We start from the raw sequence: 72,089 nt of genomic DNA, 5'->3' as shown, positions 1-72,089 counted from the left end.
AAAAAGGTGCCTTGGGGATCTCAACTTCGTCCTAATTTGCTCGAACTGTCTGACTAGTTCAGGCAAAAATGTTATGGGTGGAAGAGAAGCCAGAGGGGGATGTATCATGCCAGCACCACCAGAAGCAGCAGCAGTGGCAACTTCAGTAGGGATAGATTTGAAAGGTTTCAGCAGTTACAGCAATTTTTTTAGGCTGAGGGATTGGGATCCCTGACACTCCAGTAACTCTAGGAGGTCAAAGAGGAACTACCCTACTCGCAGCAGGCTGAGAAAACTTGCGCGAGCCTTCACCAGATGCTGTTAAAATACAAAGAAGACAAGTTAATGGAGCAATCTGGACCTGAATGAGGAAAAGATAATATTGCAAGTATGTTTGTACTCAAGAATAGCTTTTTGCTTTGGGAAAATGATGTGTTGCTATAGCTGCCTTGGAAGAAGTTAGTTGGCTTGCCTGATTAGGTGCATGAGAAACCTTGGACTAGTCACCTTTAAGGCAACTGGTATCTCAAGGACTATGGGCTCCTTAGTAGTTGAAGTGGGATGATTAGTAGTCTCTAGCAGAGAGGAAGACTGGCAAAGACAAAATACAAAGTATAAGTTCAAAGTAAAAAGATATCAAGAAAATTTTCAAATTGCTTCAGAAAAAAAGAACTTACAAAGGCACAGTCATCCTCTACGAAGTGGAGCATCTCTCCAGTTGTTGGATTGAATTTGGAGGTGGGGTTCACTACTATTGCTAGAGGAATGGAAAAGGAAGAATGAACTAGTGCTTGCCCTACTTGAGGTGCTGGGGTGCCTCCCCTTACCTAGAAAATAGTAAAAGTAAAGTCAATGCCTAAAACTTAGAAATACAAAGTTGATGAGCTTTGAAAAGAAGAATTTTACCTTTGAAGGCTCAGCATGAGGAGAAGAAAGACGCACAGGTCGGGCTAGAGGTGAAGAATGCTCGGTTTGAGAAGTCTCTTAAACTTTGGAAGCCTGTTTTGGAAGACAACAGAACTAGCTAAGTACAAGAGATGAATTTCTGAAATAATTAAGTGCCCAAAGATTCAAGAAAACTACCTTTAACTCCTCCAAGATCTTGGCAAAAACCTCATTGTCACTTTTGATGCCCTTCCATGCCTATTTGCATCTCCTAAGGGGTAGAATCACACTTCTTGCAGATAGCTGGTCCTAATCACAAGAAAGGGCATGACAGTTCAAAACTTAAGGAGATGAAATTTGATAAAGAAAAATCAAGTTTAAATCACTTACTGGCAGACTTCTGTTTTTTATTGCCCACTTCAGTTAGGAGGGTAGAAGAAGATCTAGAGACTTGGGAGGTCTGAGACTTGGTTCTTTTCTTGGTTGGAGTAGCTCTTGGAGCAAGTGGATCATGTTGGAGATATGCCCTGAAAGTTAGTCTTTGGAAGAAACCTTTTAGGACAATCTATGTATGTGTAGATAACTCTAATACAGCAAAAGGGCAAAGTCACTCATTAGGACTATCTCAATAATTGATATTGATAGGAGCATATTTATGCGCCTTAGTTTAGCTTGTTCTTGTGCATTTATAGTGTTTTTGCTTAGTAAAGTAGTCTTTTAAGCTAGTTTTATGTGTTTTCAGGTTCTAAGGGCAAAGTATGCAAAAGGATGCATTTTGGAGCCTTTTGGAGCAACGTTGAGCTTTGAATGGATGTCATATGCTTGGAGCCAAGAGGATGGACGAAATTGAAGATTTGAAGATGATGTTTCCTACTTGAACAAGGTTTCCTAGTCGAAGTAGGAAAGCGCCTAAGTGAAGATGGAATCCTAGTTGAATTAGGATTCCTAGTCAAAATGGGTTTCCTAGTTGAATTGGGATTCCTAGAAGATGAAGATTCCTACTCAAACAAGGTTTCCTACTTGAAGTAGGAAAGTTAAATCCAAATGGCATCAAGTTTCAGCAACAAAGAAGTTTTCCAAGTCCAAGAAGGAAAAGGAATCCAAGATGAAGAAGGAGAAGAATTCCAAGTCAAGGGAGGATTGAGACATGTTTTCCTAATGCTAGAAGGACTCCTAAGTGTTGTAGGACACAAATGAGAAGTTTCTAGAAAGTTTACATCCTTGCCGTGGGTTTCATGCAATTCCTATCAGTTTTGGGGCTTTCTAGAAGCCCTATCCCTAATCCCTACATTGGTGCCGCACCCTAGCTTCTAGAAATCTGATTTCCTTGCCTTGCAAGGCTTTCTAGAAGCCTTATCCACCTTATCCTATCCCTGCCGCACCTAGGACCCCTTTTCCCTTGCAAAATCTGATTGTTTAGACCTATTTCCTTGTGGATTTGGGTTATCCAAGTCCATATCTGATTACCCTAGGGTTTTAAGTGCCTATATATACTCCTATTAACCCCTAAATCAGATCACCACTCACCACAATTCAGCATTCACTCCAGAAACTCGTCCAAACTCTCTCCAGACCTTTGCCGCACCATTCTCTTCCCCTAAACACTACTACATCCATCCATAACCATGCATCCATACACCTAAGGTCCTAAACTAGTCCCTAGACCCTTTGCCGCACCAAGGAGGAGGAGAAGGAAGCTCGGAAGTTCATGCAATTCAAGTTCGCGTCGCTGGAATTTCTAGGTGTTTCTTTTCCTTTGATTTCAATGTTTAAATTCAATTCTCTTTGTTTTGTGCATATGAGGAACTAAACCCCCCTTGGCTAGGGGGGGATTCGAAATACATGTTTATGCTTGTGTTATGATTTGATTACTTCTAATTGCGTTTCATAAGTTGTGAATTCAATTTACTTATCTATGCGAATTACATTGATTTATGTGTATTGGTTGAGAGTGCACGCTTAATTATCATGCATAAATTGAATGCTAGGATATAAGGAAATTTCACCTAATCGTTATGGAATTATATTCACAAGTAGTAAAGGTTGATGATCTCAATCGCGTTAAGTAAATTCTTGGCATAAGTTTCATGCAATCATAGTAACAAGTGCTTCGTCAATGCTTATGGTTTTCATAGAACTTAATGATTCTTGCTTGTATCTCTATTATGCAATCATGTAGGGGACTTGTGGGGAATGTTTGGGTTGTCGTATGCAATCATCCAATTCAATAACGTTAGGAAAATCTGAAGGTTAATTTAAGCGAACCTAATTAACTTGGGGCATTGAGAATTCATGGTTTATTGAAAAGCAATTGGAAATTGTTTTGTATGCAAGTATAACATGTGTGGAGATGAACCCCTTAGCTAGCCTTCCATTCACCCATTTAAATCAAATTCGTTTTTACAATCTGTTCTAATTTACAAAGTTTGTTTTGTTTTTAAATTCATCCAAAACCAATCCCCCTTTGTTTTAAAGTGTCAAATTAGTTAGTAAGTGTTTTACTTTGTGTTTTTAAGTGTTTTGATTCAAGTTAAAACCCAAATTCGTCCAATTTGGTGCTTAGTGTCCAAAACTGCCCAGATTGTGTTTTTAAGGCAGTTTTGAGTGTTTTGGTGCTGTTTAGAGTCTTTTGGTTTGTTTTGGTGTTTTAAAGTTTAGTTTTGCATTCTTTGAGTCTAGTTTAGTGTTTTAAACTTGTTTTTACATATTTGAGTCAGTTTTCAAGTGATTTTGCAATCCCTCCTAATCCCCGGTTTAGAACGATCCCTACTTACATACTTTGCTACAATTGATAAAAAGAGGGTTAATTTGAGTGTCAACAAAATTTTCACATCAGATATACGTCCAAAATAGTGAATCCATGAACAATAGATCAATGGAAGAAGTAATCTAATGACGTTAGACTGCAAAGACCTTCTTCACATAACCATAATGTCTAAAAGGTTCTTGGTCATAGGATTGTCAGAGGGACACTGACAATACCTAGACCAGTACATACTATGTCCCCTTCAAATAGGAAGGATGGAAAGTCTCAAGCCATTCGTGTAGTGACACTACAAAAAGTATGTAGGTGCTCATTAAAGGAATGAGTTCACTGAACACAATCAAACAAGAGTACTTGCATGGAGGTCTACTCACATGTCAAGCAAGTAACTCTATTGGTTGGAATAATGAAAGTAATCCTTTGACTGGAGACGTCATAGTTGTCTTGGGGATACGTTGCTGATCATTTGATAATGAGACGTGACCATATCTTATCTTGGATGTGTTCTATGCATTGTTGGGGTCAGTGATTTATTCTCAGAGGCATGTGAATGATCAATAAGGGATCTCTAATCCTCGTTATGAGAGGAAGAATACTCTTATATATGATTTAGGAATCTTCGGCCGAAGTATTGAGAGTAATGATGGAAGGTGTTCCTATACGACTCAATTCAATCATATAACTTGGTATAATCACATTACGGGTTTGACATTAACTATCCATACCCTAGTAATGTGATTGTGAGTATTGTATTAAAGAAGGATGGAATTACATTGTATTTCCAAATCTATCAAGGTGGAGGAAACAAGTAGGGAAGCTAGACTCAAAGAGTTCCAAGAATAAAGAGCTTGGAGGTGGTCTATCCCTGGTCTAAAGTCTAGATCAAGAGGTATAAAACTCAACCTTCACTTTGTTCTTCAAAATTTTGTGTGATGCATCATATATGAACCTATGCTTCTTGAGGGGATTTGCATGACTATAGCTTTGATAATATGTGATAATATGCTTCCGTTGTTTATGTATATAAATTTAGAATTGTATATGCATGCTAGTCACTTGAAATCCCACTATAAATCTCATTATTTCACCTTCTGATCAGACTTAGCTTGGGTCCTCCCCTCGAGCTCAGAATCAGAAGATTATACAACATAAGATCTTGCCCGACGAGGAACCCTAGTCTTTGCTTCGGACCCATCTTTTGTCTCTAATTCACTAAACATCTCTGAGATGTTCCCAACATCCTTAGGAACATAGCTCGAGCTCACCTCTTGCCTAGCTACCTCTGTAGTAGCGTCCTGAAGAACCAAAGCATCAGCAGCCTCCTCTTTTGGCCCGACATCCACTTCTTTATAGTTACCTTGGGCTGCAAGATCAAGAAAAGAGTTAGCAATCACAAACTATGAAAATATGAAGTAAAAGAAAGAGGCAACAATGTAGGTTACCTATCTGCAGAGGTTGTTTTTTTTTATTGAAGAAAACTTACCCGAATATCCTATCATGGGCTTCTCTAACATCTTCATCATACTTCCTAGACCACTTAGCCTCCCACTAGGTGGTGAATAGAGATGTGCACTCAAAGTTAAGGGTCACAGGCTTACAAGCTATCTTGCTCATTACCTCCAAGCTGCGCCTGCTTGCCCGAAATGTAGCCTCTGAAGGAGAACGAAGACGGTAGAAGGTTCCACACTAAACTGAGTCAAAGAAGAGGACTGAGATTACCTATCTAAACCCCAGTTGCCTACCATAAAAGTTGGGGTGGTAGACTTTCAGCTCGTGTTCATAGCCCGCTCGGTCACTCCTGACTCCCCATGCCAGATATCTTTGTTGGATACAGCTAATGAATTTCTCCTTGCAGTAGCTGCTGCATCCTCCCCAAAGGAATCCTAGAAGTGGTTGTTCAAAAACCAGGGGTACCTCCTGAGCACTGAGGGACCCCACTCTAGATCAACCCGAGTTTTACAGAATCTGAAGAAATAAAGGTAGGCTAAGGTGGAATAGTTGGTGGTGGGAGCCTCTACAAGAATTTGGGTGGGAGTTACTCCCTCTAGAACCTCTAAGTTGGCAACCCAGAATTCTAGGAAATACCATTGAAGTCAAAGCTACACCATCCAGGTAGCTCCATTGACGTTGGTTTCGAAGGGCTGGTTCCTTTTCATCTCATAAAGTATATGATAGAGATGCGCAAGAAAGAAGGGGTCGGTGGAGACATCGTCAAAGGAATGCGCCTCCACCAAAGGGACTCATTCCAGCTTTACTCTTTTAGATTTGTTGGGGAAAACATGTTTATTCAACTACTATAGGAGAAAATACATTTTCTCCTAAGTTGGGTCAGTAGTGGGGGAAGGTAGGTTGAATATCTTCTTGGCAAAAGAGATGAAGCCCACGAATAAGGTCTCATAGCTCCTAAAGGTGGTAGAATTGTATTCCAAACTGGTGATTGATTGAGAAGCCTCTGAGCCTTCAGCATTAGGGCAAAAGGGTGATGACCAGTCATGTGTAATCTCTATACATCTGACTGATGACCATAAACCAAAAAGCTGAGCCATATCCAGGATAGTGGGAGTCATAGGGCCCATTATGAAATTAAAGGTATTGATCCTTGTGTTCTAGAAAATGAGAGCTATTGAGAGAAGCTCATACTTGATTGGGATAATGGTCTTAGACATTATAATAAGCTCATAGATATCATCCATTTCTTCTTCCAGATAGGCTCTAATTCATCCACCCACTTAGATCAGGCTTCATCCTTCATTAAGGGGAAACCCTTTTTTAAATTGATACCACTTTGAAGCGGAGATTCTTACCTCAGCAGTGTAAGGGTTAAGGGTTAACTAGTTGGAAGCGGGCATGTTGCTTTCCATAGCAACAGGAACTTTGGAAGTCCAAGAAGGCCCCAGTGAATCCACTCCTTCTTCCTCAAAGAAAATGGATAGATTGAGGCCAACCCAATGGCGATGAAGGCTGTTGAGCTGACAACGCAGAGTGACAATCCCTTCTCCAGACTCGCATGTAGGGCGCGATTTGGGAGCAATTGTTGAATTCAATAGAAAAAGTGAAAATGGGCTAGAAATTGAGGCAAGAAAGGGGCTGAAAATTCAAGAGGTTTGGGAGTTCAAAAGGTCAACTTGATTGAAGGAGATAGCCGAGAAGAGTTAAATGAAAGTTATTTAACTGGCAGGTAGATAACTTTGGAAATCGTAGGTTAGTGCAAAGGTTTATTTGAAGCAGCTAATTAGAGGCATTAATACCCAGTTTTGGCATGCAATGGATTTTAATCATTATCAATGTCTTGATTAGTAGACTTAACAATGATTAAAGGGGGCACTGTTTAAGTGGATATTTAATGATGGGCTTAGTGCGATTAGAAGCCCAAGAACGCACAAAGTAGAAGGAGAACTGGCCTTAGACAAGTCGACAACCCAGGAATAATTAAAAATCATTTTGGCAAGAAGTAGGTAGCAAACCTATGTGAGAAGTGACACTTAGAGGGCAACTCACCCCCAGCAAAAAAGTACTTTTCAAGGGCATGGATAGTTAAATAAATGGCGACTCACCATACTCTGTAGGCCATCACCAAAAGGCGAGGATTGAACAGTTAGGCTAGAGAGTCTATAAAAGCAACGAGGGACATAAGGAAGAAGAACACTCAACCAATCAATAAAAAACATCCAACTTTGCTCTCAAACAAGCAAAAAACCAAAAAGCTTTAGTTTGTCCAAACTTTACCCTCTTAGTCGTAGGTTCACTATAGAAAGCCATCTTTTGTCAAGTTTTAGAAGCTCTACTACCTTTCCCCAGTGTTGTAGTATCAAATTCCTTTAGTAAACCCAATTTACATTTCATTCTCCAAAGATTACAACCCCTATAAAACACAAAGAGAAGTGGTTGCAAGAAGACGAACCTTGCCTGACAAGGTCACAACTTGCCCGAGTCTCTTTTATTTGTACTTACATAAAGTAGATATGTTGTTTAATGCATCTTTCGTTATATCTTATATCATTTTCGACTACTTTTTGTTCAAAGTTTCATCTATGATTAATCTGGCTAAACTAATTAACCTTGCTTCTTTAGTGTTAACTGTAACCAAAGAAGTAATTGGAAGGGCCATGAACTCCCTTTATTTGGACATATAATATTATGAGTAAAAGTCCTTGTTTACAACGCAAGAAAAAAAAACTTTATATAGACTTAACCCATCTGTAAACAATTCAATCGAACTAAGAAGTCTAAGTAACTTGTGGCGCAAGTAATCAACCCATTTAATAACCAAAAAAAAAAACAATCTGTTATACAAAGATAACGGTGGCATGCTCAAACCCATATTAGTTTTGATTGTGAGCCTCAAGGCCTAACGAAGGCCCCACAAAGGCACCATTCAAACTATTAACAAACTCATATTGCAGTACACCAAGTAGCAAACCTTGCCCGATAGGCAAGACCCAGAGGAGTTGTACGAGGGACAGATTTCGCCTGAACAGAAGCCTAAATAAGATCATGGCTTAATGCAATATCTGGGTTGTTGAACTTGAGAGTTATGATGATGTAGCAAAGACTGATTCCTGGAAGAAAGCTATGCAATCAAAGTTGGAGATGATACAAAAGAACAATACATGGAAGTTAGTTAAGAGACCATTTGATAAGCCAATCTGACACACCCTGACCTGGAAAGGTCGAAGCATGCTGGCCATCACTGTGAGCTGACGTAACCATAAGGGTAAGTGATGCAAAAAGTGAATAAAATTAAAACTAAATAGAACTAAACAATGAAAGAGTGCGCAATCGTGGGATGAACCCACTATAATTATTCAGAGCGTAATAGACAGTGAGACTACAAAAGAGTAGTCAAAACAACCAAAGTACACTTATTACATAATAGTGATAAGTTCGTACATCTAAGATAGAAGGAAATGTCAGAACTGTCGGGATTCCTCGAATGCCACAAATAGTACAGCTATCTAGGTCCTGGAAGGACGTAAAACAAAGTTGAGTTCCTAGGACTGAGATGAATGCAATGGTGTACTTGGTTTGTCATGTTTGTGAGTTTTGGTGTGGTTTTGTGATGGTTACAGAGAGGAAGAATAAGAGAGTTCGGCAAGGGAGAGGGAGAAGATAGAGGGAGAGATGGGATGCTTTTCTGATTGGGGGGACAAAAAATAAAGAAAAGATGGGATGGTGAGAGTGAATCATGAAGAAGAGGTGCACATGTAGGATAAAAAGGGGATCCTTCGGATAGATTTTGATTTCCTATTGTAAGATCCCACATTGCCCAGGGGAGTGATCCTTATATGTATATTCCCATCCATACCTAGCACGAGGCCTTTTGGGAGCTCACTGGCTTCGGAGTTCATCAGAACTCGGAAGTTAAGCGAGTAGCGCACGATAGCACTCCCATGATGGGTGACCTATTGGGAAGTTCTCGTGTGAGTTCCCAGAAACAAACCGTGAGGGCATGGTCGAGGCCCAAAGCGGACAATATCGTGCTACGGCAGAGTAAAGCCCGGGAAGTGGTCATGCTCGAGCCGAGATGTGACACAATCATTGGTGTCAAATAGGTTTACAAAACCAAACTTAATATGGATGGCTCAGTGCAACAAAAAAAAAAAGCCAGATTAGTAGCCAAAGGCTACTCACAAAAGCCCGAAATCGACTACAATGAGACTTTTGCTCCTATGGCAAGATTAGATACCATAAGAACCTTGACTGCACTTGCTACACAGAAGAAATGGAATTTGTATCAACTAGATGTGAAATTAGCCTTTCTGAATGAAGTCTTGAAGGAAGAAGTCTATGTTGAGCAACCACAGGGTTTTGTGAAGGAAAATGAAGAAACCAAGGTGTATAAGTTGAATAAGGCACTGTATGATTTGAAGTAGGCACGAAAGGCATGGTATGGTATGATGAGATTGATGCTTACTTCAACTATGTTGGATTAAGGAATAGTTCAAGTGAAGCAACTCTGTATGTTAAAACAAGTGAAAGCTCATTTATCATTTTATTGTCTCCTTATATGTAGATGTTATTGTATATACTAGTAGTTGTCCAAAAATGCTTGAGGAGTTAAAAAAAAAAAACATGATGAATCACTATGAGATGACTGATTTGGGTTTGTTACATCACTTTCTTGGAATGGGTGTACTTCAAACTAAGGGAAACATTTTCATACATCAAAAGAAGTATGCAATGAAGTTGATTGAAAAATTTGGGTTGAAAGATTGCAAAACCGATGATACTCCACTTGTAATGACTGAAAAACTGAGTAAGGTTGATCGCAGTGAAGCTACAGATGATGGAGAATATAGAAAACGTGTTGGAAGCTTATTGTATTTGACAACAACCATACCTAACATAATGTTTGCTGCAAGCTTACTAGTAAGATTCATGCATAGTCCCACAAAGAAACACATGGGAACAACAAAGAGAGTGCTGGGATACATTCAGGAAAATTTATTTTGGGATTGTCTTTGAAAAGGGAAAAGCCATTACTTTGATTGGATACTGTGATATTGACTGGGCTAGAAGTGAAGATGATATAAGATGTATTTCAGGCTATACATTCACATTAGGATCAGGAGTGTTTTCATGGGCACCAATTAAGCAAAGCAAAGTAGCATTACAAGCAGCTGAATAAGAATATGTAAGAGCTGCAGAAGCTACATCTCAAGCAAAATGGTTAAGATTTGGTCTTGAAGATTTTGAAGAAGAACAAATGGAAGGAACTCAAATCAACACATCAACCATTGCTAAGGTAAAGAATTCTGTCTTTCGCCAAAAGACAAAGCATATCAACAAGAAGTTCATTTCATCAGAGAAGCAATTTAAGGCAAAGCGCTTGAGTTGGTGTATTGCAAGACAAAGGACCAGATTGCTGACATTCTTACCAAAGCTTTGCCTAAAGATCGATTTTCTTATCTAAGAGAATTATTTAGAGTCAAATTGGCGAAAGGGTTAGAAATGAGTGTTGTAGTATAGCCCTCCAGCCCATACTTAAAGGCAAAGAAACAAATTCAAATGGTTATTTTAAAATTGGTTCTTATTTTAAATAACAGTCATTGGATCATAGTCTATGTGGCTGATCTTGCTTGTATCTAGCTTAAGTGATAAATATAACAAGTGGCAATATCTCATTGGTTGATAACAATTCAAGCTGAGATTAGTTTTGTTCTGGTTGAGTGAAGGATCTTCCTTCCTTTTCCTATTCTACTAGTAGCAACCTCACATGTTTGTTGTGAGGAATATTGCAATCAATACACGCATCACTCTCTCCAGTTCTCTCTATCCCACTACTGAAATTCCCAAATCATCATCAAACTTTCATAGAAGCTTATAAAAAATATCCATACACTAACAGTGAGAAAGGTCAAAATCTTCAATTCCTCTCAAATAGCTCAAGGATTTAGGAATTGTCCCCTGCAATAAATTTTCTCTCAGAGACAGAGTCGTCAAACTTGTGCAACTCCTTATGCTTAGTGGAATCCCACTAGATAACTTGTTTTAAGAAACATTCAAGAAAACAAGATGTTGTATGTTAGCTACTTCCATGGGAATGGATTCAGTAAGTTGGTTTCTAGATAGATCCAAGGAAAAAAGTAAATTGACGAGTTGTTTTGGAATTGGACTGCTAATATTGTTTTCGGAAAGATCCAAATCTAACGAAAACCTACAGTCTCTGAGACTTTGTCGTATGTTTCCATTTAAATTGTTTGAGCTGAGAATTAGGCTGCTTAATGAAGTAAGTTTTCCTTGCTTTTTCTTTTCTCTCTTTCCTTTTCTTTCTCTCATCTGTTTCCTTTTGCCCGAAAGTGGGTCTCTGATCCCTCCCTACTTTCTTTTTCTTTTTTATTATTTCTTTCTCTTTCTCTCAGTGTCTTTCTTTCACTTTTCCAGAATGGGCTTTATATATATATATTATACTGTCACATCCCAGGCTCGACTCCGCCATAGCACGATATTGTCCGCTTTGGGCCCCGACCACGCCCTCATGGTTTTCTTTATGGGAACTCACATGAGAACTTCCCAGACGGTCACCCATCCTGGGAATGCTCTCGCGCAATCTCACTTAACTTCGGAGTTCTGATGGAACCCGAAGCCAATGAGCTCCCAAAAAGCCTCGTGCTAGGTAGAGATGGGAATATACATATAAAACTTACAGGATCCATTCCCCTGGGCGATGTGGGATGTTACAATCCACCCCCCTTAGGGGCCCGACATCTTCGTCGGCACACATTCGACCAGGGATTGGCTCTGATACCAAATTGTCACATCCCGGCCCGAGCCCCCACCATATCCCGGGCTCGACTCCGCAGTAGCACAATATTGTCCGCTTTAGGCCCCGACCACGCCCTCACAGTTTTGTTTCTGGGAACTCACACGAGAACTTCCTAGTGGGTCACCCATCCTGGGAATGCTCTCACACGATCTCGCTTAACTTCGGAGTTCCGATGGAACCTGAAGCCAGTGAGCTCCCAAAATGCCTCGTGCTAGGTAAAGATGGGAATATACATATAAGGCTTACAAGATCCACTCCCCTGGGCGATGTGGGATGTTACATATATTATATTATATTATAAGAGGCAATGAAAAGAACATTGCCCGAAAGGGTTATATATATATATATGCTGTAAGCATAATTTACTGAACAATTATGGAGGCCATAGAGAGAGGGAAGGTGCGACATAGAGAGAGAAGAGAGAGATGCGTAATTGTGAGGTGTGTGTTATTCCACCTCATTGTGCCTTTATTTATAGTAGTATGGAAGGTTAATTCCTTACCCTTTAGGATTACAACATTTAATAGGTAATCTACTCCTAATATCTACTAGGATTTACACAATCACATTCATAATCTAATAGGACTACAACACTCCCCCTTAAGTGTGTAAATACTCAAGTAAATGGCGCATCATGTCTTTAGCGATGAAGTAAGTACAGTTGATGAAGTCGTCGGCATAACGAGCAAATGCAAGTCTCAAATCAATGGAAAAATGCATAAAAAAATAAAACTCACAAAACCACGCTATGGTAAAACCCATAGTCTAAAGAGAAACATGAAAAGTTGTATTAAGTCAAAACTATACGTGTTTTGGATGCAAGTAGAAGAGCTCACAAGGGTATGATCATCCCAGAATGGGTGCCTCGTTAAAACCTAGTTAGGTAGCAAAAACTCAGTGGGAAAAATGCTCCTAATCGTAGCGAAAAAAAGTACATTAAGATTAAGTGAGTATACTTCTGGATACTCTCCCTAAGTTTGACATAACTTCCAAATGAGAACTACAAGCATTGCATATGAATAGTTAGGCATACCAATTCCTCAGACAAGCTTCTGGAAGGTTGACTTCAGCAATGACATTGTGTAGAGGTCGGCAAGGTTGTATGGGATCGGCTTTCATGACTTCAATCTCTTGATGCTTTGCTGATGTAAACGCAATATGTCTTGGCGTTGACTTTATTGATGTATCATGGCTTGGTCGGGTTGATACATGAGGCATAATCTTTATGGATTGTCATCGGTACTCAATGATGGATGAAAACACAGCAAGTACTACGAAATATGCTCAACAAGAACTCCAAACCATGTCTTACTTGTGGTGTAGTGAAGTGAGGTGAGTCTTGGAACGATTCGAAGATTCGCAACTAAGGTCATATTGTGGACCTTCAAGATATTGTGATATCCCTAATGGTAAAGACATAAACATTCAGGAATTTTGCCTTGTGCGGGTTTGATAAGTAACCTGCGTCAGCATAACAAACAAGACAAACATCATTCCAAGGATCAAGGGGATTGGATCTGCTCAAGATGCATTGGGATTTGATTTGTCCAAATTCGTAGTACCTTCAAGGTACGTCTTTAATACCAATTCAGTGGTTACGTGTAGGCGCGGTGCTGCATCTTTACCAAGATCAACAACGAAGGAGATGTCCTGTCTAAATACCATAAGCTAAGTACAATGAAGCGCAAAGTTGAACTTAGATATGCAATTTCGAATTCCATAACCTCTTTAAAGGTCTCATTTGCATATAACGTATGGACGATCAAAGGTATACTCAAGTGACACATTTAGGGTGTAGTTTGACTGGTAGACCAAAATACTTTCAAAATAATGCTTCCACTTCAGGTCAAGGCATAAACGAGTTTTCCCAAGATCCTTCATCTCAAATTCCATTTTTCGGTGCGAGGCAATTTTCTCATGCTCTACCGGAGTCTTAGTGAGATTCGTATTAACGACATAAACTATAACTCTAGAAATTCAAAATAAGACTTCATAGTTTAACAAGCAAAGGCATAATTCATCCTTGACTAATCAAATAATCACTTAGACGGGTGTACCACATCCGCCAGATTGTAAGTGAACGCCTCAAACAAGTTAAGAGGGTGTTCCGTGGTTTGGAACTATTTGAACCAGTCCATGTAATTCTTTAGGAACTTACATGTAAATCTCCGTATCAATATCCCTATGGAGAAACACCAACCACATTTCATAATGCTGCTATCAATCACAAGATGTTTGAGAAAAACCTTGCGTCGTAAGGCGTGCATCATATCGCATTATTTCATTCATCTTATAACGCTTCCTTTCCCACTTGTAACACAACAAGGTTACCTTGGGCAGTGTAGGAATGACAGGTACAATACACACTTTGGTAAGGAAATAGACAAGAGAGTGGAGAAAGGACGTGGGCCCACGACGGCAATCCTCGAGGCTCAATGCGATGGTAAGAGGAGCCCCACAGCCACAAAGCAACACCACCACCACAACCGCAACCAAGTAACCACGGTAAAGCCACTAGGCCACAGCCCAGGTAGCTACACAGCTACCCTTGTAGCATGCCAACCTTCAAAACCCTAGGGAGAGGCCCAAGTCCATGGAGTGGCCCACAGGTAAGAGGCCGAACATGTGCAGTTCGTGTATCTATCACATGCATCATATCCTCAACACATAAACACCTTAAAAAAAACCCCTATTTTACCCAATTGGTTTTCATCCACATCAATGCTACACCATGCATAAGCATACCTCATGCACATGATGTGAAAAGAAAAAAAAATCATTTGTGTTTTGGAAATAATGGGGTAGTCTCACTGAGCACGACACAAGAATATTTTAAACTCTGCACATTTCAGGCAAGAAACTTGTGGAAGCCAACAATCGTAGGATTGATTTCCTTAACTATTCGTCGTATTGGCCAAAACTCAAGGAAATTTGGGGGCAATAGGCCTGAAATTGACTTTCTCGGCCAAGTTGATGTTGGTACCTGATTTTGGACACACTTAGTCCATATACTCTAAGTTGTTGGATGAGAGAAATATTAAGGTGGTTTCCAATTACTTTCAATTATTATGGTTTTGATAACCATATTATCTTTCAAATAATTGGAATTATCCTGATATTATTGAAAATTACATACCCAAGGATCAGGATTGGTTTCGGGATAAAGGTTGAATTCATTATTTAATGCTACTAGGTTCGGATCCTAGTTTGAGTAACACTCGGCGGTGATGAGGTTTTGGTGGTAGTTACTTATGGAGAGTTCCAAATGATGTCAGATAATGCCGAGAAACTACAATGTTGTTAGACAATGAAAAAGTTCCTTTAACTCAACGAATATTTAGTTTGGTTAAACATCACTAGGTTGATAGTCAGCATATATTCAATTTGGTTAAACAACATTGGGTTGACAACCGGTGAAAGTGATAATTTGGTTAAACAACACTAAAGTCGTATAATTAACTCGGTCCAAAAGTCTAGATAGTTTGGTTAAATAACTGGCTCTCATATTTCAATTGATTATCAATCTCGAGTCTCCGCCAGCCAAGGGTTTATGATTCTTTCACCGAAAAAGTTCACTTCATCAACTTTCTTGACGAAGTGGAGTGTTCTATGATCGGTTATTCACAAGTGACATTCATAATTCGGCATTCAGACAGCCAAATCACTTTCACCATAAAAACAATTATCTCCATTGAGTATCTTTGTCCCTATAGCTTGATACCAATTCGGGTTACTAGGTGGTTTAGAGAGAAAGGTTGGGATGAATTTAGGTCATGTTGTTGTTCCTTGTAGTTATTATGTTCTGCATAAGTCCTCACTAAGAAAGTATTTTAATTGCAGTTGACTAGCTGAAGAAAATCTCTCTGTCAAAGTAAAAGGAGCTCCAGTTGGTGGTCATCGCCTCCCTGTGCTCGGAAGAACTCTTTGCTGCCATTATCCTTACCGAACGTCGATTAAGAATTGTCGATCTTTTAAGTGGTAAACTATAATGAGCTTTAATACCTTAATTCTTTCATCCTTTATTGATGCTATTAATGATGATTGATAGGAGCATATTTATGCGACTTAGTTTGCTTGTTTTCTTGCATTTACATAGTTAGTTTCTACTTATTATAGTGTTTGAAGCTATTTTCATGTGTTTGTAGGTCCAAATGAGAAAGTTGGCAAGAAAGTGCAATTTGGAGCATTTCAAAGCAGTTTTGGGCCAAGAATGGATAGCATGCGTGAGGAGCACTTTGGATGGACGTTTTTGAAGTTCAAGAGGCTAGAAATATGCTGAAGAGATGAAGAAAATAAAGTCAAGACAAAGAAGATAAGGAATCAGCTAAAAAGAAGGAACATTATCCAAAACCTTATCCAACCTTATCTTATCCAAACTAACCTTATCTTAGATTATCCTATCCTAATCTTATCATACGTTAATTCCAACTGCAAGGGGGAATCAATTGCATATTAGATCACCTAAAAACATGGTTCTAGAAGCCCTATCACCTGTCCTAGATTGGTGCCGCACCCCTTATCCCTTTCTTTCTAGAAACCTGCCACAAACCCTTTCTAGAAGCCTTATCTCTTATCCCTAAAAGTGTGCCGCACCTAGCCCTTCTAGAAGTGATATTTCCTGCAGCAAAGACCAATCCTTTTTCTCCCTGGAATCTGAAATTGAAGAGTCCTTATTCCTTGATGATTTGGAGTCCTAATTCCTCTCCTACTCACCCTAATCGTGCCTTACTTTCTCCTTATAAATATATAGTGCCGCAACACTCAGAAATCATCCACCTTTCACCACAAATTCGTACCATACATCCCCTCATATACATACATCCCTCAAGTGCTGCAGTTTTGCAAGGAGAAAGGAGAGGAGACCCTTGGATTGTTGGAGCGTTTCTAGGTGTATTCTATCTTTTGTTTCAATGTTTAAATTTAATTGTCTTTGTTTAATTGCAAACATGTGGAACTAAATTCGTTTTAGTTAGAGGTGAATTCAAAGCCATGAATATATATGTGATATGAATTGATTACTTCCAATTATGATTTCATAAATCGTGAATGAAATTTACTTATCTATTTGATTAATAACTTATTCTTGTGTGTTAATTGAGGGTGCACACTTAATTTGCATGCAGGGATTTGATGCTAGAATATAAGGGAATTTCACCTAATCGTTATGAACTTATATTCACAAGTAGTCAAAGTCACTAGTCATGATTGTGTTAAGTAAATTCTTGGCAGGAGTACCATGCAATTCATAGTTACGAATGCCTTGTCAATGCTTATGATTTTCATAGAACTTAATGATCTTTGATATGTATCTCTATTATGCAGTTCATGTTGGGAACTTGATAAGAATAATTTGGTTGTGTCGCTGAGTCCAATTCAATGAAATTAGGAAAATCTGAAAGTTAATTTGTGCTTCTCATGATTAATTTGGGGCATTGTCATTCATGGTTTATTGAAAGAATAACTAGAAATTGATTCATATGCATATGTGTGGTTTGTGGAGAAGGACCCTCTAACTAGTCATTCACCCTTAAAATCAAAAATTTCGTCCAAAGTATTTAGAGTCTTTAAACCTGTTTAGTTTTAAGTCTTAAATTCGTCCAAAACAAACCCCCCCTTTCTATTTTGTGTTCTTAGGTTAGAATATGTCTAGATTGGCTATTTTACATTGTTTTGAGTCTTTTGAGTTCAATTTTTGTCCAAATTGCTATCTAGTTATTGTTTTGAGTCAATTCAACTTTGTTTGTGTGTTTTGAGTCAGTTTAGCTTGTTTTGAGTTGTTTGAGTCGAATTTTCAATTTTTAAGTGCAGTTTGTGTTGATTAGCATCCCTAGTTAGTCCCTGGCCTAGAACGATCCCTACTTATCTATACTACATCTATTTTAATAGGGTTTATTTTGTATGCTAGTTTATATCACATCAAATTTGGGTGCCGTTGTCCGGGATTAGCAAAATTGCTAATCTTCCCTTTGTTTCTATTTTTGTTTGTGTTTCTGATTTGGTTTTGTTTTGTTTTCTTTGTTTTAGGTACTAGTTTATGACTTGAAGTTCTCAACTTATTCGTGCTCATATCTTGGAGTTTGACCTTGGAGTTTGACGATGATTTTGAAGGAACTTTGAGAAGAAAGAGGAAGCAGCCATAACCTAATCCACCTAGTTCTAGCTCTGAATCCGAAAGTGAAGAAGAAGAAGGGGAAGAGGAAGAACTAGCCATGGCTGTGGATAATTGAACAATCAAAGAACTTTCAGCCTCGAGATTAGACAATGATGTGCTCTTATGCATTTAATATCCTAGGGCAGCTGGCAAGACCGATGAGTTCGAATTGAAGTCTAGTTTGCTGCATCACATTCCCAAATACCATGGGTTGTCCATGGAAGATCCTAACAAGCACTTGAAGGAATTTGAAGTGGTGTGCTCGAGTGTGACACCAATCAACATAGATGGCAATATTCTAAAGATGAAAGCCTTTCCATTCTCTCTTATGGACAAGGCTAAAGATTGGCTTTATGAATTAGCACCCGGAACCGTCACTTATTAGGAAAGCATGAAGAAAGCATTCTTAGAGAAATTCTTCCCAACTTCAAGAGTTATTCTTTTGAGGAAGAAAATTAGTGGAATTCAACAGAGCCAAGGAGAATCAATTCCAGCGTATTATGAGCGTTTTAAGAAGTTAGTTGCATCTTGCCCACAACATCAAATGAAGGAAGAGCTTTTAATTCAATATTTCTATGAAGGACTACTTCCAATTGAGAGACAAATGCTAGATGCCTCGGCAGGTGGTGCTTTGGTTGACAAAACCCCAGTTGCAGCCAAGATCTTAATAGTAAATCGAGCCTTGAATGCACAACAATACGAATGAATTGGACAAAGAAACCCGCCACGGCAACACCAAGGTAATGAGGTAAGTTTAATGGCCGAAATTCAATCTCAATTGGCTAATCTCACTGTTCTTGTGTCACAGGTGGCGGAAGGATCAAAAGTACAAAGAACAAGCACTTGTGGTGTGTGCTTTATGCAAGGACATCTCAATGATCAATGCCCTCAGTTGATAGAGAATGGGGGATGGGAAAGTGCCAATGTCATAGGTTATCAAAAACATTTTTCCTTAAACATTTTTCCTTACCGTTTCCAAGCTAGCTAGTGAGCAATGTGAGATTGTCTATGGGAAATGTTTGTGAAGTACTTTGAAGGAGTTTGGCAAAAGAATAACTGTGGGGGTATTTCATGTTTGTATTTAGTTATGTGCAAAATGGGTTCAAAAAAACAAAAACAAAAACAAAATTGTATACAAAGCAAATAAAAAGTTTTTTTTTAAGTTTCAGTATAGGGGTGTGGTTGGAGGTATTAGCAAAGTGGTTGGAGAGCTTGAGTTCTTATAAATCTCAACAAGAGAATTGCTTGCAATGTAGCTTGGAACTTGTGTTTACCTATCCTTTCATTTCTATAACCCTCTCCCTAAGCCTCATTACAACCAATAAAAGTCCTCTTGATTTAAGTTTTGTAATTATGATTGTGGAGATGAGATCTTTATGCAAGCTTATGGTAGATCTTTCACATTTGATTCTTTGAGCGAAATACGTTAACCTAAATATATGTGTGATTGAGTGTATGTCCCGTGAGAAGGTAACTAGTGAGCATGTGGTGTTTTTTTTTAAAAAAAAAAAATTTAAATTGCATTAGGATGATTACACACACTACACTTCAAGGATGATTAAAAGTTTCCTGCTAACATTTGAATAAGGAAGATGAATTTGGATTAGCTTGTTTGGTGATAGCTAAGGTTCTTGATGATTTGTTTTCTTGAATGAAATTCTATGAGGGTCACATAGTGGGGAACTAATGTTTTTCATGTTGCTACTTTTTCATGTTTTCATTGTTTTGCTCGAGGACTAGCAAAAGCTAAGTGTGGGGGTATTTGATAAGCTCATATTTATATATATTTTACATCAAATTCACTTCTCTTTTCTTAGTTAGTTCCTTATATTTTTGAGCTATTTACTTTGTTTTTGAGTTTTGTGGGATTTGTCAAGCAAAAAAAAGAAAAATAGCACAAGTGGGATTTTAAGTGACAAATTCGTCAAAACTGCTTGTGCAGATCAGCTGACTTTGGAAGCAAGTTGCGAACAGCTCAGAATGAATTAGAGAATGAGCCTTATATTCTTGGAAAGCTACGGATGTCTATTTTTCTGGAACATTTCACAGATTGTTAATATCATTTGTTTAGAAAAAGTTATGGTCGTTTTAACACTGAAAGGTTACCAAGAGGCTGAGCAATTTGTAACTACAATGGAAGCAATAAACCCAATAAATCTAGCAGCCAAAACTGATGCAGCCAAGAAAAAGTCAGCTGACACTTATTCAAATATAAAAGGGAATGGAATTAAAGATGAGGATTAAGAGGGAGTAATTGGCATAAGGGCTACCCAAAGAGTTACAATTGTTTTACCATTTCCTCACACTTATTGTCATCATTAAATTGCTTTAGTGGGTGAGTTAAGGAGAAGAAAATGATGCAGCAAGAATTGGTTTAAAAGCAGCGTTGGGGAAGGAATGAATTAGAGGAGGAGGCCTCGGTCGATTTATTTCGGTTTTATCTTCTCAAACTCATGTCTATCTTTTGTTTTAACTTAAGGATTGTGTGTAACTAAATTGTTTGTAGTTAGGGGCTGTTTTGAAGCCCCGAATATGATTGCAAGTTTGTTATGACATTTCGTTTGAATTATTTTTATGAATGGATGAAAATTGGTTCACCACTTGTCTCATTGATGAATTCTTTATTTGTTTTCTATGGATGCATACGTAGTAAGCATATCTAGGATTCTAACGCTATGAATATGTGTGTGCCTGCCCTTGTGGAATGAGGACCTACATATGTTCTATGGTAGTACTTGTTAATTGCGATTAACATGTGAACTAATTTCTAGGATAACTAAGACAACACCAGTAGTTACGATGCCTTGTGATGAATCAAACTCTTTTCGTTCTTAATGATTTCTACTTCTTAAATCTATGAACACGCCATTCTAGATTGCATGCTAGGAACTAAGTTAAGTTGAAAGCGTCATTCTCTTAACATACTACATAAGAAAGAGTAATAGGTTGAGTTCTAACATTGAGCCAACTTGAGCATCTTCATCCGGAAATAAAAGGAATTTGAATGAAACATAACATGTTTGCATGATTATTTGGTGGTGGATAGCAATTCCCCTAACTCGTTTTTCTTAATTTGTGAACTACTTAAAATTTGTTTCTGTCATTTTTTTGTTCGATTTAATTTAAATAGCAAATCAACTCCAAAAATCCTAAAAATCTGTGTGATGTAGCTCTGTGTGTCTAGTGTGTTCATATAAAATTTCGTAGACTTTAGATAAGTGTAAGTCAGTCTAATAATTATTTTTTGATGGCTGGTCAGTAGGGACAGCAACCAGTTTTTGTGACATTTTAAGTAGTTAGATAAAACAATCTTCTACGGGAAAGACCCTAATTTTCATATGCTACAATTGACAAATCTTAGTGTTAATAAGGAAAATCAATAGGACATTTGTGTGCTACTTTGTGGTGTGCATTTAATCCTATCAATATGGAATCCCTGGTTCTCGCTTCTAAGTAGTGGCATTCCGTTCATAAGATCATATATATACATGTTGTATTAATAATTCCAGAAAGTGCCTTCTTTGATTATAAACGTATGTGAGTGGCTAGTCTACATGTTTACATCAATCTTCTCACATATACCTAGTATAGGGAGTGTAGTCAGAAAATCTGTGTGAAGGTCATTTCTTAACCATTTTTCGCACAAGATGTATCAAAATGAAGCTTAGAACCAGGAGAACGTTTCTATAACTCTATGGGAACCAAAAGTTGGGCGGAGGTGATCAGAAAATGGCCTAGGGCTCTCAGCCAAGCTTGAGTTTCACCCTAACTTAGCAGATTCGAGCATGCAATACTTGAACCTAGTACTCTAGACCTCAGTAAGGAATTCTGTAATTTCAAACTCGACCAAATCAACGTGATTTGGCCAGGTTCCACTCAAGGACCTACGAAACTCGTCGAAAAGATGGTGGTTAGTTAAACACACTTCAAAACGCACATAAACTTGCATGCAAGCTTGTAAAACGCACTAGAAAAGTCCAGAAATTAAGTTTTAGAGGAGGGAGGTTCACCTTACTGAGATGGAGGACTTCGGTTAGCCGGGTTTCCTCATTTTAAGATCTTAGAATTTCTTCATTTTCTCTAGATTTCTTGTTTTCTCGAGTATAAGGTCGAGTTCTAGAAGCTTAGGTGATTTTTCATTGAGTTTGGGTTGTGTTTGGAGGCGGTATGGTAGCTGCCTGGGTTGAGCCGAGAGGAAGAAGATGAGTTGCAGAGGAAGCTACGGGAGAGAGTTTGAAATGTGAGGAAAAGTTGAGTGGGTAGAGAGAACGAGAGACTGAATGAGTGAAAAAGTGAAAAAAGAGAGTGAGTTGGCTTTGTAATCTTGACAATTTACTAAATCCTAATTAAAGGAATATTGAACATGTTGTCATGGTCCAACTGACATGTCCAACCTCAACTAGACATGTTGCCTAATGTGGCCCATGGCGTCCTTTAGCATGAGAGATTTTTCAATGTGATCAGTACACGGGGTGGAACACCACGTGTCACTATACAAATGATGGGATATGTGTGCTAAAAAGTTAATAACTTAAAATATAAAATTTCCCACCACTCCTATTAAAATACGTGGTGTACTACTTGTGTTCCCGTCACAACTAAAAATTTCTCCTTTAGCATATAAGGTAGTAGAAGCTTATAGAAAGTGACCTGAAAGGTAAAGAGAGACGTGAGGGAAAAGTGATGGGATATGGCATGTGTGTGTGTATAAGAGAGAGAGAGAGAGAGAGAGAGAGAGAGAGAGAGGCCGGCTGAAAATGGGGGAAAAGGAGACAAAGTGAGGCATGAGAGAGCTAGAGAGATGTGAGGGAAAAGTGATGGGATATGGCGTGTGTGTGTGTGTGTAAGAGAGAGAGAGAGAGAGAGAGAGAGAGGCCGGCTGAAAATGGGGAAAAAGGAGAGAAAGTGAGGCATGAGAGAGCTAGAGACATGTAAGGGAACCGGCCAAAAAGAAAGAAAAATGATGAAGTGATGTGTGTGATGAAACAAGTGTAGGTTTCTAAAATCCAAAATAATTATTTGTTTAATATAACTTGCATGGCCATCCCTCATCATTAAGCCTTTTTTTTTTAAGGCTGATTTTTGTTTTCCCAAGGTCGGATCAAGCAGTGATGTACACTGCAGGGGGTCAGTTTTTAGAATTTAAATTTGCCATAGGTATTTTTACACGGTTTCAAACATAAATTTTTGTTATAACTTCGAATTGAGTTCCGTCAAAGGTGTGTTCATAAAAATGAGTATTTTTTGAAAATAGTAAAATAAGATTGGAAAAGTGAAAGGAAAATTGAGGCCTACGTGAAAGGCCTACATGGCATCTCAGGGGTATTTTGATAATTTCATTACTACTGAGAATAAAATATAATAAATCTTGGGATGGGATGTCACAAAGAAGTAAAAAGGAGTATGTGTTTATGATTTTCCAAAAGATATAACAAGATTGGGGTTGTTTGGTGCTTAAGAAGTGTTTCAAATACAAGGGTAATTGTGGAATATTGAAAATATTTTGCATATATAAAATTTTTATTGGAAGTGATTTTAACATATCATTTTTCACCTTCTACACACCACCTCTTAATTTTAACTATTTATTTTCTTGGAAAAATTAGTATACGGCCCCTACTTACTAATGTTTATTGACTGAGACTTTATTATGATCAAAATCCCTAGCAGTGATGAATTTACATGCCAGTTACATAAATTTAAAAAAAAATAGTAATTGATTAGGTTTTAATACTCACACACTTATTAAACTCCTAATTAATTTTCAATTCAAAACATTTTCAAAATAAATAAATAAAATTAGAATAAGTTTGTACCCATTAATTGTTTTTTTATAAAAATGATTTTCAATTTTTTATTCTTAAATGTACCATTTTCTAATATAAAATGTACCCCTTTTTTAATAAAATTCATTCATTTTTTTTTTCTAATTCATTTTTAAACTTATATGGGTACATTATATTTCATTGATTTGAGAATGTATCCATGTGAAGTTTGACGGAATAAATTTAATAATGCTACTAAGCCTAATATCTTCTTCTTTTTTGTGTGGTTTTGAAAAATGTATCCATGTTTTGGTTCAACAATTTTTTGGTTAATTTTAATGAATGTACCCATGTATATATATATATATATATGTGTGTGTGTGTGTGTGTGGTGTGTGTGTGTGTGTGTGCATACAAAATATATTGGAGAGTATAATTTATCTTTGATATTTTTAATCCACTAATTACGGATTTTATTTAAAATCTTATTAATATAAACAACTACAAATTCCAATTTTTAATTTAAAAATGTAATAACCTGCATAGAAACACACCATTAGATTAATGTCAAGAATTTTGATCAAAAATTGAAAACTAATAAGATTTCAATCAAATAATATTGATACCTAGAGACCGCATCAAAGTCTCCCTATTTTCTTTTAGTTGTTCAATCTAACCGCTAATAATACAAAAAGAGTGTACGACGTGAAAAAATGGGTAAGAGGGAAATGCACATGGAGGGAGCGTTTGCAATGTAATGTCTTTTATTTTTATTTTATCAGCAAGAATATAATCTCATTTATACATGTGTATACCGAATTTTGATTATCGACATGGCTCCGATGGCAGCAAAGTGATACGAGGTACGAAGGTTCCCACTACTAGAATTTTGGCTAAAGGACATCCTTTTTATTGGTGTCTATTATAAAGAATGGGCACTAACATTGATGGCAAACCCCAATTGCCACCAAACAGCCACTAAAGAGAAGTACATGTCCTATATAGAAGTTTCTAATGTTACAATCACCACCAATTAGATAACGGTGGCACAATGAGTAGTTACACCTTTGAAATATTATATAATTTTTATACATTGGTGTCTATGTTGTAATATGTTTTTTTTTAAAGGGGGGCCCAGTAGTCTGGGCACCCAAATTATAATCCCATTCCCATTGATGATGACAAATCCTTTTTTATATACCATGTTGATCCCAAAAAAATAGGGTCTCTGATGATGTATAATGTACAAGTACAATGGTTACATAAAATGTATAAGCACAGTGGTTATACAAAAGTATTCAATTATACAATAAAATTATCCTATCCTACTCTCAATCTCCCAAATATCACCAACTAATGATCAAGGCAGCTACAAAACGGAAAGCAAAAAAGTGAGCTCTACTTGAATTCATTTACATATACCCTACACCATTAAGACTAAACAATAATTTATATTCCTGTATTCCACAAAGAAAAGAAACTCGTCATATAGAACAATTATAGGTACATAATGATTTGATAAGATAACACTTCAACTGTGCAAGACCTTGCTATTGCACCAGCATGGTAGCAAAGCGTAAATTATTTTAATCAGGTACATACCAATCGGTTGTGAATTTTCTTACTGCAGGTTGTTGAAATACCAGCCACAACAATCTTAGCATCAACCTCGTCCTGCAAGGAAATGAAGTTAAACTTAAAACAAATCAATATGTGCTTCCAAGCATATATTATATATGACTTGTCCTGGATGTTCTTCTTATATTAAAGAAACCATGATTATTGTTGCGTATACCTTAAGCTCTGATAGTAGCATAGATACAGCCCGATAAGCAGGGTCTTCTGTGCTTTCCACGATAAACATAAACTCTAACAGACTACCATAGAGAGAAGAAACCTGTTTTTGTTAATTAAACAAAATAGTTCAGACCATATTGGAAGAAAACCTTGGATACAGATTCAACCTATTAAATCAGTTAGCAGAAGGATTTTGAACACTTCACCAAATTAGACATCCCTACAACGCAAATACAGAAATTCGAACATGCCCACCAAAAGAAAATATAGTTTAACTATGTTAATCTAATATCACAACATATTGAGTTTCCAAGTCTCAGACCCAATAGAGTCTAATTTGAACTTCTTATGAAAAAAAAACCTAATCTTTCAACTCGAAAATTATACAAAGAATCGCCTAAGAAATTGCGAAATCGAGGAGTAATGTAAGCCCATTTTTGAAGTGCCAATAACAGCTACCAATCTCAAAGCAGTCTAATTTTTTCAGTTCAAACGTCATTTTCTGGATTTTTGACTTCTCTCACCCAAAAATCATATATTTGACCTCCATTATGCAACTATAACGAAAATTACTTTTAAGCCAGAAAGCATGATGCTTTAATTTTGATTCTTTTAATAATAAAAAATAAAAACTTCCGCCATAAATCAAAATTGAAGAATTCAAACTTCAAATCGAAGAATTTCACAATCCCAGAAGCCGAATTCAACCACAAAAAATAGAGATAAATTGAATAATATAAATAAAAAATAACCTGGAGAAGGGGCTAAAAGTTGAGCTTTGATGAGGGTTGAAGGTCATGACTTAACACACATTGACTTTTTTTTTTTTTTTTTTTTTTTTTTTTTTTTTTAAGAAGCGATAGATTGCCCAGATTGACTTGAATCTACTGTCGAGGGGTCTTCATTGGTGGCACCCTATCCATGAACTTGCTGCAGTTGCCTTTCGTCTTCTCCTCCCTCCCTCCATCCTCTTTGCAAGCCGCATGCCTTCCCTTCACCGAATCCCTCTCTCTCTCTCTCTCTCTCTCTCTCTCTCTCTCTCTCTCTCCCTCACCCTCTATCTCTCCTCTTCTTTGTAAGCCGCATGCCTTCCCCTCACCGAACCCCACACTGAGCCGTCGATCCCATCGAAAGGGTTAGGGAGGGGGCGAGGAGTTGAGCTCAGGGAGGGGAGAGAGAGGGAGGGAGAGAGAGAGAGAGAGCGGGGCTGGGTTGAAAATTAGGCTTGTCTAACTTTGTATTTATATGGGGGTGAAAGTACTGTAGAATAGGATTATTAAATGAAAAAAAAATATTTGACCGAAAAAAAAAGGAGAAAATGGTTGGTTTTATAGTGTTGTGCTTTGAAAAAAAATTGTTTCTAATGTTCTGTGAGAATAAGTTCATTTTTGCTGTTTCATGTTTTCAGCTTTTTTCATCCAAAATTGTGAAAATAAGCTGTTTTAAAGTGTTTACTAAACACATTTTTGAGCTCAACTTTTTTTGATACCCATTTTTTATAAAAGCACCTCAGTACCAAACCAGTACGAAGACTGAAAAAGAAATAAAAAAAATAGGCCCCAAAGTTGAAAAAACATGTAAAAAGTCTTTGGTGTAAAATTTTTTGTAGTTTGACGCTAATGAGTGGTGTTTACAAAGGTTAAACCCACCATAATCGGTGTTAGGCAAGTTAAAGACACCAAATTTTGACAATGATGATAGTCCAATTTACAAAGCCACTGATGAAGAATAGTGCTCTTAAAATGGTGCCCTATAGCACATTTTCTTGTAGTGTCTCCAAACACATGATCGTGTCGTTTGGATAATGATTTATGCAATTCTTAAAATAGTCAAGCTACCAAACAGCAAACCACAGGCCACAGACACGAAATAACCCAAATGGGGCGGTCAACCATCAAAAAATTTCCTGGATTTACCTCCTCCCGTCCCATTCCATCATCATTTTCCTACAACAATTTTTCGTAATTTCTGTAATCTCACATGTCCTATCTTGTAACCAAGGAATAGAAACGATGGAAATAGTGATAAAATTTCATGACACAAATTGAAGAAAAGAGTAGGAGGAATTGGAGAAGCTAGCTTGGTACCTCAGATTGTTTTCGCGGTTGTGGTTGCATCGGTGGTTGTGGTAAATATATAGGAGGAAAACTGGTAGGAGATTAAAAAATGGCGGCGGCAGTGGCTGCAGCAACTGGTGCGACGAATAATTCATCAGATGGTTCAATAGTATGTTACGCTCCAACCATGATCACTACCAACGGTATATGGCAGGGCGACAATCCTTTAGATTACTCCCTCCCGCTCTTCATCTTGCAATTAACAATGGTCGTCGTCACCACTCGAATTCTCGTTCTCATTCTCAAACCCTTTCGCCAACCTCGTGTTATCTCAGAAATCCTGGTATGTATGTACGTGCGTACGGACGTACGAGGAAATTTATATATAAATTAACATCCAGCTAGATAAATGTCCTTTTTATCTAGAATATAAACATAATCGTTTGAATCTGCATGCATGCATGCATGGTTTTAACTAATCAATCAACAATTTAATTGTTGTAATTGCAGGGTGGAGTATTATTAGGGCCATCGGTGCTTGGAAAGAGTGATAAATTCGCCAACACAATCTTCCCTCTAAGAAGTGTGATGGTGTTGGAGACAATGGCAAACGTGGGTCTCCTCTACTTTCTCTTCCTCGTCGGATTGGAAATGGACATTTCAGTGATTCGTCGAATGGGGAAAAGGGCTGTTGTCATTGCCATTTCCGGTATGATCCTCCCCTTTCTCATCGGCGCCGCCTTCTCCTTCCTTCTCCACAAGCGAGAACAATCCATGAACCAAGGCACTTTCATCCTCTTCCTTGGCGTCGCCCTCTCCGTCACCGCTTTTCCTGTCCTGGCCCGTGTCCTGGCTGAGCTCAAACTCATCAACACCGAGCTTGGCAGGATTGCCCTCTCCTCCGCTCTCGTCAACGACATGTGCGCTTGGGCTCTCTTGGCTATTGCCATTGCCCTGGCCGAAAATGACTCCACTTCCTTGGCTTCCCTCTACGTCGTCCTCTCCAGCGGCGCCTTTGTTCTAGTTTGTATCTTCATCGTCCGCCCTGCCATTTGTTGGCTCATTCGAAGAACCCCCGAAGGAGAGACCTTCAGTGAGTTCTACATCTGCCTCATCCTCACCGGCGTCATGATCTCCGGCTTCGTCACGGATGCTATCGGGACTCACTCCGTCTTCGGTGCATTTGTGTTTGGGCTGGTGATTCCCAATGGGCCTCTTGGAGCTACCCTGATTGAGAAGCTTGAGGATTTTGTCTCGGGGCTTCTGCTTCCTCTTTTCTTCGCAATCAGCGGTCTCAGAACCAATATAACCAGCATTACTGGCCCCGGCACGTGGGGGATTCTGCTGCTCGTCATATTCCTGGCCTGCATCGGCAAAATAGCCGGCACCGTCATCGTCTGCTTGTTTTACCAGATGCCGTTCGACGAAGGGTTTACTCTAGGGCTCCTCATGAACTGCAAAGGCCTCGTCGAGCTCATTGTTTTGAATGTCGGCAAAGACCAAAAAGTTTTAGACGACGAGGCGTTTGCCATCATGGTAATTGTGGCGGTTGTCATGACTGGAATCATTACGCCAATCGTGACCACCGTCTACAAGCCAGCCAGAAGGTTTATACCTTACAAACGAAGAAGCATTCAGAGGTCGAAGCCGGATGCAGAGTTACGAATACTTGTTTGCGTCCACACTCCTCGAAATGTGCCGACTATGATCAATCTCCTTGAAGCTTCCCACCCGACGAAAAGATCCCCGCTTTGTGTCTACATTCTCCACTTGGTGGAGCTGAGCGGCCGCGCTTCCGCCATGCTCATTGTCCACAACACCAGGAAATCCGGGAGACCTGCTCTCAACAGGACACAAGCTCAGTCGGATCACATTATCAACGCATTCGAAAACTACGAGCAGCACGCGCCGGGCAACTGCGTTTCGGTGCAGCCGCTCACGGCCATTTCCCCCTACTCCACCATGCACGAAGACATCTGCAACTTGGCCGAGGACAAGCGCGTCGCCTTCTTAATCATTCCTTTCCACAAACAGCAAACTGTGGACGGGGGAATGGAGGCAATGAACCCAGCTTTTAGGACAATGAACCAGAACGTGCTTACAAATGCACCTTGCTCCGTTGGAATCCTTGTGGACAGAGGCCTCAACGGCTCCAGTCGCTTGGCTGCTGCAAATCAAATCTCGCATCACGTGGTTATTCTCTTCTTTGGAGGACCCGACGACAGAGAGGCCTTGTCCTATGCGTGGAGGATGTCGGAGCATCCCGGGATAAACCTCACCGTCATGCGGTTTGTTCCAGGGGAGGAAGCTGGACTGGAGAGAGCTGCTTCTACTTCCACTAGTAATGTGGACGGCATCGGGAATAATTCGAGGATACTGTCGGTGGAGATGGACATTGGGTGGGAGAAGCAGCTCGACGAGGAGTTAATCAATGATTTTAGAATGAAAAATGCCAACGAAGAGTCGGTTGTTTACACAGAGAAGGTGGTGAATAACGGAGAGGAGACGGTGGCGGCAATTAGGTCCATGGACAACGTTCACGATCTCTTCATTGTTGGGAGAGGGCAAGGGATGGTATCGCCTTTGACGGCGGGACTGACGGACTGGAGTGAGTGCCCGGAACTTGGTGCCATTGGAGATTTGTTAGCATCTTCAGACTTTGCTGCCACGGCGTCGGTGTTGGTGATGCAACAATATGTTGGAGATCATGATCAAGGACCAGCAGAAGTTGACACCCTCGACACGCCCGACACTCCTCCCGACCAACAAAACCCACAATTTAACAGCGTCCACAACATTAACCGCCGCCCACAACCACCCAGCAGGCCCAACGATGGCTTTAAGCCCTAATCGTTTCACCACTTTTCACATTTTGAAAACCATTTTTTCCCGTCTTTTCTATATTTTAAGTGAACAATATACACAAGATATGTACAACTTATTATATTGTAGGTACATGACACTGCATATCTTTGCTTGCTATCTTTTACAGTGAACAATATATACAAGATATGTACAACTTATGATATCGTAGGTATATGACACTGTATAGTATATCCTTGCTATTTTTTACAGTGAACAATATATACAAGATATGTACAAATTATGATATTGTAGGTATATGACACTGCATATCTTTGCTTGCTATTTTTTACAATGAACAATATATACAAGAACTCCGCCTATGTCTTACATGGCCGGTCCCAAGCCCGGATAAAGGAGGAGGGGGAGGGCGTCAGGTAGTCGACAGCCGGCACTCCATGATCACGTCGAATCCTTATGAAAATGAATCCAGAACAAAATCGCGCTAAAGCTAGGGCGTCACCCGTAAGTGGCGCGCTGTGTGGCCTGAGCACAGTGATAAGTGAGCAAGGGTCGCTGCATCTCCATCGGCACCCGGATGCAGTGTTAAATGAGCAAGGGGGCCATAGAAACTTCTTTTCGAACGACTCCACTCAAAGTTGTTTGGGAGCATATGCTCCTATCAACTTTACCCGGGACACACAAAAGAAGTACTTTGATCCTATTAGACGGGGGAGGGTGAAGAAGCTAGGACAGAAGGGTAGAGTTCAAGAGAGCAAAATGCGTTTAGGAACGTGGAATATAGGAACCTTAACGGGAAAATCTATGGAAGTAGTGGAAGTTATGGTGAGGAGAAGGATAAATATTATGTGCCTACAAGAAACTAAGTGGGTTGGTAGTAAGGCAAAGGATCTAGAAAACTCAGGGTTTAAACTTTGGTATTCGGGCACAAATAGAACGAGAAACGGTGTTGGCATCATCGTGGACAAGACCTTGGTACAAGATGTTGTAGATGTCAAGAGGGTAGGAGATAGAATCATGACAATCAAGATTGTAATAGGACAAGAACTTATCAATGTGATTAGTGCGTACGCACCTCAAGTAGGGTTGGATACGAGTTCGAAGGAGAAATTTTGGGAAGATCTTGGAGACTTGGTGTAAGGAATTGCTCAGACGGAGAAGTTATTTATAGGAGGAGATTTAAATGGACACGTGGGCAGGGAGACAGGCAACTATGGAGGTTTTCATGGTGGCCATGGTTTTGGGGAGAGAAACGAGGATGGGGAAGCTATCTTGGATTTTGCAATGGCATATGATCTCTTCTTAGCCAACACCTTCTTTAAGAAGAGAGAAGAACATGTGATCACCTACAAGAGTGGGTCGTCAAAAACACAAATAGATTTTCTTCTAATGAGGAAAGGGGATCGTATAACTTGTAAGGATTGCAAAGTTATACCAGGAGAGAGCGTGGCTAATCAACATCGCTTGTTGGTGATGGATGTACATATCAAAAGAGTAAGACAAAAGAACAAGACTTGGAAGTGCCCAAGGACTAGATGGTGGAATCTAAGAGAAGAAAAACAAGCCATTTTCAAAGAGAAGGTAATCACCCAATGTGTGTGGGATAGAGAGGGGGAAGCTAGCCAAATGTGGGATTCCATGGCTAGTTGTATCCGAAAAGTAGCAAAAGAGGTATTAGGAGAGTCCAAGGGCTTTGCCCCACACCAAAAGGAATCTTGGTGGTGGAATGAGGAGGTACAAACAAAGGTGAAGGCTAAGAAGGAATGTTGTAAAGCCTTATACAAGGAGAGGACCGATGAAAATGGTGAAAGGTATAGAAAAGCGAAGCAAGAGGCGAAGAAAGCTGTTAGAGAAGCTAAGTTAGCGGCTTACGACGATATGTATAAACGACTAGATACCAAAGAAGGAGAGTTGGATATCTATAAACTATCTAGAGCAAGGGAAAAGAAGACAAGGGACCTAAACCAAGTGAGGTGCATCAAGGATGAGGATGGAAAGGTTCTTGCTACAGAGAACGCGGTTAAAGACAGATGGAGAGGTTATTTTCATAATCTTTTCAATGAAGGACATGAAATGAGTGCTTCTTTAGGGGAGTTGAGTAACTCAGAAGAGTGTAGAAACTACTCTTTTTATCGTCGAATCCGGAAGGAAGAAGTGGTTGTAGCTTTGAAGAAGATGAAGCATAAAAAAGCAATAGGCCCAGACGATATACCAATCGAAGTGTGGAAACTTTTGGGAGAGACAGGTATAACATGGCTCACTGACCTTTTCAATAGGATTTTGAAAACGAAGAAGATGCCAAATGAGTGGCGAACGAGCACTTTGGTGCCTATTTACAAGAATAAGGGCGACGTACAAAATTGCATGAACAATAGGGGTATTAAGCTAATGAGCCATACAATGAAGCTCTGGGAGAGAGTCATTGAGCATAGATTGAGGCAAGAGACACATGTTTCGGACAACCAATTCGGGTTCATGCCAGGGCGCTCAACCATGGAGGCAATCTATCTCTTACGAAGATTGATGGAAAGATATAGAGATGGGAAAAAGGATTTACACATGGTCTTTATAGATTTGGAAAAAGCGTATGATAGGGTCCCAAGAGACATTCTTTGGAGGATTTTAGAGAAGAAAGGAGTACGAGTAGCATATATCCAAGCTATAAAGGATATGTATGAAGGAGCAAAGACTGCCGTAAGAACTCATGAAGGACAAACCGAAAGCTTTCCCATAACTGTAGGATTACATCAAGGCTCATCCTTAAGTCCTTACCTTTTTGCGTTGGTAATGGATGAGTTAACAGGACATATTCAAGATGATATTCCTTGGTGTATGCTTTTCGCAGACGATATAGTGTTGATAGATGAAACTCAGGAAGGGGTAAATGCAAAGCTTAACCTTTGGAGAGAAGTGTTGGAATCTAAAGGTCTTCGCCTAAGCCGATCAAAGACAGAATATATGGAGTGCAAGTTCAGTGCAAATGGAGGCCAAAACGAGTTAGGGGTGAGGATCGGAGATCAAGAAATACCAAAGAGCGACCGTTTTCGTTACCTAGGATCTATCTTGCAAAAGAACGGAGAATTAGATGGAGATCTCAACCATAGAATACAAGCTGGATGGATGAAGTGGAAGAGTGCATCCGGCGTGTTGTGTGACCGCCGTATGCCACTGAAGCTCAAGGGAAAATTTTATAGGACGGCAATAAGGCCGGCGATGCTGTATGGCACAGAATGTTGGGCGGTGAAACATCAACATGTACACAAAATGGGTGTAGCGGAGATGAGGATGCTTCGTTGGATGTGTGGGCACACGAGAAAGGATAAGATTAGGAATGAGGATATCCGGGGTAAAGTAGGAGTAGCCGAAATTGAAGGAAAGATGAGAGAAAATCGGTTACGGTGGTTTGGACATGTGCAAAGAAGGCCTACTGACGCTCCGATTAGAAGATGCGACTATGGGACAGAGGTTCAGGGCCGAAGGGGTAGAGGAAGACCTAGGAAAACTTTGGAAGAGACTCTAAGAAAAGACTTAGAGTACTTGGATCTAACGAAGGACATAACACAGGATCGAGCACAATGGCGTTCTAAGATTCATATAGCCGATCCCACTCAGTGACTTGGACTTTCCAAGTCTCCAACCGAGAAGTTTTCCTCACTCGGGAAATTAAGGGAACACTACCTTAACCTACATGCTCCACTCAGAAAGCTTCAACATACAAGCTTCAACAAAAGAAAATTCAAAGAACTTAGCGAAGAAGGCTTTGGTGTATTTAACACAATATGTTGAAATGAAGGAAAGCTTATTTATTGATATCCCCGATAAGCTACAAATATGTACATATACATGAGTCAAAATAAACACACAAGAGGGAGCCTTCACAAAGGTTGCTTAGGAGAAGTCTCAGCAGTCGGTAGAGCCCCAGAAAGAGAAGGCACCGGAGGGGGATCATTTGGAGCCTCAGTACTGGACAGAACCCTAGAAGGAGGAGGCATCAGAGGTTGATCATTTGGCGCTTCATTACGCGGTACAGCCCCAGAAGACGAAGGCAATAAATGCCTTTGGAACAAACCCACAAATCTCTGATGATCAAGTAAAACCTGACCATCAGTTTCCTTCATCTGGTCAAGCTTCCTCTTCATGTTTGTAGCATAGTCATGTGCGAGCCGGTGCAACTGTTTATTCTCATGCTTGAGCCCTCTAATCTCCTGTTTGAGACTCATCACTTCAGCCGCCAATGATTCAACTTGGCGGGTTCGAGCAAATAGGCGTTGGGCCATATTAGACACAGAACCTGCACACTGAACACTGAGAGCCAGCGAATCCTTAACAGCTAACTCATCAGACCGTTTGGAAAGTAGTCTGTTATCTTTGGGAGTGAGAAGGTTCCTGGCCACCACCGCAGCGGTCATATCATTCTTCATCACGGAATCCCCAACGGTAAGAGGACCAGTTGGGGAGACGAAGGATGGGCGCCATATGTTGTCTGGAGAAGGCGGGGCTGCCTCTTCAACAAGGTTCAAGTCAAAACGACGGTCGGAGGGGCCAGACATTTTCAAAGGTGTTGAAGAGAGAAGAGGTCGGACAAATCAAGATCTTAGAAGTGCAAGAATGAAGCTTCTACTGGTGGAGATTCAAGTGTGCTTTGGAACTTAATGCCAGCCCCTATAAAAATCTGCACTCGACGGAGCTTCAGAAATCGAAGAGGCGCCTGCTCAGAAATCGAAGAGGCGTTTGCTTTCTCAAAAGTTGGGCTGCTTAGAGATCACGAGGGTTGATCTCAGAAATCGAAGAGGCGTTTGCTTTCTCAAAAGTTGGGCTGCTCAAAGACCACGAAGGCCGATCTCAGAAATCGAAGAGGCGCTCGCTTTCTCAAAAGCTGGGCTCCCAGAGACCACGAGGGCCGATCTCAGAAATCGAAGAGGCACCTACTTTTCCAGCCTTGTCAGCACCTGTCACACGCACACTCAGCTTTGCGGAAATTATGGGCATTCTGTCAAAGACTTCTGGGGAAGTAGTCCCACACGCAACAATAGCTCATGGGTACCACAGATAACTTTGCCAAAGTTCTCTGCCAAAGTTGAGCACGTGAAGCTTGCAGCTCCCACTACACCGCTCTGACCAAGAAGGGTAAAAGAATAGCAAAGAAACAGCACTAACAAAGTTTAGACCCATAAATTTTGAAGGTCTAGCTACCATATTATTACCCACAAGGGTAAAGGAACAGTACCACTGTTGGATAATTGGAAAGTCCCTGTGTGTCAACCTCTGTGCTTCGTGGCAAGGTAGACTAGCAAACATGCCCAACCTTTACTCACATTCGAGAAAACACTCCCAACAAGATTGCTTGCTCCAAAATCGAAGAGGCACCGCCCTCCGAATCTCGAGAGCCACTCTCCCAACATGATTACTTTCTCAAAAATCGAAGAGACACTGCTCCCCGAATCTCGAGAGCCAGACCCCCAGCATGATTGCTTTCTCAAAAATCGATGAGGCATCGTTCTCCGAATCAATTGAAGAGGCGCTCGCTTTCTCAAAAGCTGGGTTGCTCAGAGACCACGAGGGCCGATCTCAGAAATCGAAGAGGCACCTACTTTTCTAGCCTTGTCAGCACCTGTCACACGCACACTCAGCTTTGCAGAAATTATGGGCATTTTGTCGAAGACTTCTGGTGAAGTAGAAAGCACATGAATCTTACTGTTCAATCACCCACTTCCCACACGCAACAATAACTCATGGGTACCATAGATAACTTTGCCAAAGTTATCTGCCAAAGTTGAGCACGTGAAGCTTGCAGCTCCCACTACATCGCTCTGACCAAGAAAGGTAAAAGAATAGCAAAGAAACAGCACTAACAAAGTTTAGACACATAAATTTTGAAGGTCTAGCTACCATATTATTACCCACAAGGGTAAAGGAACAGTACGGATAATTGGAAAGTCCCTGTGTGTCAACCTCTGTGCTTCGTGGCAAGGTAGACTAGCAAACATGCCCAACCTTTACTCACATTCGAGAAAACACTCCCAACAAGATTGCTTGCTCCAAAATCGAAGAGGCACCATCCTCCGAATCTCGAGAGCCAGACTCCCAACATGACTACTTTCTCAAAATCGAAGAGAGGGTAAAGGAACAGTACCATTGCTGGATAATTGGAAAGTCCCTGTGTGTCAACCTTTGTGCTTCGTGGCAAGGTAGACTAGCAAACATGTCCAACCTTTACTCACATTCGAGACAACACTCCCAACAAGATTGCTTGCTCCAAAATCGAAGAGGCACCGCCCTCCGAATCTTGAGAGCCAGACTCCCAACATGATTACTTCCTCAAAAATCGAAGAGACACTGCTCTCCGAATCTCGAGAGTCAGACCCCCATCATGATTGCTTTCTCAAAAATCGAAGAGGCATCGTTCTCCGAATCTCGAGAGCCAGATACCACAGACCACTTTTTCAAAGTGCTCTGACAGAGTTAAAACATGTGAAACTGGCAGCTCCCACTACCGTGCTATGACCAAGCAGGGTAAAGGAATAGCATTACTACTTGTTGTTAGGGAGACTCCTATATATGTCGACCTCCATCCCCAACGGACAGGCAGACCTGCAAAAATGCTCAACCCTTCATCATATCTGAGAGGGCACTCCCAACGAAGCCTTTCGAAATATTCAGCTTTCTTTCCCCCCAATAATACCTCTGCAAACAAGCTATACTAGAGCAAGAATATCTCATATCATCAGGGTTAAAAGCAAGAGTATCCCATATCATGCTTTTTCCCTGTCTTTTCTTTTGGCCTTGTTTTTACCTGCAAGACAAGGAGAAAGAGAGCAATCAGTCAGCACTTGGAATCAAGCTTCCAGCCAGGAAGTGACTGCCTGGAACCCCTTACCTGATTACTTACCTGGCATTGCTCTCGAGTACTCATCTTCAACATCTTATGTTTCCAGGGAAGATTCCGCATCTGCTTGAGGAACAGATAGGGCAAGTGCGAAGGATACAAGGAAGCATGTGGAGACAAGCGTAACAGCACACGTGCCGATACATCCATTACTCTGTCAAAAGCAAAAGTATCCCATATCAGCAGGGTGGAACGTACTCTAGATTTGATGGACTTGTTTTGACCCTCAAATTCTTCAGTCGGCCTTATACTCTGGAGGAAACCAGAAAACCCTCCAGCTCAGTTCAAGAATAAGCCTGTGGAAAGTTACTTCTTCAAAAGCAAAAGTATCTCATATCATCTCTTCTCATTTTTCTTCTCTTTATCCTTCATGCTGCTGCAAGATGGGGAGAAGGTGAACAATCAGTCGGAGCTCTGATTGCTTACCTTGTCTGTCACCTCTTTCAGCAGACCCCCTAGCTCGGCGACTTGGGAGACTCCTACTACATGGTTTGTATCGCGCTTGACCAAGCCTGAAACTACAAGTAAGCTTCAAGTGAAATTGATACATTACCTTGTGCATCTCCACCAGTTAAAGATACCACCCCTGATGGAGGAAGAGTACTTCCAGAGAAGATGCCACATCTACCTATGAGACAGATAAGGCAAGTCAAGACGACACCACACTCCGATACTTAGAAGTTTCGTGATTACGAGATCATTCTCCCACAATATTTCCTAATGTCATTTGTACTAAATCATTCACTTGTACTCACTAAAGGAGAGCTTGAACCTATGTACTTGTGTAAACCCTTCACAATTAATGAGAACTCTTCTATTCCGTGGACGTAGCCAATCTGGGTGAACCACGTACATCTTGTGTTTGCTTTCCTATCTCTATCCATTTATATACTTATCCACACTAATGACCAGAGCAATCTAGCGAATATCACAAAAAGCGACCGTTTTCGCTACCTAGGATCTATCTTGCAAGAGAACGGAGAATTAGATGGAGATCTCAACCATAGAATACGAGCTGGATGGAAAGAGTGCATCCGGCGTGTTGTGTGACCGTCGTAGGCCACTGAAGCTCAAGGGAAAATTTTATAGGACGGCAATAAGGCCAACGATGTTGTATGGCACAGAATGTTGGGTGGTGAAACATCAACACGTACACAAAATGGGTGTAGCGGAGATGAGGATGCTTCGTGGGATGTGTGGGCACACGAGAAAGGATAAGATTGGGAATGAGGATATCCGAGGTAAAGTAGGAGTAGCCGAAATTGTAGGAAAGATGAGAGAAAATCGGCTCCGGTGATTTGGACATGTGCAAAGAAGGCCGACTGACGCTCCGGTTTGAAGATGTGACTATGGGACAGAGGTTTAGGGCCGAAGGGGTAGAGGAAGACCTAGGAAAACTTTGGAAGAGACTCTAAGAAAAGACTTAGAGTACTTGGATCTAACGGAGGACATGACACAAAACCGAGCGCAATGGCGTTCTAGGATTCATATAGCCGACCCCACTTAGTGGGAAAAGGCTTTGTTGTTGTTGTTGTTGTTTGAACAATATATACAAGATATGTACAACTTATGATATTGTAGGTATATGACACTGCATATCTTTGCTTGCTATTTTTTACAGTGAACAACATATACAAGATATGTACAACTTATGAAACTGTAGGTATGTTACACTGCATATCTTTGCTTGCTTATGGCACGAATTAAATTTTGGGTTGCATTGAGGCTTCTTTTGATCCCGTTGATACTATTGACATGTATGGATATGAAAAATTCGGGGAGCTAGTGCTCTTATACAAGTCACAATTCATCATGACAGCTGGCCAGTTATAACAAACGTCACTAAAACAAGAATAAGCCTAATAATCCCAAGATTAAAACCTTTAATAGTGATTAAGCTAACACTAATTACATGTTTCACCGTGGGATGCAAATCTGGAAGAAGCTTCTCTCTGTATGGTTCAGTATACGCAGCTTTCATCTCAGAGATTACATCTTCTTTGGGAGGAAAATACTCAGCTTTCAGCTCAGAGACCAACTGAAAAAGTGTGTCATTTGAAACCCCATGAAATAAGTACACCATATCCACAAGAGAGTAAAAAAGATAATGTGAAATACTCGAGCGGATGGCTTTAGAATGGGAATCAAGGGGTTCTTGTTGCTGCAGTTCTTCCACGTCTGTTCTGAACTTCAGACACAAGTGTGCAAGCATCTCATCCTGCCGGCTTTGAGGCAGTTGGTAATATTTGACATCGAAGTCACTTGGCACACCATTTACAGTAGCTCGTAATTTTGCAATATTGACGTCGGAATCCTTTTCATGTGAGACATCAACTTCATCCAAAATTGGAAAGCTTATGCCTTCTTTCTTATATTTCTCAACAACTTTACGATATGTTGATCTGAAAGCATCAGAAGACCCACTAGTGAAGTTCAGAAACAACATAGCCCTCTTATTTGGATTGTTAAAGAATTCAACCCCATCATCATCTCATTCCTACTCATTTGGATTGACTCCCCTTGGCGCAATACTCGTTCACCATCACATTCGAGCTTCCCAAATTCACAGTCAACTGCCTCGGCAAGTTATTCTCCTAGATCATCCTATCAAACAACCTCAATGTCTCATCAAACTTGCCATTCTTGCTTAAGGCATCCAAAACCGAATTATAAGCCACGGCACTCATCTTCACCTTGGAATACATGTAATTATCATAAGTCAAAGCAATCGTGGTATTTTCATGGGATAAGCAAAGAGGGTTCAATTGAACAATTGGAAGCAGCCGCAGAGTTGTGGTCTTCATCGAAGCATGAATCACAATGTTCGATCCCGGATGCAAAACTGTGGCTGCAACTGAATTTTCCAAGTGTGGCTTGACGGGCAACATTAGGTCTGAAGTTGAGTCTCACCCGACACCAAGGGCCCAAGTCACGGCGTAATAGAGCAAGCTCATGGCGGACGACTGCGAGTGCAGAGTCCATAGCTTCATGGACCGCAGCACATGTCAAAGCTTCAAAGGAGTCTAACGCAGCTGAAACGCGTACGTTCATGGCAGCAAGACGAGAGGTATTGGATTGGGCGGCAAACATGAGGGAAACCAGGAACGAGATGGCTGATACCAATGATAAAGCCTAAATCTCAATGCCCTATTTTCAGATAAAAGTGTTCACGGTTTGAATTGTGTGTTTATTCTTCTCTCTAGGAGTTAAATATAAAGTTGTACAATATCCCACATAATAAGGAATAAGAATCCCAATTATACAAGGAATAAATTATAGGATTACATTCCTAAATTAAATGGTTGACTCATGATGCGAAAATTAACTTAACACACAAATTTAACCCTCTTTTGACAATTGTAGTATAAGTATAAGTAGGGATCGTTTTGGACCGGGGATTAGGAGGGCTTGCTAATAACCTCTAAACTAACTCAAAAACATAAAACTAAATTTAAAAACACTTAACAGGACTCACAAGACTCAAAGCCAACTTAAAATACTCAAAACAGCTTAGAACAGCTAAATAAACTTAAACTAGACAATAGGAATGACTTTGGACGAAAATTGATTTTTACTTAAATCAAAACATTTAAAAACACAAATTAAAACAGATTTGAAACACTTTGAAACAAGAAACTAAAATGGGGGTTTTGATTTGGAGGAAGTTGTAACAAACAAACAAGTATGAAAAACTAAACAGATTGTAAAACAAATTTGAGAAATAAGATGATGGATGGGATAGCTAGAGGCTTTTTCTCCACACATGACATGTATGCAAACAACTCGATTTCCAGTTACTACTTCATTGAATTATGAACGACAATGCTCCAAAATAACCGTGACATCACTAGTTAACTCTCAGATTTTCCTTGTTTTATTGGATTAGATGACATCATTCGACAACCCAAAACATTTTTCTAAAGTTCCCTACATGACATCATAATAGAGATACAATAAAAGATCATTACGTTTAATGAAAATCATAAGCATTGACAAAGCACTTGCAACTATGACATCATGTCACTCATGCTAGGAATTGAACTTAACGCGATCGTTTATAAGCGACCTTCACTACATGTGAATATAAGTTTGTAACGATTATGTGAAACTTCCTTATATTCTAGCAACGAATTTATGCATGCCAATTAAGTGTCGACCCTTAATTAACAAATACAAATAAGTTATCAATCAAATAGTTAAGCCAATTGCATTCACGATTCAAGAGTTCATAACTGGAATTTATCAAATTATATTGCACACATAAATGAATGGCTTTGAAATCACCCCTAGCCAAAAGGGGTTTAGCCACTCATATTTACAACAAAACGAAGGGAAATGAATTTAAACATTAGAAACAAAAGAAAGAAAACACCTAAACGCTCCAACGATCCAAGTTAGACAGCAAGCACATCCAAACACTTTCCTTCCCTTCCTTTGCTACGACACAAGGTGTTGGTAAGTGTTTGAAGGTTTTTTTGTATGGAGGAATGGATGTGAAGATGAATGGATGTGTTTGGATGAAGGTTGTATTGAATGTGGCAAAGAGTGGAGAATTGTGTAGATGATGTGTGTGTGTGTTTTGGATTGATCTTTTCTTTGATGAAGGGTGGATGAATGTATTTATAGGCTAGGGAAAGGATGTAGTGGGAGTTGGTAATGAGTGGATGTGGTGGTAGGTGAATGTGTTGGGTGGTTGAAATGAGTGGATGTAGTGGTAGGTGAATGTGTTGGGTGAAATGAGTGGATGTGTTGGGTGAAATGAGTGTATGTAGTGGTAGGTGAATGTGTTGGGGGAAATGAGTGTATGTAGTGGTAGGTGAATGTGTTGGGTGAAATGACTGTGCTAAAATGGTTATTTATAGGGAGAGGATGATGCACAAACTTCAAATTTCATCAATTCCTTTTGCTCCAAGCATATGCTATCCATTCCATGCCCAAAAATGCTCCAAAATGCACTTCTTTTCCACATTAACCCTTTGGACCTACAAACACATGAAAATAGCTTAAAATACATAATTAACTAAGAAATAACAACATAAATGCATGAGAACAAGCTAACTCAGTCGCATGAATATGCTCCTATCAACTCACGCCAACACTCCCGCTTAAGTTGGCGCATAGATATCTCCTAAGCCCAACTTGTCAAGTGAGTCTTGAAACACCCTTGCTGAAACCACATGAGTTAACACATCTGCTAATTGTTCTTTAAACCTCACATATGGAATATCAATCAATTTGAAATCTATTGATGCACAAAATCAGTGAGGACTTTGGTACAACAGAAAGTGTTAAGTTTGTGACCTTCGCTAGATTGCTCCGGTCATTAGTGTGGATAAGTATGTAAATGGATAGAGACAGGGAAGCAAACACAAGATGTACGTGGTTCACCCAGATTGGCTACATCCACGGAGTAGAGGAGTTCTCATTAATTGTGAAGGGTTTACACAAGTACATAGGTTCAAGCTCTCCTTTTGTGAGTACTAGTGAATGATTTAGTGCAAATGACATTAGGAAATATTGTGAAAGAATGATCTCTATTTATAGAAGAGAGTTTCTAGTTTCATTCTGACATCGACACGTGTCGTGTTGTGATTGGCTTCTGATGTTGACACGTGTCGCGCTATGATTGGCTTCTGGTGTCGACACGTGTCGCGTTGTGATTGGCCTCTTGGTTGGAGGAAAACTCTTCTGGGTCCTTCACGGTATAACGTTGACCGGTGCTCAGTAGTTTTGGGATTGGACAAGTATGGTACAAACAGTGGTCCCTTAAGTTCCCGAGTGAGGGAAACTCCTCGGTTGGGGACTTGCAAGATCCAAGCCATTAAGTAATCACAAAACTTCTAAGTACCGAAGTGTGGTATCATTTTCACTTGCCTTATTTGTCTCATATGTAGATGTGGCATCTTCTCTGGAAGTATTTTCCTCCATCCAGGGGGTGGTATCTTTAACCGATGAAAATGCACAAGGTAATGTATCAATTTCACTTGAAGCTTACTTGTAGTTTCTGGCTTGGTCAAGTGCGATACAAACCCTATGGTAAGAGTCCCCCAAGTCGCCGAGCTAGGAGATTTGTCGAATGAGGTAACAGACAAGGTAAGCAATCAAACTTCTAAGCAAGCAACCTGGATCGGAGTTTAGACTTCGGCTTCCGATTGATTGTTCTCCTTCTCCTTGTGTCGTAAATAGCAACAAGGATAAGGAGAAGCAAATGGAGAAGAGATGATATGAGATACTTTTGCTTTTGAAGAAGTAACTTTCCACAGGCTTATTCTTGAACTGGGCTGGAGGGTTTTCTGGTTTCCTCCAGAGTATAAGGCCAACTCAAGAATTTGAGGGTCAAAATAAGTCCATCAAATCTAGAGTATGTTTAACCCTGATGATATGGGATACTTTTGCTGTTTGACAAAGTAGTGGATGTATCAGCACGTATTCTGTTACGCTTGTCTCCACATGCTTCCTTGTATCCTTCTCACTTGTCCTATCTGTTCCTCAGGCAGATGTGGTATCTTCTCTGGAAGCATAAGATGTTGAAGATGAGTACTCGAAAGTAATGGGCAAGGGGTTCCAGGTAGTTAGTTCTTGACTGGAAGCTTGATTCCAAGTGCTAACTGATTGCTCTCTTTCTCCTTGTCTTGCAGGTAAGAACAAGGCCAAAGGAAAAGATAGGGAAAAAGCATGATATGGGATACTCTTGCTTTTAACCCTGATGATATGAGATACTTTTGCTCTGGTGTGGCTTGTTTGCAGAGGTATTATCGTGAAGAAAAGAAGCTAAGTATTTCGAGAGACTCTGCTGAGAGTGCCCTCTTGGATGTGAAGAAAAGTTGAGTTTTTTTTTTTATTTGCAGGTCTGCCTGGCTATGGAGGATGGAGGTCGACATATATAGGAGTCTCCCAAACAAGAAGTAGTAGTGCTATTCCTTTACCCTTCTTGGTCATAGCAATGTAGTGGGAGTTGCAAGCTTCACATGTTTTAACTTTGTCAGAGCATTTTGAAAAAGTGGTATGTGGTATCTGGAAAGCTGATGTTGCGTGTGAAGATTGCAGACAAGCTTTATTGAAGGAAATCTAGCTCTCGAAGTTCGGAGAGCGGTGCCTCTTCGGTTTTCGAATAAGCAATCTTGTCAGGGATTTGGCTCTCGATATTCAGATAAAGGTGCCTCTTCGATTTTTGAGAAAGCAATCCTGTTGGGAGTCTGACTCTTGAGATTCGGAGAGTAGTGTTTTTTCGATTTTTGAGAAAGTAATCCTGTTGGGAGTCTGGCTCTCGAGATTCGGAAGGCGGTGCCTCTTCGATTTTTGAGCACGTAATCCTGTTGAGAGTCTGGCTCTCGAGATTCGGAGAGTGATGCCTCTTCAATTTTTGAGCAAGCAATCTTGGTGGGAATGTTTTCTCGAATGTGAGTAAAGGTTGGGCATTTTTGCCAGTCTGCCTTGCCACGGAGCACGGAAGTTGACACATATTAGGACTTTCTAGTTTTCAAGCAGTGGTGCTTGATAACTAGAAAGTCCTAATATGTGGTACCCGAGGAAGTGAAGTTGCGTGTGGAAAGTGGTGCCTCTTCGGAATCCGGAGAGTGGTGCCTCTTCGATTTTTGAACTAACGACCGTGTTGCCCTTTCTTTTATAAGGGCACCAATTGTGTGCAAAAATTACATTCAGAGAGTTATTGCTTGTAGGAATTTTCCCCTTACTTCAGAGATTTATTGCACCTCATTTCTCCTTCATCATTTCTAATAATGTCTGGCCCATCCGACTGTCGTTTTGACTTGAACTTTGGTGAAGAGGCAGCCATGCCTTCTCAAGACAACATATGGTGCCCATCCTTCTTATCCCCTACTGGTCCTCTTACCGTTGAGGACTCTGTGATGAATAATGATATGACCGCTGCGGTGGTGGCTAGGAACCTTCTCACTCCCAAAGATAACAGACTACTTTCCAAACGGTCTGATGAGTTGGCTGTTAAGGATTCTCTGGCTCTCAGTGTTCAGTGTGCAGGTTCCAACGCCTATTTGCTCGAACCCGCCAAGTTGAATCATTGGCGGTTGAAGTGATAAGTCTCAAACAGGAGATCAGAGGGCTCAAGCATGAGAATAAACAGTTGCACAGGCTCGCACATGACAATGCTACAAACATGAAGAGGAAGCTCGACCAGCTACAGGAATCTGATGGTCAGATTTTACTTGATCATCAGAGGTTTGTAGGTTTGTTCCAAAGGCATTGATTGCCTTCGTCTTCTAGGGCTGTACCGCGTAATGAAGCTCTAAATGATCAACCTTCGGTGCCTCCTCCTTTTGGGGTTCTGCCTAGTACTGAGGCTTCGAATAATCACCCTCTGGTGCCTCCTCTTTCTGGGGCTCTGCCGACTGCTGAGACTTCTGCTGAGCAACCTTTGTGAAGGCTCCCTCTTATTTGTTTATTTTGATTCATGTATATGTACATATTTGTAACTTATCGGAGATATCAATAAACAAGCTTTGCTTCATTTCAACGTATTGTGTTAAATACACCAAGGCTTTCTTCACTAAGTTCTTTGAATTTTTCCTTTTGTTGAAGCTTGTATGTTGAAGCTTTATGAGTGAAGCATGTAGGTTGAGGTAGTGCTCCCTTAATTTCCCAAGTGAGGAAAACTTCTCGTTTGGAGACTTGAAAAATCCAAGTCACTGAGTGGTCGTGAGACTTCAGAGTATCAAGGTGCAGTAGCATATGGTAGGAGTCCCCCAAGTCTCCGATCGAGGGAGTTGACGAATAAGGCATTTCCTTTCTAATTTCCGACTTTTTTCGATTTTTTTTTCTTCGAATTTTTGAATTTTTGAATTTTTGAATTTTCAAATTTCCAAATATATATATATTAAAGCTTTGTAGGTGAAGCTTTGGTGTTGAAGCTTTGTAAGTGAAGTTTTGAGGTTGAAGCTTTGTTGGGTACCATGAATTGATTTTGCTTCACACTATCTTGATCAAGATAGTGTGAAGCTTTTGTAGGTGAAGCTTTTGTGTTGAAGCTTTGTAGGTGAAGCTTTTGTGGGTGAAGCTTTTGTGGTGGGTGAAGCTTTTGTTGGTGAAGCTTTTATGGGTGATGCTTTTGTGGTGGGTGAAGCTTTTGTTGGTGAAGCTTTTATGGGTGGTGCTTTTGTGGGTGAAGCTTTTGTGGTGGGGGAAGCTTTTGTGGGTGAAGCTTTTGTGGTGGGGGAAGGTTTTGTGGGTGAAGCTTTTGTTGGTCAAGCTTTTATGGGTGAAGCTTTTGTTGGTCAAGCTTTTATGGGTGAAGCTTTTGTAGGTAAAGCTATAGTGGGTGAAGCTTTTGTAGGTGAAGCTTTGGAGTTGAAGCTTTGTAGGAGAAGTTTTGGAGTTGAAGCTTTGTAGGTGAAAATTTGGAGTTGAAGCTTTTGTTGGGTACCATGAATTGATTTTGCTTCACACTATCTTGATCAAGATAGTGTGAAGCTTTTGAGAATTTGTAGTTATCCTCCATTGATGAAGCTTTTGTTGGTGAAGCTTTGGTTTTGCTTCACACTGTCTTGATCAAGAGTGTGTGAAGCTTTTGAGAATTGTGGTTGAACTCTTTTGATAAAGCTCTTGTTGGCACCATAAATTGGTTTTGCTTCACACTGTCTTGATCAAGAGTGTGTGAAGCTTTTGAGAATTGTGGTTGAACTCCTTTGATTAAGCTTTTGTTGGCACCATAAATTGGTTTTGCTTCACACTGTCTTGATCAAGAGTGTATGAAGCTTTTGAGAATTGTGGTTGCCCTCCATTGATGAAGCTCTTGTTAGCGCCATAAATTGGTTTTGCTTCACACTGTCTTGATCAAGAGTGTGTAAAGCTTTTGAGAATTATGGTTGAACTCCTTTGATGAATCTCTTATTGGCACCATAAATTGGTTTTGCTTCACACTGTCTTGATCAAGAGTGTGTGAAGCTTTTGAGAATTGTGGTTGCCCTCCATTGATGAAGCTCTTGTTGGCACCATAAATTGGTTTTGCTTCACACTGTCTTGATCAAGTGTGTGTGAAGCTTTTGAGAATTATGGTTGAACTCCTTTGATGAAGCTCTTGTTGGCACCATAAATTGGTTTTGCTTCACACTGTCTTGATCAAGAGTGTGTGAAGCTTTCTACGAGTTGTAGTGATGGGAAATGTCTGAAGTAGATGCAAGAGGGCTGAATAGCTTGATCTTCGTATGCCATGCACTGAAGTTGTTGTTGGCTTGCAATAAGACTTTGTTGGTGACTATAACTCTTGTTGGGCATAAGTGCTCCCCTAGTTGAGCTGTCAAGCTTGAGGGTTTTTGATTATTTGTGAATGCTAGGAGTTCACATGTATAAGTTGTACCACTTGTCTTCTGGTAGGTGGAATAAATGGTGAGTTGCTTTCATCACTTGGTTGGTGGTACGAAGATGAGTTCATTCTTCACCTGGTTGGTGGCATGAGTGGCAAATTGCCAAATGATATTAGAGTACTGGTTGTACATTTCATCACCTAGTTGGTGGCATGAATGAGAGTACGGGTTGTACATTTCATCACCTGGTTGGTGGCACGAAGATAAGTTTCTTCTTCACCTGGTTGGTGGCATGAGTGGCAAGTTGCCAAATGATATTAGAGTATAGGTTGTACATTTCATCACCTTGTTGGTGAGAATAAGGGCAAGGTGTCGAGGCACATTGTAGCAAGTGTCGAAGACATAAAGTATGTTGAACCATTTCGAAGCACAGTTGGCTTATGTATGGATGTGTTGGAATGTATGATGTTTATGTATGAATGTGTTGGAATGTATGATGTTTATGTATGAATGTGTTGGAATGTATAATGTTTATATTGATTGATATGAGTGATGCTTATGAATGTTTTGTTATGCATGAAGGGATCCATGCTTTTGATATGTGAACCATATTGGTTGTAACACTTAGTATCACATACTTTGTGCCAAAGTACGCATGTTGAAGCTCTGAGTTGGAGTATAAGGGTAGGTTAACATAGACCAAGTGTTCCAGTGCTAGGAACGCAAAAGACTCAGAAGAAGTTGTCTGAATTCCCTCTTCTTTAACTATTTGCCGAATGGCTTGTGTGACAAAAGATCTCAAGCGGTTGAGAGTCAAAACATTTGTAATATGTATGCCTTCTTATAATAGCATTTCCTTCAGTACCTAGTCCTCCACTTTGAAAGAGTGAGGCTTGGCCCCATAGTCATAATAGTTTACGGTACGTTCACCCCTGGTCGTCTTGATACGAACTTTTATCCCTCTTATTGTAATGGGCTTGTTGAGAGTAAAAAACCTTCCTCTTACCAAGAGATAGATACGTTTGGTGACTTAGCGAGTAGCTAAATGGGGTAGGAGATGATGCAATGGGTGTCTGAATGGCCAATATCTCCTCACTTGGTAGAACTCGACTTCCACTTCCCATTTGTTGATAGGGGTTAACCATATGGGGGTTCCCTTGGTATGTCTTTGCTTCGGCGGAGGCGTGGTTGTAAGTCTGTGCCATCACCTCCGAGTAAGTCTTCCAAGTGTTGGCATTGATCATGTACATGAAGAAACAATCACGTAGGCTTGCTGTGAAGGCCTTAAGGGCGGTCTTGTCATCTGCCTCAGCGCAGTGAGAATACTCATTGCTGAAGCGACCGGCATACTCTCGTAGTGACTCGTCCGGCTTCTGGCGAATAGTGTACAAGTTATCTGCAGAATGCAAGTGATCGGTCTGGAAGATGTGTTAAGAGACAAACAGTTTCCTCAATTCCTCAAATGAGTTTACTGTCTCAGGTGGAACATGGAAATACCAATTTAGAGCTTCGCCAGAGAGGGTGGAGGGGAAGAGAAGACATCGCTCTTCGTCGGTGTGCATTTGATATGCCATGGTGGACTCGAAGAGGATAAGGTGTTCAATTGGGTCCTCCCTTCCAATATAGAGTTGTAAACCAAGCTTTTGTTTTGTCTTCGCTTGAAGGGGGTGTCGAGGATCCTTCTTGTGAGAGGGCCAGGCCTGGGTTGGTTCCAGTTAGGTATCCCGACCTGACGTTCGGCCTTCAACTTGTTTACTTCCTCAATGAGCTGTAGGACAAGGGGGTCATGAGTGGAGTTATGTACCACTGGAATTTTCTTTCGTAAGTCTCCATCGCCTCTTGGAAGTAAGAAAGTTTGAACATGGGCGTGTGGTTTTTTCTTGGACTTGCCGTACTGACTTATAGGGCAAGTCTGTCGGAATACCTCGAGTCCCCTGTACCTTTATGTTCCTCTGAGACCTGTCGTTCATTCCCTAGATTTGCAGCTAGCCTAGGTTGTGGGAGGGGACCGAGTCTTTCAGAAACCCTTGGGTCATTAATCTTCGAGCATATGTGGAGGGGATTCTCTCAACGTTGCTTTAGGAAGTCTCGGCAGTTACGATAAACGGCTTTCGATCCTTCCAACCCTTCTGCAAAGAGGTGTCTTCCTCCACTTCTTCTACTTCGGGTCGAAGCATCTGGGTTGAGAGAGGTCTCATGTTGATCAATGTTTTGATGATTAGCTCACTCCTCATCAGGGATACCCATGTCGAAGGAAGGTGACCTCCGTGTTGGAGGGCACCCAGATGATGGTTGATGTCCACAGGGGCAACGCGCTCGCGTGTTTGAGTACACCTAGTTTCGTGGAACGTCTCAAAGAGCTTCTCATACTGCTCCTGGAGAACCTCATTCTTCATTGCTATCTTGTTGTTATGAGCTTTTAGCTCATCGACTTTAGCTTGAATAACAACCCTCTTTCCTTCCTTCGCACTAGGTGCAAGAGGGGTGTCATTCTGTGTGATGTGGCTTCCTTCGCTCCCCATGTTGGAAATGGATGCCTGGTCAAAAGAGAGTGTACGAATGGTAAAAACCAGCTTGGCAAAGCTGAAGAGAGTGGGAATAAGTGTCGTTCCCACAGACGGCGCCAAATGTTGATGCACAAAATCAGTGAGGACTTTGGTATAACAGAAAGTGTTAAGTTTGTGACCTTCGCTAGATTGGTTCAGTCATTAGTGTGGATAAGTATGTAAATGGATAGAGACATGGAAGCAAACACAAGATGTATGTGGTTCACCCAGATTGGCTACATCCACGGAGTAGAGGAGTTCTCATTAATTGTGAAGGGTTTTCACAAGTACATAGGTTCAAGCCTTCCTTTTGTGAGTACTAGTGAATGATTTAGTACAAATGACATTAGAAAATATTGTGAGAGAATGATCTCTATTTATAGAAGAGAGTTTCTAGTTTCATTCTGACATTGACATGTGTCGTGTTGTGATTGGCTTCTGATGTTGACACGTGTCGCACTATGATTGGCTTTTGATGTCTACATGTGTCGCGCTGTGATTGGCCTCCTGGTTGGAGGGAAACTCTTCTGGGTCCTTGACGGTATAACGTTGACCGGTGCTCAGTAGTTTTGGGATTGGTCAAGTATGGTACAAACAAATATGAATAACGGGATTAGTTGGGATTGAGAATGAGGAACCTAATGTCCTAGTGCTTCCATATTTTAATCTTTTACAATTCATTCACTTTTACTTTGTGTTCGATTAATTGTTATTTTTACTTTCGTTTCGTTTCTTTGCATATTTGAATTTGTCAACATAATCCTTCTTTTATTTAAGTTTAGTTTGAAGTCAATCTCTTATTTGAACGACACTCTACTTATCACTATATTACTTAGACGATATTGTACACTTGCAATTATCAACGACAGGTAACCAAAACATTGACATAGCAATCCGATGTTATAGTTTTCAAACTAGTAAAATAAGGAAATCTTTAATTAATTTAAACAGTTTAACCAAACAAAAGAATATTTCCCATACCAAATTACAATTCCTCCAAAGGTCATGGTTAATAGACTTTAATGTAAATATTTAAAAATCAAGACACTGAAAATTTAAAAAAAAAAAACACTGAGAATTGCGGAAAAAAGAAGAATGCACTGAAAATAAAAATAAAAATAAAAAAAAAGAAAAAGAAAAAGAGGAACATCCACCGAGTTGCTTGAAGCTTACCCCATTATTAAGTTATGGACTATGGGAAACTAAATTACTAAGTCTTCCCTACGAAAATACTCGATGAAAAAGTGATCAGCCCAAAGCAAGCTCTAAGATAAAACATTCCCCAAGATCCATGATCATCCTTCCCAAAGTTCAGCGACACTTACTCTGCAAATATACAGCCCAAGAATGTAACAGCAGAAACATAATAATCTACCTTTCAAAATACCTTATCATCCCCAAAGGTCTAAACAGTTGAAGCTTCAAATATTGAAAACAGAAAAGAAAGTAGGAGAAAGGTTCATGCTAAAAAGAGTTTAATCATAAGTTCAAAGTGAGCCCAGTTACAAAAGTTTTGAGCCATTTGAACAAAGAAAAAAAAAAAAAAAAGAGAGAACAAAATTAAAATAGAAAGGGGTGTGATATCCACACACTCCTTTTTACTTCTCTAACACCCTTCTAATTTTTGGCCATTGGATCAGATGAATTGAAGCAGATCAAATAACATAAATTAACAAGGGGCATGTGAGAAGTAAAAAAAGATGTGTAGATAGCATACCCCAAATAGAAAATATACAGGAGGGAAGAAAAAAACTTAAACACTATGAAACATTAATATTTATAAATTATAGAGTGAACAGTACTGAAATTTGAAAAACAAAGCAATCAGGAAGGAACAAAAGGACTTAATCTGTGAAAATATTAAACTATTTCAAGTGAAAATCATTTAAGGAATTTTGGGAAACTGCAGATTTATTCATGAGTCCAAAAAATCGTAAAACTTATTGACATGATTATTAATCTGACATTAAAAACTAAGCAAGCAATTCTCCCAAATCCGATAAAATGGATAATGTGTATCTGTCCATTCAACGGGTTTGATATACAGATACGATGTATTGAGGGTAATTGTGTAAATGAATCAGTTGGATAATACTTAGAGTTAGTTAGATATTTGTTTTGTTAGTTGAGGTGTGTAGTTTATTGGTTAAGAGTGATTGGCGGTGACATGTGTAAATGAGTTGTATATATACAACAACTTTGTAATCTTATTATTCATTCAATGAAAGATATTCTTTCCAATATGGTATCGTCCATCTCTGTCTAGCGACTGGATCCACATCCACGCTTTTCATCTTCGCCTTCGTCGCTAAGTTTTCCTGCAAAGCTTCATCGCTAAGCTTCTCCTCTCTTGAAGCTTCTTGCACTCGTAAACCCTAATTTCTTCTGCGAATTTCAATGGCGATTTTGACTTCTCCCTCCTCTGACTCTGGTTCTCAGATTCATCCTCCTCCGATCATCAATTCAAGCCTTAATTTCTCTAGCGCTTCTCCGATTTCGTCCATTACGATTAAGAATATTGGATCTATGGTGCCGATCAAGTTGACCACGACAAAATACTTGACCTGGAGTGCCTTGTTTGCTCCAATTTTTCGTCGCTACAATCTTACTGGCATCATTGATGGCTCAGTTGCTTCACCGCCTCAATTTCTCACCGATTTAAATGGAAATCACACTCTGAATCTAGCTTATGTTACCTGGTTTGAGAATGACCATAACATTCTCATATAGATCAACTCCACACTTTTTGATTCATTGATACCTTATACTATTGGAGTTAATTCTTCTAGAGAACTGTGGGCCAAATTGGAATCAAGACTTGTGTCTGCTTCTCAATCACATATCCATGAGCTCCGATCTCGCCTTTGAAGCATCACTAAGGGAGATTCAATTGCTGCACAATTTCTTCAACAAATTGAAGAGATCGCTGATGCTCTTGCCAGTGCCGGAGCTCCGATGGAAAATTTCAAGTTGATTTCTGTCACACTTCACGGCCTTCCACTGGAATATGATTCGTTTGTTGATGCAATTCAATTTCATCTTGGATCCATAACAATTGATGAACTTCATGATCTTCTTCTCAGCAAGAAGATTTAGTTTACCAATCGGAAAAAAAACTACTCAGTCCTCGCTGTTTCAGGCCTACAAGTCTTCTTCTGGTATTCTTCCAACACCTAATTCTCAAGCTCTTGTGGTGTCACACAACTCCAATTCCAATTATGCACAAGGTTGTGGAATGGATTGCAATAATACTCAAGGTCGAGGCTCTTTCTCAAACCCTAGGAATTTTTAGGGTCAAGGCAATTTCCGATCCAACAATTTTCGACAGAATTCTTCTTGCCAAGGCTATCAAAGGTACATTGTGGTGGTCGCTCCAATTACAACTCATATGGCAAGAAAGTTCCATGTCAAATTTGTCAACAATTTGGGCATGAGGCATTTAACTATCCTCAGCGTATGAATCCAAATTTTTTTGGTCATTCTTCTCCTTCATCTATGGTTGCCAGTACCGATGCTTCTTCTCCAACTTGGCTTGTTGACTTTGGAGCTAGCAATCACATGACCAACTCGTACAACAATCTACAAAATCCAGAATCTTACACAGGCCCTGAGCAAGTTTATATTGGAGATGGCTAACGTTTACCAATTCTTCACTCTGGATCATCTCAATTAAATACTCCTCATTACAATTTTCAACTTAATAATGTGTTATATGTCCCTGATTTGAAACACAATTTTCTTTCTACGAATCAATTTCTTATTGATAACTAGTGTTCTCTTCATCTTTATCCTTTTCACTTCTTGTGAAGGATATTTCTTTGAGGAAAATGCTCTTTAAAGGGCCAGTGAGAGATGGCTTCTATCCCTTTCAACCTCTCAACTCTAGTTTTATGATTGACAATCATCATGCATTTGCTACTTCTGTTAATGCTTCAAGAGACATCTAGCATCAAAGATTAGACCACCCTTTTGTTAAGATCATAAATAAGTTGACTTCTAAGTCATGTATTTCTGTTTATGGTAGTACACACACTATTTTTTGTAATGGTTGTGCTTCAAGTAAAAGTTCTAAACTACCCTTTGTTTATGTACATTGTCATACAAGTAAGCCTTTGGAACTACTTCACACAGATGTTTGGGGGCCATCATCTCTATCTTATGTACATCACCATAGGTACTATGTCATCTTTGTAGATGATTTTACAAAATATTGTTGGTTTTTTCCTATGCAAAACAAATCTGATGTATTCAGTAATTTTGTCAAATTCAAAGCTCATGTTAAGAATGTGTTGTGTATAAAAATTATGGCTCTGAGATTTGATCCTGGTGGTGAATATTTGAGTTCCCAATTTTCTAATTTTCTTGTTGAGCATGGCATCAATCATCAACTAAGCTGTCCTCACACACCATAACAAAATGGTTGTTCTGAGCGCAAGCACATACACTTAATTGAGACAACAAGGACCTTATTAATAGTATCTCAGGTTCCTCATACCTATTGGGATCATGCTTTTGCTACTACGGTTTATCTCATTAACAAAATGCCTACTGCATCTAAGGCTTCTCCATGGGAATTATTTTTCAATAGATCACGTTCTTATCATGCTTTGAAAATATTTGGATGCAATTGTTTTCCTTGGTTGTAGCCTTATTCTCAATCCAAGTTGGACCCCAAAAGCAAACAATGTATTTTTATGGGCTACAGTCTTAATCACAAGGGTTACAAATGTTTAGATCTCAGCTCACACAAGATATATGTTTCCAGACATGTTATTTTTGATGAATCAAGATTTCCTTTTCACAAGCAAGTCCCTACAACAAGCTCAACATCAATATTGTCCAGTGTACCTCTTAGTTATTCTATTCCATCTCAGTTGAGATTCTCTACAAGACAATTCTCACCTGTCAATGCACCATCAAGTGTCTCTAATTAGGAGCATATTATAATAAATTGTGTCCTATTACAACTACCAGTCCAAAGTAAATGAAATTAGTAGCATATGATATCTCCACTATTCGTTTTCGCAAAACAAATCAATATCAAAACAATTTTCAAAATATAGGAGATATATATTACTACTAATTGTGTCCATTTTAGTTTAGTGGCGTATGATACTCCCATTATTTGTTTCGAGAAAAACAAATCAATATCAAAAATGAATTTTTCAAATATTGGAAGAAACTACTACTACGAAGGTTTTTGCATTCCTTTGAATTTGGACTTTATAGTTATCTTAGGCTCTTTGGATGACTATAGACTTAAAAGGTTGATTCAACAACGAGCCAACATTGTTGAATAAGATCTAGGGAAGATTGCATCGTTTTAATTACGCGCTTTCAATCCAATTAAAACATTTTTCATTGATCCATTAGAAACGGAAAACAATCATTCATTGCTAATTAGGGCATTTGACCCAACAAATCTTTAATCTCATGAAAACCCCTTTTAATATGTCTCCTTACCAATAGTTAAAGAAAATCTAGTCTAGTACTAGAGGGAATCAACTAATTGAAAGAGATATAGAAGTAATAAGAATTACAAACCGATTTGTACATATTCCTACAAATTACATATACAAAGAGGGAGAGAAAGATTAAGGTCTAACGTGTTGCGGTCTAATTGAATTGATAATTAAAACACATTCCCAAGGTTCAAACAATTTGAATTTAGCGGCCTAACTCGTAGCTCAATTATCGTTTAAGGCACAAGTCCTGTTGGAAATGTGCCCTAAAACCAATCATATGATGATACTTTACGGACATTTCACATGTTAAACTAATCTAGTTTAAATATAAAGGGCAAAGATTATTGTTTGAGCCGTCTCATATAAATGTTATATGCTTAAACGATAAGTCCAAGGAATATGTGATTGGGAGAATGCAATCTAAAGAAGTTAGATTCATGAGACCATTCTTTCGTAGACACATCCTAAACGTTCCTGATCATAGGATTGCCAATTGGGCATTGACAGTCCGTTAAGATCAGTACGTGCTGTGCCTTCTCTCAGGGAAAGTGACTAGTCTCGAGTCATTGGTGTGTGTGACATCAAGACAAGTACGTAGGTGCTCAATAGAGAATGAGTTCACTGAACACGATCAACGAAGAGTTCTCATATTCATGTCACATGAGAACTCATGGTTGGGATAATGCAAAGTAGTCCTTTGACCTGAGGCATCACAGTTGTCTTGTGATTAAGTCCTTGATCTTTGATTCTGTCAAAGTCACCCCATCCGCGGGTGTCCACGGCATCGTTGGGGTTAAGCCACTTAGCCATGGAGGCAATTGAATGCGCAACAAGGGATCTCTAACCTTCAAACCGTTTGGGGGAGAATACTCTATGATATGATTAAAAATCTCTGATCAGAGTATGAATGAGATTTAGGAAGGCGTTCCAAATCACATTCAAGGTAATCATATAAGTAAACGAATCACATTGGATAGTAGACATGAATAAACTATCAAACCAAACAATGTGGTCAAGAGTATTGTATTAGAGAAAGACCGTATTGCATTTGTAATCCTAAACTGAATAGGTTCTCCACCTCTTCTGATTAGCTTGGGTAACCATGATATGCTGCTAGGTGTCACTCATGGTTTGTGGAAGCCCTAAATGTGTATAATCACTAAAGGGAGAATTGAAAGTAAGTTTCAATTCACAATCGATGTGAAATGGTTTTAATCGCCCACTGCCTCGCTAAAAGGAACCTAATGGATCGTACACCATGTAAGGTGGAGATTGAAGAAACAATGGAGATGAGTAAGAAAATTAAATGGTTTAATTATTTATGGCAAGGATTAATTAATATGTTAATTAATCAAACGAATAAAGTTCGTTAAAAGACCACGGGTTAGTTTTGGGCCTCAAGGCCCAATGGGCTTCGAACGTCAAGCCCATTGACTTAAGTTGTATGACAACTTAATTCACAAAGGCCCAAAAGCCCAATAAAACCCTTATGGCCGGGCATGTTAGAGAGAATGGCCTTTTGGTTCTTTAGGTTACTTATTTGAAGTGACTATATAAAGGACTTTATAGCCTAAATTCATTAAAAGGGTTCTTTTGGAGAAAATTGGAGAGAACATGTCTCTCATTTTCTCTCTAAAGAGGCCGGCCCCCTTGGAGGGATTAGCTAGCAATCCAACTCCTCCAAGGTCACTCATTTCTTCTCCAATCTAACCTTGGTGTGGAAACTTAGAGGTTCTCAATTTTGGGAACTTGGAGAATCTATTCTTCCATCCAAATCCATGGATCTAAGAAGCAAGGAATGAAGGCCCTCTCCTTGGGTGATTAGCCTTTGCTTATGCAAAGAGGAATCTACAAAGGTATAAATTTCTCAACTCACTTTGATTTGAGTTGAGTCTTGGTTCACCAATCTACTAGGCTTTGAATTTCATGGGTAATGTTTTGTTTTTGAGTGCATGCTAGCATGATTCCGCCTGTAATTGTTAATTGCATGCTTATAGATGTTGCTCAAATGAACATGTTCTCACAAAATCATCCTTCAAGTGGTATCAGAGCCTAGGTCTAGTAGTTGGTGAATCCTTTTGGGTTTTGTAGTTCATAGTTTTGATTTAAAAGTTGTAATATGTTACAAGCTTTATTCTTGTTTCTTTGAATGTAAATTTTGTTAGAAAATTTGCCATCTCAAATGTTGTAGATGTAGTTCATATGAGCATGAATATTGGAGCTAAAATTTGGTGCCATGCTTTTGGGAAAATTCGGCCAAATCCAAAGGGTGGATTTTTGGGTTCTTGTTTGACTTGTTAAAAGTGTTTTCAAGTGACTTTTGGAACCCCTATGTACCCTAGTATGGTTGTATGTTATTTCCCTTAAGTTTGAATGTTTTTGGGATGTTTTTTTGAGTGAAAACATTCATGGAGCTCTTATGGGTTTTCATGGATGTTCTTCATTGTTCTTGATGTTCTTGCCAAGAACAAAAAGGTTTGATGTTTTGATTCAAAGTTTTGATTTATTTCATAAAGTCTTTGTTTTGTGTTGGTGGGTGTGACTTATCTATCATAAAAACATTTATTATTTTTGAAAGGTGATAGAAATGGTGATGGGTGTGTAAGAAGGACTTCTCTTACACACACACCACTTGCATGGCTTTATTCACATCAACCTATTTCCACTTGCATGGCTTTATGACTTAGTTGAAAAATTTCCAAATTTTTGTGGACTTATCTCCACTCCTTTTTTCTCCCTAAAACCGGCCACCCTATTAAAATAGGGTATTTTTGGGGCTTTTATGCAATTACATAAAGTTTTGATACTTTTGTGTATTTGTATTTTGACTCGAAAGTTTACGTTTTGACGTTAAGGCCTAAAACGCTAAAGGACAAATTGTTTTGCTCCTTTAATGAAGTTTTGAATTTATTGAAATTTTTGGGTTCTAGTTGTAATTACATGAAGTAGTGGACTTTTGTGTTTTTACAAAGTGACCCCAAAAGTTTGTGTTTTTGCAATATAGCCCAAAAGTTGTGGTAATTGCATTTTGGCCCAAATTAGGTTGAGAACAAAATTGTTTTGTCTCTTTAAATGAGAATTGGATTTTCATTTTATTTAGCTCCATTTAAATCAATTTTATGGATACAAAAACCAAATGAAAATGTTGCATTCAATTTAATTAGTTAAAGTGTTAATTAATTAAAGGGTGATTATGAACCTAAGCCTACGATAATTGAGCTATGTGAAAGGCCATTTCAAATTTGTTTGAACCATGGGAATGTGTAGATTAGATTTTGGTTGTAATTTGATTTGATCAAATGTTGTAAAAGAGCATAAGCTCTTCTTTACTTTAAAGTAATTTGAATTATGCAAATGTTGTAATGAGCATAAGCTCACCTTTACTTTGAAGTACTTCTTTCTTGCTTTATTTGATATGCATGAAAATGAAGTAGTTGGGTCCAACGCCCCTAAGACAACACGCCTTAATGTGATTAAACGCGTAACTAAAATCAATCACCATCCCTAGACCGAGATTCAACACTAGACTCGTGTTGAATCTAAACAAAGGTTCATAGTCATCCTAAGGCCCTAAGGCAACTATATAGTCCATCAAATGAATGCAAAAGTTTATGTTAGTAGTATCATATACTCTTGCTTTAAAAACCGTTTTATAAGCATAGTGGGAGTATTATATACAACTAAAACAATCATATGGACCAATAGTTGTAATAGGACCAAAATTGTTTTAATAAGATTAAAATGTATGTTTATATATGATGAGACCTAAAACCCTCAACCAAACCATTATTAAGTTGATAAGCGTGAGAGTGCTTTGAACACTCTTTCGTGGCCTTCCACCGTGGTAGGCTCCAATCGTTTATGACTTGTACACCGCCTTCACCCTATCATGGGGGAGTGCAAAGTGCATGCTTATACTCAGGATGAGTTTATTTAAAACATTTGATGAGGTTAAGGTAGGCAACGAGTGTGGCCAACATCGTATCATCGTGAGGTCATACTTGAACCCCTTTCTAAACCGGCATGGTGGGAAAGAACTTAACTAAGAGGAATGGAGCCAACATCATATCATTGTGAGGTAACATTCTCTAGAGGCCAAATAAGATGGGTACTTGCAAGAGATGCAAATGAGTAAGCGTACTCTCTCATTATTATTAATGCTAGCCAACATCATATCATTGTGAGGTGGGCTTGGTAGTAGTGAGTCTCCCATACCCTACTAAGAGTTTCCTCCAAAACTCTCGAATTCCAATGAGGGATATGGAATTTGCCAAAAATAGTGGGTGGTGCTATTTGATTTAAAGACCCGGATCAAATGGCTTAAAATCAATCAATTTATATTCGTTATGTATTTATTTACCAATATATTTGCAAACGCTATCCAACACTTGACAAATAAAAGCCGAAAGCTTTAGTTTCCGGACTTGGTACCACCCCAAAGATTGTCTTAAAAGGATTGCATATGTACCTAAGTAGTCTTATCCTAACAATCTTCCTATTGATAATGTATCATTGAAAGAACATGTTAGATAAGTCTATCATAAAGAGGACAACACTTTTAATGTCATAATTCTTCAATTACAAATTGTTGTATGAAGAAATAAGAGTTGCTTTGAACAACCCTTAGTCAATGCAAACACTAGTGCTTGTTTCTTTGTTAAATGAACAAAGAACTTGAGAAGAAAGCACAATGGCATGGACACTTTATGTGCCATGATTCTTCACTTACAAATTGTTGTATGAACAAATGAGAGTTGCCTTGAACAACTCTTGAAAGTTTGTAATTATGTTTAGAACATAATGGTTGGTTGACAAAAATAGTCCATTAACATGGACTTATGATGATTTTGAATCATTGAGTGTTGAAGTGATAAACCACTTAACGAGACGGAAACTAGGCAAGGACTTCACCTTTGTGTCCCTATCCTAATGGTTCACTAAGTTTATTGTAAACTATATAGTGAACAATAAACACATGATCTCCAAAATGTTTGATGTGTATAACACAATTGAAATAAGTTTCAAGAGAGATAGTGGGAGTTTAGGGACCATGACTATTGTAGTCAAAGGAGAAGTCAAAAGAAGAAGATAAAATTAACTCCAAGGGAACAAACTTTCTTTATGAAAGGATGGACATTGGAAGGGGTATGTGCAAGAAATGTCTTGCAAGTGTCAAGAACACACCTTTCGAAGGTGTTGTAAATTGTTCTTGAATAGTTCAAAACAGTTGGTTCTTCTACTTGAATGCTTGATTCTGTATTAGTAACTATGTTTTACAATCGTTGTAAAAGTGTGACTAATAAGAAGTAGAAGATATATGAGAGAAGAAAAGGTGCTTCACATTCGGAACGTGAATAAAATATAGATCTCTGCGAAAGCAGATAGTACTTACTTCCTCATATGAACTACCAAAGAAATTGGAAAAACCAAAGATAGTCTTTACATTCCAATTTTAAGGAACTTAATTCCGTCACTATAGTAGAAATGGATGAATGTTTTGTTTGACAAAACATTGTTCTTTATTAATTAATGATTGGATTATTGTAATCTAATTGATTGTCTCTATAGTAGAGATGATATGGTAGTGTTAACTGTTTAGAACATAATGATGCTTAAAACCCAAAAGGTTGCAAGGTAGTGACTAATCCCAACTGAGTTGTGATACCTCTAAAACATAAATTACGAGTTGGTCATAGATGGATGCTTTGGATCGTAAGATCCGGATCCAATACCTTCTTGTTAAAATTGTATACAGGCGAAATGTTCGAATCTTTATTCTTTTGGAAAGAAGAAAGAATCACAAAGTTGTTGAGGTTAATTCACTTAGATGTTAGTGGCACTTGTCCACAACATAATACTACTCATGTTGTATGACATTCACCGAAGATCACTCTCGGTTGGACTATAGTTTATTTTGAATAAACACAAGTCCGAATACTTTGCAAAAGGTTTCAAAGAATTCAAGAAATGTAAGTTGATGAGTAAGACATCTAAAGTATTGACCTCATTAGATTTGATCCAAGGAAAGGTAACACTTTAGATGAGTTTCCTTGAAAGATATCAAGGAAAGAAGCATCATAAGATAATAAATTTCTCCATTAGGAGAAGAACGAACTCGAATAAGATTTAGTTCGTTAGATGTTATCTATTACCCATATATAAGATATATATACTTCTAAGACAATATGATTGTCAATTAGAAGATCTTCCAAAATTTTCATAACTCCATAAGATGTAGTTGGAAATAAAGACAAATCTTAAGCATGTTAAGATTTGGGGTTGTGTGCTAATAAGCAATATTTGTTTGATAACAATCTTGTGGGATATCCTTAAATTAACTTTTGGATATCGCTTCTATAAACCAACTAACAAAGGTTGTTTTGTTGGATAGTTCATTGTAGTCTTACAATATGATTTGCCTAAGTGCAAATGAATGAGAGATAGAACTCAAAGAATGGGTTCTTTGAGAGACAAGATAATAATCAACAAATATAACAACCTAGTTCCTATACCAAAAGCTCCAAGGTAGTCGAGAAGGATTTATAAACCGTCTCAGTTGAATGGTTTGAACTTTATGACTATGTCATAGAGTTACACCTCTTAATTCGAAAGAAATAAGAATGAAAATCCTTATGACTACATTGAGTGTATATATGATATATACTCAAGGAAATGGTAAAGTACCATTTGACCCGAAATAATGAAACCTTCATAAGCTAATTGGTAGCTTAAGGTGACTACAATCAAAGAGAATGGTTGACTTTGATGAAACCATCTTTGAGATAGTCTTGGTTTCAATTAATTCAAAGATTGCTAGCTACAACTAAATGGTGATTCAATGTTTGAACATAATATGAGTTTCCGAAACCATTATTAAGATAGTCTTGATAATATATGTCTAAAACTATAAATCACAAGACATGTAAGTTGTAGAGATCCATCCATCATGAATCTTAGCAAGCTAGTGGGAGCTATAAGCATTTTATCGTTTGATTTCTCATAAAGATGTAAATGAATCTTTTGTTTACTAGGTTTACAAAAGATTAGTGGGAGTTAATCATTTTCCTAAAATTGAAATATATATATGATATATTAATTTTGGAAATGAAAAGAATACTTCTTCTATATACATTGGATGGAAATCTATATTGATAGATTTTAGGATATAATTGGATTATATCATGCCCTAATAATAGACAGAATATGCTAGGAAGTTTCTCATATGATGATAAACTTCAATTAGGAGAACAACTCTAGTGAGACTAGGAAATTGCTCTTCTTAAAGGGAACGTACCCTTTGACTCCCAAAGAAATAATGCGTAAATAGAATCCTTTATGCGTAAGCAGAAAGCTGATTTATGTATTTCATATTGTATGAAAACATTGATATGAGTTGTACCTAGAACGGTACAAGACGATATCAGTGCAAGCCCAGGATCAGAACCATGGCAACTGTCAAGTGAGTCCTTAAGTATTTAAGAAATACTAAAGGATAAATTCCACAAAGATCGAGGAAGAATTAGAGTAACGTAATGGAAGCGTAAATGTATTAGATTATGAATCTAATCCATCATTGGATGTTTCTTCATTATGAATGAAGAGATAAACATATATCTCTTTATTATGACTAAAGAGATATTTGGATGGAAACATTAAAGTAATGACTTTAGTGTGTTCCATTATGAATGCAAAATATATTGCCATATAGAAGCTTACAACAATGTTGTTTGGATGGGAAAGTTCATTTATGAACTCTCTATTCGATTCCAACCAGAAAGTGTATCTAGTGTATCGACACTATGACACTAATGGGGCGATAGCTCAAGCCAGGGAATCAAGGTCTTATCAAGATCCGAACACATATGAGAGACTGAACCACATGATTGAGAATCATGTATAATGGTGACGTCGTTATTCTCAAGGTTGCTTCTATGGATAACATATATATATCCATTGTCTAGGCCTACTACTCAGCCATTTATGAAATGACTACAGAAAAGGTATCATCACTGATGACCAAGCTGATTGGCTCTAGTGCAAGTGGGAGATTGTTGGAAATGTGCCCTAAAACCAATCATATGATGATACTTTACGGACATTTCACATGTTAAACTAATCTAGTTTAAATATAAAGGGCAAAGATTATTGTTTGAGCCGTCTCATATAAATGTTATATGCTTAAACGATAAGTCCAAGGAATATGTGATTGGGAGAATGCAATCTAAAGAAGTTAGATTCATGAGACCATTCTTTCGTAGACACATCCTAAACGTTCCTGATCATAGGATTGCCAATTGGGCATTGACAGTCCGTTAAGATCAGTACGTGCTGTGTCTTCTCTCAGGGAAAGTGACTAGTCTCGAGTCATTGGTGTGTGTGACATCAAGACAAGTACGTAGGTGCTCAATAGAGAATGAGTTCACTGAACACGATCAACGAAGAGTTCTCATATTCATGTCACATGAGAACTCATGGTTGGGATAATGCAAAGTAGTCATTTGACCTGAGGCATCACAGTTGTCTTGTGGTTAAATCTTTGATCTTTGATTATGTCAAAGTCACCCCATCCGCGGGTGTCCACGGCATCGTTGGGGTTAAGCCACTTAGCCATGGAGGCAATTGAATGCGCAACAAGGGATCTCTAACCTTCAAACCGTTTGGGGGAGAATACTCTATGATATGATTAAAAATCTCTGATCAGAGTATGAATGAGATTTAGGAAGGCGTTCCAAATCACATTCAAGGTAATCATATAAGTAAACGAATCACATTGGATAGTAGACATGAATAAACTATCAAACCAAACAATGTGGTCAAGAGTATTGTATTAGAGAAAGACCGTATTGCATTTGTAATCCTAAACTGAATAGGTTCTCCACCTCTTCTGATTAGCTTGGGTAACCATGATATGCTGCTAGGTGTCACTCATGGTTTGTGGAAGCCCTAAACGTGTATAATCACCAAAGGGAGAATTGAAAGTAAGTTTCAATTCACAATCGATGTGAAATGGTTTTAATCGCCCACTGCCTCGCTAAAAGGAACCTAATGGATCGTACACCGTGTAAGGTGGAGATTGAAGAAACAATGGAGATGAGTAAGAAAATTAAATGGTTTAATTATTTATGGCAAGGATTAATTAATATGTTAATTAATCAAACGAATAAAGTTCGTTAAAAGACCACGGGTTAGTTTTGGGCCTCAAGGCCCAATGGGCTTCGAACGTCAAGTCCATTGACTTAAGTTGTATGACAACTTAATTCACAAAGGCCCAAAAGCCCAATAAAACCCTTATGGCCGGCCATGTTGAGAGAATGGCCTTTTCGTTCTTTAGGTCACTTATTTGAGGTGACTATATAAAGGACTTTATAGCCTAAATTCATTAAAAGGGTTCTTTTGGAGAAAATTGGAGAGAACATGTCTCTCCTTTTCTCTCTAAAGAGGTCGGCCCCCTTGGAGGGATTAGCTAGCAATCCAACTCCTCCAAGGTCACTCATTTCTTCTCCAATCTAACCTTGGTGTGGAAACTTAGAGGTTCTCAATTTTGGGAACTTGGAGAATCTATTCTTCCATCCAAATCCATGGATCTAAGAAGCAAGGAATGAAGGCCCTCTCCTTGGGTGATTAGCCTTTGCTTATGCAAAGAGGAATCTACAAAGGTATAAATTTCTCAACTCACTTTGATTTGAGTTGAGTCTTGGTTCACCAATCTACTAGGCTTTGAATTTCATGGGTAATGTTTTGTTTTTGAGTGCATGCTAGCATGATTCCACCTTTAATTGTTAATTGCATGCTTATAGATGTTGCTCAAATGAACATGCTTTCACAAAATCATCCTTCAAGTCCATAGTCAACCATTTATCTAACTACTTAATCACATTAAATAATTAAATTCGAATGCAACATAATCAATTAGATTTAGTACATATGGGCATAATTGTATGATGAGTTTAAACTACAAACAAAATTACAAAATCAAAATATTTTGTCCTCTAGAGGGGCCGAAATGCAAATATAGAAAGTTAGGGGTCAAACCGCAAATACTAGAAAGTATAGTCAACTTTTCAAATTGCAAAAAAGCCTACATGGAGCCCTTTGAAAGGGAGTGGCCGGCCTAGGTATGTTGGGTGAGGGAGAAGACCATACTTCTCCCTTTATGTCAAAATTAAAGGGCCATGCCTTTCCTTGTCGCCTTTTGTAGTTGTCGTACTTTTAGGTATGGCTTTAGGTATGGCTTCCTAGTCTTGTCTAGGATGGAGTAAATATAGGGTGGTTTTTAAAACAAATTTAACAATAGTCAACAAAGATTAAATCCTAAAACCAAAATAAATGAAGAACAGCAAGAATAAAAATATGAATACTAAGAACAAAACCATGAAAACAATTTCAAGATTTTAGCTTTCTTGGTGGTTTTTCAAACCAAAAACAAAAGTGACAAGGACTTGGCTTTTTAGCTTAAAAGTGTGTGTGTGTGTGTGTGTGACTCAAAAAGAAACACAAACACAAGCTAAACCCCCCCCCCCCCAAAAAAAAAACGGTGCCCTCTCCATGGAAGAAAAACCCCAAATTTTGTTCAAAAACTCACTCTTCATTCATGCATCCAAAACACTTTTTGCATACATATCCTTTTCAACGCTTGAAACACATTTTTCAACACTTGAAAAACAAAAGATAAACATATCTAGAATGAAGAAATAATATGTCAAACATAAAAACAAAACCCATATGCATAAAATCCAAAAAAGACACATCAAATATAAACCTTTGGCTCTGATACCACTTGAAGGGAAATTTTGAGATTTAAGTGGGATTTCTAGTGACTAGCATGCATATACAATTCTAAATTTCTATAATAAGCAACGGAAGCATATTATCACAGATTATCAAAGCTATAGCCATGCAAATCCCCTTCAAGAAGCATAGGTTCATATATGATGCATCAAATAAAATATTGAAGAACAAAGTGAAGGTTGAGTTTTATACCTCTTGATCTAGACTTTAGACCGAGGATGGACAACCTCCAAGCTCTTTGTTCTTGGAACTCCTTGAGTTTAGCCTCCTTTCTTGTTTCCTCCACATTGATAGATTTGGAACTCCTTTGATTCTCCTCTAGTCTCCCAAGTATAAGACCTCTAAAGATCTACACCCACTAGTGTAGTAAGATATATGTCGGAATAACCAAAAGGAGAAGAGATGATTAGCTATTTCCCCTTTTGGTGGCCGGCTATGTATGTGTGTAGAGAGAGAGAGAGAGAGAGAGAGAGAGACTAGTTTTTCTCTTGTTGAAAAGAACACACAAAAGCCCTAATGAAACTTTTTCATTAAACTCCCTTTATGAAGGTAAAAGAAGTAAGTCAACTAATTGACTCCTTCTCTCTCTTCTTTCCTCATCTTTAGCCGGCCCCTTAGTGTTGGTTTCGACTTTGGATTTTTATTATTTCAAGTCATCCTATGCTTGAATAAAAAGCCTAATAGGTTTGGGCCCGATGGGGCCAAATGAACTCGAACTTTTCTTTAAGCCCAAAATGATCTTTCATTGCTTCTACGATTTCTTTAGACTTTCTAATTAATCATAGCACTTAATTAATCTAATTAATTAATTCCATCATCATTTAGTTGTCTCACCACAAGAGTGTATTGATGTACAATCATTTTAGGTTCTAATTAGCAAGGCAGTGAGGTGATTGGTATCAATCCAATTGATTAGTAATTATCCAATCACTCAGTGAATTAAAACTTACTTTTAATTCTCCTTCTTCTTTGATGACTACTTATTTAATCATCTAGAAGAACCCAGAAGCCATGAGTGACATCTAACCATATATCATGGCTACCCAAGCTAATGTAGAATTTGGCCGGAGAACCTATTGAGTTGGAATTACAATGTAATTCGATCCTTCTTTAATACAATACTCACAATCACATTACTAGGGTATGGATACTTAATGTCAAACCCCTAATGTGATTATACCAAGTTATATGATTCAATCGAGTCGTATAGGAAAGCCTTCCATCATTACGCTCGATACTTCGGCCGTAGATGCCTGAATCATATCTAAGAGTATTCTTCCTCTCATAACGAGGATTAAAGGTCCCTTATTGATCATTCACATGCCTTTGAGAATAAATCACTGACCCCAACAATGCATAGAACACATCCAAGATGAGATGTGGTCACGTCTCATTATCAAATGATCAGCAACGTATACCCAAGATAGCTATGATGTCTCAGGTCAAAGGATTACTTACATTATTCCAACCAATAGAGTTACTTGCTTGACATATGAGTAGACCTCCATGCAAGTACTCTCGTTTGATTGTGTTCAGTGAACTTATTCCCTTAATGAGCACCTACATACTTGTTTTAATGTCACTACACAAATGGCTTGAGACTTTCCATCCTTCCCATTTCAAGGGGACATAGTATGTACTGGTCTATGTATTGTCAATGTCCCTCTGACAATCTTATGACCAGGAACCTTCTGGACATTATGGTTATGTGAAGAAGATCTCTGCAGTCTAACATCATTAGATTACCTCTTCCATCGATCCATTATCCATGGATTCACTATTTTGGACGTATATCATTTATTGAGATAGTCCTAATGAGTGATTTTGCCCTTTTGTTATATTAAAGATATCTACACATACATACATTGTCCTAAAAGGTTTTTTTTTTTCAAAGATTGACTTTCAGGGCATAGCTCCAACAATCAATCTCACTCATATCTGTCATCTCCACAAATCTCTCTATGGACTAAAACAAGCTCCAAGAGCTTGGTATGAGAAACTTCATGGAGCTTTGACATCTCTAGGGTTCACTAGTTCTCAGTCTGATCACTCTTTGCCAAAACAGGTCAAATGGTGTTTATCTTGGTTTATGTTGATAACATAATTGTCACCTGACCATCAATTGAAGCTTGCAAACAAGTAATAGCTCAACTCAATTCCATGTTTCCCATCAAGGATGTAGGTGTTCTCCACTACTTTTTTGGTATTGAGGTAAAAAGATCATCCAAAGATTTTACATTTCTCAAACCAAATACATACTGGATATGTTGAAGAAAGCACAAATGGATGGAGCTAAACCTTATGTCACTCCTTTGAGTACTTCCAAATTAGATCACACATCTCCTTTACTAGAGAATCCTACAAAATATAAATCTCTAGTGGGAGCTCTTCAATACTTAACTTGGACAAGGCCAAATTTTTCTTTTGCTGTGAATCTTGTCTGCCAATTCATGCATAGTCCTAGGAAATCTCATTTTCAAGCAATGAAAAGAATTTTCAAGAATCTTAAGGGCTTTATTGATATGGGTTTGTGGTTTTCTAAATGTTCCTCCACTCCATCAACTACAACATTCTGAGATGTTTATTGGGCAGGCTGCTTAATTGACAAAAACTCCACTTGAGGTTTCTGCATTTTTCTAGGCTTATCCATTATTAGTTGGAGTGCCTAAAAGCAACCCACTATTACTCACTCGTCTACTGACGCTGAATACTGATCATTTGCCAACGCTACTGCAGAAATCACTTGAATCTGCAAATTGCTGGTTGATATTGGTTACAAACCTTCTTCTATTCCTCAACTCTGGTGTGATAATGTTCTGCCATATCTTTGGCCACGAATCCATTGTTTCATGCTTGTACCAAACCTCTTTCTACGTTGAGATTGATTACCACTATATTCAAGAAAAGGTTTTGGCCGAAGAAATTTCTGTTCATTATGTTTGCACACCGAATCAACTAGCAGATATATGTACTAAAGCTCTCTCTGATTTCAAATTTCAGCTTCTAAGATCCAAACTCTCACTTCGATGTCCTCAGCTCAGTTTGAGGGGGGATATTGAGGGTAATTGTGTAAATGATTTAGTTGGATAATACTTAGAGTTAGTTAGATATTTGTTTTGTTAGTTGAGGTGTGTAGTTAATTGGTTAAGAGTGATTAGTGGTGACATGTGTAAATGAGTTGCATATATACAACAACCTTGTAATCTTATTATTCATTTAATGAAAGATATTCTTTCCAATATGATGTTCTATCATCCTCTGATGAAAGTACAAGGATGACTATCTTTAATCAATTTAAGGTAAAAAGAAATTTTTTTTAACACTCTTAAAATCTATATCATATTTTGCTACAACAAACATATGCAGTAAGTCTAATGATAAAGATAACAAATAAACCTTAGAGACTTAAAAGGCTCGTGACCTTTTGATTTCATTTACCATAACAGATCGATACATTTATTTTAAGGGTTTACAACCTCTTTTTGGAAAATTGCTCTTGGCTAACTGCCTTTATGCAGAAATTATTTATGTTCACCAAAATCATCTACTTTCACTGGATAACATAAGTTTAAAGTAATTTAACTCTTGCCATTTGCAATTTGATTCTAAAAATAAAGAATATACTTTAAACACTTGGAAAATGACCCTTTTTCTGTTTACCTAACAACAAACTAAAATCGTTACATCTATAAAAGGCGCTCTTTAGACTTGTGATTCATGCCTATTCTTGGCTTACTTCCTCTATGCTGATATTATTTGAGCCAAAATCATTTGGGTTCATTGGTAAGCATACCTATTTTAAGTTAACAGAACTAGTGGCAAGGTGAACCCCCCAATCTTTGAAATAATCACATTTCTGGAAAACCTATGTAGATTATGAAACTTATAAGAGAGCTATATATATAGACAAAAGTTACATAGAAGATTTATTTACCACAGTGGAAACTATGCCAAGAGATCTTTAACAAACTTGTTTCTGCTCCAAACACCAAATATTGAGAAAGAACAAGAATCCAACTAACTGTAACAAAATTTTCAAATCTATGTAAACCATAAAGAAACATAAGCATAAAACTAGGACATGGGAAATTGATACAGGGCGCAGCAACTAGAAACAAAATAAAAGAAAAAGGAAAACTAATATATAGTGTCCACTATCTCCTAGTGTGAGGAGAGACCTGAAAACCCCAAAACCCCATCTTTAGTACCAGCCTACAACATAGACAACTAGAAAAACAAAGCAGAACAATCTCACAAAGAGAAAGGCACAAAACTGAAACAGAGAAACACTCTGAGAATTTTCATTAATAAAAAATGTCCAACTCCTCATCTTACAGCAATAAATGGTTTTTATAACCATTTTGTAACTTACATTCAGAAATTAAAAAGGCAATAAACATAAAAACACACAAAACTGAAAATTACATAAACAAAGGCTATTGTCAGCCATAAAAACGCCCCAGCTGGTATGATTAACCAAAAAAATGCCTTGTAATTAACCTAATCAACTATTTGTATTAAAACCCTCTTTATTTCACCACATGAATTCATCTTTCGATAATCTATGTGCTTTATTTCAAATGCATCTGCTCTTTTCCCATCCTGCATCAGAAAGGTAATTGCAATATATCATACCACATATATGATGGAAACCCAGTGAATAGCCCACCAGCCCTGGAGGCCTACTAGGATCCAGTTGTTAAACCTGCATATTTTGATAATTTTCCTATAGACCTTCAGCATGGGATGTGATACAGTAGTTCCATATGCTCTAAGAAATAAGAGGTTACTCAACCCATGAGGACCCCCTTACTAAGACCGATCAGGCTTTGAGAACCCTAATGTACTCACCAACACTAGCACCCACCTAACCCATTTGGCTCACCAGAAAAATATATGGGTTTAATGCCCCTCCCATTTGGCCTGAGTTTAATGCTTGGGCCATCATACCCAAGTTAACAACCCTATGAATAAACCTACCACCCACATTGCCCATTAATCCATTGTACAGTAGATTAAGGCTAGGGTGCTGACTGAACATTGCCATATTCTGGGCCGCTACCACTATTGCAAGTGACGGCTGTTGAATTGGCGATTGTGGTAGCACCATAATTGAGTTTTTGTTCTTGAAACCCTCAGATGCCTTTTGACATTGAAATTAGTACCCTTCAAACACTTTGAAAGGCTTTTCAAGAGCCTTTTTGGTACCCTTCAAAGTCTTGTAGATGAACAATGCGTAATCCCTTGACTTTCGGGTCTGCGAATCTAACCCGACAGGCCCAGTCTCGATTTCTCCAAATTTCTTAATGAAAGCCCTCAATTTCTCACCATCAACATCATGGGGCACACTGTTAACGTAAACTTTCCTTGACCCAGAGTTCGATAGAGCAGAAGAAGAAGTCGTGGTGGTGGCAGTGTTGGTGGCCGAACTGACGGAGGCCAATTGGCAAGAAGCGATTCTATTACCAACATTTTTCTTAGGGTTCTTCAAGGCCTTGATGGCTCCACAGCATGTTTTGAACTGCACGAAGCCATAGCCTTTGGGCTTGCTAGTGGCTTTATCCAACACCAGATTGTAATCTTCAATTTCAACGAAGGGTTGAAAGCCGGCGACAAGAGCTTCACACGTGGTGAATGCGG

The 72,089-nt window shown here is 38.9% G+C and overlaps 2 protein-coding genes and 1 long non-coding RNA gene across 3 annotated transcripts in view; 1 reads left to right on the top strand and 2 right to left on the bottom strand.

Moving 5' to 3' along the window:
• Nucleotides 1-24,982: 24,982 nt before the first annotated feature.
• Nucleotides 24,983-26,831, bottom strand: LOC108169905 (uncharacterized). Its single transcript, XR_011576769.1, has 4 exons — nucleotides 26,662-26,831; nucleotides 26,360-26,612; nucleotides 25,606-25,707; nucleotides 24,983-25,484 (listed from the first exon to the last, which is right to left on the bottom strand). It is a non-coding gene; the product is annotated as an uncharacterized lncRNA (long non-coding RNA).
• Nucleotides 26,832-27,316: 485 nt separating this feature from the next.
• On the top strand, nucleotides 27,317-30,780 carry LOC103405624 (cation/H(+) antiporter 15). The gene is made up of 2 exons (XM_008344639.3): nucleotides 27,317-28,007; nucleotides 28,175-30,780. Exons 1-2 carry the CDS (start codon nucleotides 27,774-27,776, stop codon nucleotides 30,512-30,514), a joined length of 2,574 nt encoding a protein of 857 aa, XP_008342861.1. The 5' UTR covers nucleotides 27,317-27,773; the 3' UTR covers nucleotides 30,515-30,780.
• Nucleotides 30,781-71,607: 40,827 nt separating this feature from the next.
• LOC139196356 (UBP1-associated protein 2B-like) overlaps nucleotides 71,608-72,089 on the bottom strand; it is a 2,733-nt gene continuing 2,251 nt past the window's right edge. Inside the window, exon 2 of the mRNA XM_070822156.1 lies at nucleotides 71,608-72,089. This exon is cut by the window's right edge and continues 55 nt beyond it. Coding sequence (XP_070678257.1) covers nucleotides 71,608-72,089 — 482 coding nt within the window.

The sequence above is a fragment of the Malus domestica genome, chromosome 01, assembly GCF_042453785.1.
Source record: "Malus domestica chromosome 01, GDT2T_hap1".
Lineage (NCBI taxonomy): Eukaryota > Viridiplantae > Streptophyta > Magnoliopsida > Rosales > Rosaceae > Malus > Malus domestica.
The sequence above is the reverse complement of the archived record's forward strand: the minus strand, read 5'-3'. Positions and strand labels throughout refer to the sequence as shown.

Bases quoted from the DNA above. Each gene is read 5' to 3' on its own strand.
- LOC103405624 (XM_008344639.3), top strand. From the start codon at position 27,774: ATGGCGGCGGCAGTGGCTGCAGCAACTGGTGCGACGAATAATTCATCA. The intron at 28,008-28,174 runs GTATGTATGTAC...TTGTAATTGCAG, and splicing joins GTGTTATCTCAGAAATCCTG to GGTGGAGTATTATTAGGGCC.